Source organism: Aphelocoma coerulescens, unplaced genomic scaffold, assembly GCF_041296385.1.
Source record: "Aphelocoma coerulescens isolate FSJ_1873_10779 unplaced genomic scaffold, UR_Acoe_1.0 HiC_scaffold_87, whole genome shotgun sequence".
Taxonomy (NCBI): Eukaryota; Metazoa; Chordata; class Aves; order Passeriformes; family Corvidae; genus Aphelocoma; species Aphelocoma coerulescens.
Window position 1 is genome coordinate 1105976 of NW_027184071.1, and position 70664 is coordinate 1176639.

Sequence of the window (70664 nt, forward strand, 5' to 3'; positions counted from 1 at the left end):
TCCTCCTCGTCCTGCCGCTGCTGCTGCTGCTGCCGCTGCTGCCGGTCCCTGCTGCTGCAGAGGAAAAGAGAACCAAAGGCATCAGTGGAGACAGCCAGGCCAGCGCTGCCACAGCCTGCCCTGCCCTGCCCTCAGCACCGTGTGGAGCCATGCAGAACCCCAAGCAGTGAGCAGGCAACTGCAAGTGTGGCTGCACCTTGGAGGCTTCTGAGAGCTGGAGTGTCACTGGGAGAAGCTGCCCCAGGCCTGAGCCTGCCCTTCTCCAAGCTGTGGGCAGCACTGCAGGCTCTCTGTCCATGCACAACCATCTCCAGTGGTCACAGTCCAGCAGGTGCCCTTGCCCATGTCCAGGGGATGCCCTCCTCAGGGTGCCACAGCTGCATGGCCACACTTGGGGCACAAGTGAGGGCAGCTCGGCCAGAAGAAGAGATCGTCTTTGCTTTTGCCTGGTCTCTAGTGAGGTGGAACATTCGGATGAGAGCTGGAGCATTCTGATGGAACACTGCATGGCTCAGCTGGGCTTGCTGGAATCTGTTAGGCACATTCGCTAACTCAATGGGCATTGCTAGGGCATCTGCTCTCCTGTTCCCTTTGGCATTAAATCCTGGCAGGTCAGTGTGTGATCTCACACACTATGCATGACATAGAATGGTTGCTTTCAGTGGGAGATCAGTTGAATCAATTTTGAAAGCAAGTTATGAAGTTTTGGGTTTGCAACCTCCTTTAGTAAGGCTCTCTCTGCCCTGGAAACTACACCTGCAACATAGGCTGAGTCAGTTATCAAATTAAATGGTTCACTGAACCACTCAAATGCCCTGACCACGGCTGCAAGTTCTGCCACTTCAGGATCCTTCAACTACCTGTACATCAGACTCCCACTTCTGAGTGCAGGGATACTTCCATGTGATGACAGACTTGCGGGAACGACCGCAGGCATCTGAAAAGATTGTCAAGGCATTTAATGGTTTTCTGCTTTGAATTTCTTTTGGAATCAGTTTGAAAAGGCAGACCTGGGGCTCAGTGGTGTGCCTGCTGGGACGACAGCGCTTCCTGTACCTTACAGATGGACTGTCTCACCTCCTCTGTTAGATGCCTGGGTGATGGGAGGTCATCTTTCCCTCGCAGGAGGTTGAACAGAGGAGCGAGATCTTCTGTTGTCAGCTCTAGGAGAGGCCTCACCCAATTGATGGACCCGCAGAGCTGATGGAGTTCCTGCAAGGTCTTAGGGTTATCAATTATTTTGACTTGTTGGGGAACCCCAGTCTGCTCATGGATTTTTAGTCCAAGGTATTTAAATGGAGAGGTTTTCTGGACCTTTTTGGCCTGGATTTCAAATCCATTTGCCTCTAAGGCCTCAATTACCTTCCCCAATGTCCAGTCTAAATAGGATTGGTTAGGAGCACACACCAAAACATCGTCCATATAGTGGAGCACTATTGCCTTTGCTGCTAACTTTCTGACAGGGGACAGAATGCGAGCTACATACCACTGGCAGATGGTGGGTGAGTTCTTCATGCCTTGTGGCAAAACTCACCACTGCTAGCGCTGCACGGGAGCCTTTCGGTCGATGGAAGGGACCGAGAAGGCAAACCAGGGCACATTGTCTGAGCGTAGTGGGATCTGGAAGAAACACTCTTTAATATCAATGACTGCTACCTTCCACTGCCTGGGGAGCATGGAGGGTGAAGGCATTCCGGGCTGCAGGGGTCCCATGTCCTCTATGACTGCATTTATTTTCCGCAAGTCCTGGAGGAGGCGCCACTGGTCTTTCCCCAGCTTTTTGATTCCAAATACCAGGGAATTCCAAGGGCTCTTACATGGTTCGATATTTCCTCTTTTCAATTGCTCCTCCATGAGTGTGCTGAGTGCCTTTAATCTGTCATTTTTCAAAGGCCATTGATCCATCCAGATGTGTTTGTCAGAGATCCAATTTAATTTCTGGAAGGGGCACTCCGCAGTGGCCTGTACAAAAAATGTTGGGGTTGAGATGGAATTTCGACTCGAGCCTCCCACTGGGACATGAGATCTCTGCCCCGCAATGGAAATCCAGAGTCAATTACAAAAGGACGGACTGATGCTATCTGTCCCTCTGGACCCTCAATTTGGACAACTGACTTGCTTCTTTGAGCAGATATAGATCCCCCCCCACCCGTCACAATACCTTCTGCCAGCTGCAGCTCCCAGTGTGACGGCCAATTGTGGGAAGAAATGACTGTCACGTCTGCTCCCATGTCCATCATTCCTGCCAGGCTGATGTCTGAGCCTTGGCCAGACAGTTTGCAATTAAGCATGGGTTTGTCATTCCCAGCTACCTCAGCCCAGAAGACAGAGGGGTTGTAGTCCTGTGGCGGACTACTGGGCATGAGAATAGCTTGGGCCACAACCTGGTTAGCAGCAAGAAAATAGGGAGGGTTAACACACTGGATATTGACAGTAAAGAACCCTTGTGGGCCCACTTGAACAATTTCTGGTGTAACACAAATGTCAGCTGGTGAATGTACAACATCTTTTAACACAAACAATATACAGTCTCTCAGACTCTCACAACTCACGACGATTCTCTGGGGTGTCACTGAGTCCATTTGAGTTGCACTGGTCGTGGTAACCATTTTCCTGGTGGCAGTTTCTTCATTCATTCCCCCATGTGGCCCTGCCAATCCACACAGTCCTGTCAGTGTTTTGGCTGCATCCCATCGGCGGCAGGCGATGTCATTTTCCCTGGGGAGACAGCTCAGGAACCCTGATTAACTGAAGCCAGAGCTCTGCAGTTTTGGGCCAAGTGCCCTGGTTTGCCACACCTGTGACAGACCCAATTAGCATTTCTATTGCCCTGAGATGCTGTTGCATCAGCAGCGGCTGCAATTTCTATTAAGTTTTTCCCCGTTTTTAAATTTGGCTGATGAATTGGCACCAATGTCGTGCAAGCACGAATCATTTGACTTAAGGTCGGTGGAGGTTCGAATGGAAGACCCAAAACCACTCTATTACAAGCATCATTGGCATTAATCTTTGCAATTTGCGTTAGAATATGCTCTCTTGTTTTCGGATCTTCCGCTTGTTTTTCCACTACCAGCCTCAGTTTATCCACAAAATCAATAAATGGCTCATTTTGCAGTTGCCGAATCTCAGTGTAATTCAATTGAGGTGCTAATTTAGGGGGCATCATTAAGAACGCTTGCTGTGCTGCTTGCTTTACAGCATTCAGGAGCGGCTCTGGTGTATTTTGAGCCTGGTTCTGGGGCTTGGCTAATAACCCCTCACTGGTAAGGTGATCCATAGAAACCCCCACGTTGTTTGGATCCTGCAGTAAAATAAGGAGGATCTCTCCCAGTTGCTTCCTCCAACCTTCTTCCCACATTTGAAACTTGGATGGGGAAAGCAAGCAGGAGAAAATGCTTTTGAGGTCATGTGGCACAATCACTGTACCAGTGAGAGTTATCTTAAGAAGGTTCTTAAAATACTGATTCTCCCTCCCAAATGCTTTCTGGGCTTTGCAAAGCTCTTTCAGCCCTGCAGAATCAAAAGGTTTCCATGTGGGATTACTGCCAGTTCAATCATATGTTACAGGAACAGCAAAGGGATAGGAGGGGGCTGAGGAGACTCCCGGACCTGATTTCAAGATGGTTCCAGTTTCTACCCCGTGGGAACTGGAATGGGGGGCATGTGGGAGCCAGGAAGTCCTCCACAGGGGGCGGGGTTGGAGGACCAGGAGGCGTGGTCACAGGATGGGCGGGGATTCCCAACGCAGGGGGCAGTACCCAATGCATGGGAGGAACCCGATGACATCACATCTCGGGGAGGGGATAGGAAAGGGTTGGGGGTAAGAGGGCGAAAGGGCCTGGGGGAAGAACAAGGGGGGGAGGGGTGAACTGTGCCATGTGGTCAGCGCCATTGTTCAGACACGTGGAGTGGGGGGGGACAATGGCAAACAGCATTTAAAACAGTTTTCTGGGCTTACAACTGGGGAGGAGGGTAAGGGATACGGGGTTTGGGAAGAGGTCGAGGCAGCTTGACCAGAGCTACCCCAACAGGGTGGCTGAAAAGAGCGAGAGGGGTCAGAGAGAAGGTAGCAACTCTGTGCCTCTGGGCATATCACCCCATTCAGTTTTTCCAACGAAGGGGAAGTGGGATGAGGAGCAGGAGGGGAGGAAGGAGGGATACAGGAAGAACTGCAAGGGGATTTGTGCTTTTCTTTTACTTTCTGATCCATTTTATGCAAGTCCCGAAGCACTAGAACTAGAGGAAAGAATTTTTCTCCAGAGGAGTCCCCTTTTCGCTTTAAATCAGTAATCTTATGCCCCACAGCCTGCCAGAAGGCAGGAGATTTTAAATTTGCTGGAGACACTTGAGGAAGGTAAAAGAAAAGCCAGCGAACAAACTGTTTTAACAGACCCTTTGAAAATTTGAAACCAGTAACTGAAAGGAATTTCACAACTTGGAGAAAAACCTCTCTTTGGGGCTGAGAGAGTTTGGATCCCATCTCTCTTTGGGCACTTCTTCTGCCCACCACCTGAAAAAAGAAAAAAGAAACAAAATATCAGGGACCAGGGATACTCGCACAAGTTTCAGAAATCAGCACAAATTTGTCTGGTCCCACAGTAAAAAGCACAGGTTGGGTTCTCTGAGGCACGCCTGCTCTCCAAAGTCAGTTCAGTGCAGAGTGAGTGGGAGTTAGCAGCCTTCTCTCAGGGCACTGCTCCTAAAACAGAGCAGACTGCTCCGAGAGGCGTTAGCAGTCCAAAGTCGCTTCTTATCGCTGTCCACTGACAGCCACGATGTCGCAGGGATCCACTCGTGTGAGCCCCGTGCTTGGTGCGCCAACCTAACGAAGTTCTTGCTGCTCAGGGCACGAGCTCTGGCGTGCCCCAGGTCAGAGACAGCCCAGCTGCGTTACTTCTGCCCGCCGCGGAAGCGACTTCAGCATCAGGAAAAGAGCTGCTGGCTGAGTTAGCTAGCTGGCTTCTCGGCAGAGGAAACATGGCAGGAGCCGATGGTATCAGCTCACGTTAGCTCGGAGACAAAAGAAGAGAGAGGCTGTTCTGGTCTGGCTCCTAATAGATTTCTTGTTAGAAGTTTCGCAACCCGAACGAGCTGAGAAGGGATGGAATGCGATGGGATCCTCCCTGAGGCTTGTCTGCAGTTTTATAGAGTTTGAAAACTGTGGGGAAAGGGGAAAACAACCAATGAGTTACAAGCCAGGGGGAGGAAACAATTTCACAAGAACCACTGGGGGAAACCGAGGCGGGAGTTATAACAGAGAACCAGTGAACAACCAAGGAACCGAGAATTTTCCCGAACCAGGGGAGGCAGCTTGTACCCGGGCACTGCCCAGGGGGGTGCGGCTTAGGCTTCTGAGCCGCCCATTGACCCATCCTCTGAGTCTGCCTCTTCGGGAAACTCGATCCAGTGGATGGGCTGGTGTAGTGGTTTGGTCCAAATACTCATTCCTGTTTACCTTGTGTGAGGTAAGAATGAGGAGAAACGCAAAGCAGGCACCAAACTTGAAAGAATATAAAGAAATTTATTAACAGACCTAAAAGAGGGAAAAAAAAAATAAAATCATACCACACCTTCAGAACACTTCTCCTCCCCCCCACCTTTCTCCCATCTCCCACTGACAATATAAAAAGACAACCCTTGGGATGTTCAGTCTGTTTACCACTTCCATAATTGTTCAGTCCGTTTAGGAAGAGGAGCCTCTCTTGCCCATGCTATGGAGAAATTAGCACAATGAGACAGCTGCCCGGGTTGGTTCTCTGCTCACATGTGAGTCCCTTCCCCCGACATGCAGCTTTTCCCACAACTGCTTTCGAGGGTCCACTCTTGAATTACTGGGGTACAAATTTAAGGTTGAGCCATTCAGAAACAAAAGTTCTCTTCAGCCATCTCTGGGAGCATTTAATCTCTAAGAACAGAGGCCCTAATCCTTCCCTGGGAGCAAAGGGTCCTCCTCATCTTCATCTCTAGGGCTATCTCTGGGAGCATCTCTAGGAACTGAGGTCTTCTCCTTTTCCATTTGGAGCAAAAGTCCTCATCACTTCCATCTCTCCCTGTTCAAACTTCTCCTCAAATTACAGCTGCTTCAGCATCTGCCTATCTCAGCGCAGGTGCTTTTGCTCACAAGTACAAGTTGAACACTCCACCCCCCCATGCCTTCATGAAATTACAACAGGTACTCTGATACATCATAGCTTTACAACAGAATATCAGCTTTAAGCATCTCGTCTTTCTTCTCCCTCAGGTTTTCAGCTCTTCACAGCACTAAAAGGGTTAATCTCACCTAGGCCTTGCAGCTGGAATTTCGCTTATCGCTGTTGGTCACACGATCTTTTGCCGGACAGCAGGGCAGCTTCAGCTGAATCTTGGCCGCACTGGAGAGGGGGAGCCGGGCTGCTCCGGCTGCCCATAGCAGGTCTGTGGGGGTGTTCCGCGGGTGGAACAGGGCCCACCGGCTCCAGGATGGCTGTGGCGCGGCCCGGCCTGGCCCGAGCAGGGCCTGGGCTGGGCCCGCTGGGCCCCCGCACAGGGCCCACAGCCTCCTGTCCCAGCAGCAGAAACGAGAGAGGGCTCTGCCTGGGGTGTGTCTATTCTTAAGTGTGGATCACAGAGGCCACAATTTTTAGTGGCTTCAAGAATTGTCCGTATTCAAACTGGCCAGCTGATAGGCTCTGTCAGGTCACAGAGGAAGCTGTAAGCACCCCTTTGCAAGAGCATCACTTCTGGGATTATGCTTTGCTAACCCATGACAGCTGGGATTGATTGGCATCACGCTGCCCCAGCCCCGCAGTGGGCTGGGTCACACCAACAATTTCAACTGTTTGTTTCCTTACCTGAGGAAAATCGGATGGATTTCCTGTCTTTTCTTCCAATTACCATTGTTTTCAAGAAGAGGATAAAAAGCTTGATGAGTTTTGTTTAATGGAAGCTGCGCTTAAGGGACCAACAAGAGCTGCAGAGATCCTTCTCATGTAATAATCCTTAGAGATAGTATAGATAGTTAGTATAGCAAAGTCCCTCTTCCAAACTGCCTGTCAAGCTGGTGGGAATCTTCAGAGAAGCAAAACGTGCTTTTGCTGATGTAGTTGCCCCTAACTAGGTCAGCCAATCAAATCAGCTGCCAAGGCAAGCTCTTCTGACTCTTGGAAAAGCTGTGGCTGCTTTGGGGTCTGAGTTTTTTGTTGGTATAGAAAAGTCATCTCTGCCTCTCTGCCAGGGCAGAAATTGCCACTGCAGAGTGGGCTCTGGGAGAGCATTTACAGATGTGAAAGAAGCAGGTGGAGCCTCATGTTTCCTTTTTCTCCAGGCTGAACTCCTGATAGCCACAGGAGGGAGACCAAAGGTGCAGCAGCCCAACCTATTCTCAGTTTTGCTGCGCCACTTCCTGAGCTGCTGCCTGCAGACAAAGGAGGAGCGGCTCTGGTCTGCCAAGGAGCTCCTGCAGGTAAAATGCAAAGGGGCTGCAGGTCAAACAGTGTCCGAGGATGGGCTCCTCCTCCACTGAAGCCCAAGGCATCAGATGAGCCCCCTTCCTCCTCATCTCCACTTCTGGTTCTTTTTAAATGATGATGGTGACAAATCCTAGGCTGGGCTGGGCTGGTAGGAACCTGTAAAGGTCATCTGGTCCAAACAGCCTGCAATGAGCAGTCCCTGCAATGAGGGACAACTTGAAAGAGATCAGGTTGCTCAGAGCCCCTTCCCACCTGACCTGGAATGTTTCCAGGGAAGGGACACTTACCAGCTCTCAGGACAACCTGTGCCACTGTTGCACTATGTTCCTTAGACCGACTCGGAGTAAATCCCCTTTTCATTTAAAAATATTACCCCTGCCTTTGAAGCACTGAGCTTGGAAAGTCATGGTTCATTGTTCTTGGTTGGTTTTTTTTTCCTTTGGGCAGCATCCATTTGTAACATCAGCCAAGCCTGCGTCCAGCCTGGCACCACTCATTATTTCAGTGAAGAGGTGGAAAGAGAAGAAAAGACTGTGACAATCACATCAGGACTATTTTCTCCATGACCAGCTTAGATGAGGATTGTAGAGTAGGATTGCAGAGTAGGATTGTAGAGAAGGATGGCAAATAATTAAAGTTTCTGAAACCTCAACTCATTTGGAAGATTTCCTTCCTTTTTACCCTGTGAATGAGCTCAACATTTCCTTCTCAATTGTCCGTTGTTCCTTAAAGGTGGAAAGTGACACTTATGGCTTCTTTGGTATGGTTTGTCAGTGGGGCAGGCTCTTCTTCATTCATCCTCTCCAGACCACACTGCCTTTGCAATACGGCACACTGGCCGGTTTTTGCCCAGCCATTGTGCTTGTAGTTGAGGCAGAACGGGCAATGGCATTTGCAGGCAAAAGCAGAGGAGGAGTTGTGCAGCCAAGACATCCTGTGCAGATGTAGGTGTTGAGCTGTGACTCGAGAGCACTGGGGTTCCTGCCACTTGGATTTGTATCCCTAAGTGCAATCTCTTTGGCTCGGGGAGAGTCTTGCTCAGCTGAGAAAGCAGAAAGCTCAGCGAGGGTGCTCTGAAAGGTCTCGTCTGAGGCAGAGCTGTCAGCGAGCGTGAGGTGAGAGCGGCCCGGCCTTGCCCAGGCCGGAGCCCCAGCAGAGCCCACGCAGAGCCCAGAGCAGCCTGAGGCTGGGCAGAGGCAGGCTGGCAGGAGGCCCTTGGAGCTGCAAGAGGCAGCAGCCTGGCACTGGGTGCCTCTTCCTGGGAGCGGGCACATGGTCCCATCTCAGAGCCAAAGCGGCAGCTGGCTGCTGCCGAGGGAAGCGTAGCCGTGCTGGGCACAGCGCAGACTGGTGCCATTGGCCGTCTGGAGGCGGCCCAGGAGGAGAGAAAGGCAAAAGGCAGCCGAGGGCGGGTGCCCCGGCTGAGGATTGCTACTCTTCTGCCGGCTGCCCTGGAAGTCCTGGGAAAGGTTAGCAGTGTGTGCAGCAGCCTGGGCACAGCGGGAGGGAGCCGGGCTGCTCCGCAGGCTCGAGCACGGGGCAGCGTCCTTCAGGCACGGCACTTCTGCCAGGGGCACCGAGGCCAACGGGAGGCAGCGACAGCTCGTCAGGTCAGATCTGCAGGAGCCAGTGCCTCACACAGCTCGGGGAGGAAGCGCCTGCAATCCTGCAGTTCTGCACTGAGTCAGAGCAAAGGTGTGGAATGCAGAGCGTTCTGCAGAAATATTCGGGGCCACCAGGCCAGCCTGCTTTGTGCTCTCCAGGGCACAGCAAGCAGTGCACCATGCAGCTCTGAGTTGCTGGCAGAGAGGTGTTAAAAAGGAACTCACTTTTGGATACAATTAAATGGTAACAAAGTCGTCGAAGCAAAGGAAAACTGCTTATGAGTAACGATTCCGTTGAGCCGGGTGTGTGCCTCCCTCCCCGAGAGCTCAACACACCCCCCCTCTAAGAAAATGGCTGCTTTTTAGACCCTTTCCCAGCCGGGACGGTCCCTGTCCCCTTTCCCAGTGGGTGGGTACTAAGAAACTTAGGTGCTCTCCTGACCACCTTTTTTTCTGTCCCCTCCCCTCTCATCCTACTTCCTTTTTAGTCAGGTCTTCAACCCTGCCCCTCTCCCAGCTCCCAGCAACACCCAGCAATTTAACTAGAACAGCTCCAAACCATAAATCCAACATACATCCAACAATTTTCATTCTTTGACCTAAACCCCTTTTGGCTGCAGCAAAATATTACTTCCTCTCTCAGAGGGAATCGGGGATGTGCCTGAGGCTTGTGCTTGAGTAGTGAACTGATTTGGAAGGGAGCAGAAGGCTTTCAGTAGGCAATTTGTGTTTTCTTTATTACTTTGGGAAAGAAAGATGCAATGTGGCTTCACGCAGCAAAAGCACTTGCAGGGTGCAGTGACGAAATGTTGTGTTCAATTCCCAGGGAAGGAAGGTGTAAATGACCATCAGAGGAGAATTTGAGGAATGGGTGTTACGGGTTCAGGAGGACGCCCATGCCCAGAGAACTGAAGACCCAGTTAGAATTGCAAAGCAAATGAATTTTAGTAGTCACGTTAGCAAGAAATACATACCGGCGCCTGGCTGCTGGAAAAGCCACCGAGCAGGAGAAGGAGATAGAGCATGGCTCCTGAGTGGGAGGGGCAGAAGGGCAGGACTCCTTCAGGGCATCCCCTGGATAAAAATGGCGTGCGTCATGTCGTCCTCTCCCCTCCACCCCAGGAGCACACCTTATATCTCCTCCTCAGGAGTGGCCAGTTTCAACATCATTTCATCCAGGGCCAGCTTACGAGATGAGGTCACATTGGCCCATGATCATACTCCATGCCAACAATGGCTCCATTATGTATTGTTTCTCCTTTCCCAGGATGAGTTCCACCAGGTGACCAATACCTAGTTTCATTTCTAGAAGTTAGTCCCGCTAACTAACAATACAGTCGTCTTCTGCATTATCTTGTCAATGTGCAACACTGCGGACCAAACATGTCAGGCCTCAGATCTGTCTCCTATCCCTGACACATGGGGATGTTCCCCAAATGACCACCAGAGACCCTCAGGACACCCCTACTCTCACATCAAGAACTTCTGACAAGTGGTTTAAATATGTCAAATAGTTTGAAGTCATGTTTAGCCTGTGAGTTTCAGCAAAGTAATGAGTGTGTCTTAGTTCCATGGGTACAAACTAGTAAGTGAGATTGCTGGGTGTGCACGTGTTAGGGAAGTGATTCCCCATGCACCCAGCGCTGAAATCAAGTGACGCCTCCTTTCTAACGCTGAGCTGGCAGCAGGGATGGATCCCTGCTTGGTAACCTTTCATTGTGGTCACTTATATTGAACAGTAAAAAAGGTTGAAATGAAATATTTCAAGCCGTTTCCCCCTGGTTTCCCTTTTCTGGGGGCCAAAGCTCTGTGCCCCAGGTGGCCTGGGTGTGTGCAGAGAAATGCAGCCCCCACAAAGCCCTTGGTTTTCCCACAAGTCATCATCACTCCTTCCCAGGTGCGCCCAGCTCTGGCAGGAGAGAGAGAGCCCACGGCGCAGTGGGCACCGTGCCCTCCCAGCCGGGGCTCTCTGGCACAGAGCAGCAGCAGCGCCAGCACCTTTCAACCCGCTCCTGGCCTTGGCTTCAGCCGGGAGCCAGAAGCCTCTGGAAATCAGCACTGCCAGTTGCATTCCCAGCTTGGAGCAGCTCCTGCGGGTGGGCAAATCCTGCCCGTTCGACTGCTTCCATAGAGGACGAAAGGCAGAGGCAGAGATGTACCTACAGAGGGGACCAGGGCGTGTCCAATAAAAGTGCAAATGTGTGGGGAGATTTGTTAGGAATTATTACAGCTGTTATGCAATTAGTGCCTTCTCTCCTGGATCTGTGCAATGCTTTGGGCCATTTTCTTGGTCTAGTTTCCTTTGCTTTGGTCCCATCTCAGTGTTCACTTGGGGTACAGGCTGCAGGTGCTTGGGGCACTCTTTGAGTACTCTTGGAGCCCTTGAACAACAGGGTTTGGCCCACGAGGGGAGTTTGTGCTGCTTTGTGACAGAGGAGAACTTCCCAGGCTATTGTGTGTTTGCTGCAGGGAAGCTTGGGTTGCTTAGCATCAATTCCCAGACCAACGCAGAGCAGCTGCTTTGTGATGTCAGGGCATGGTTGCCACGTTGTGGTGCTGTCATCAGAAGGTTGCCTTGGTGCACAGAAGGCCTCAGTGTCAGAGCAGCTCTTGGGCTTGCTCAGAGCAGGAGCATCCTCCTGGTTGAGGCCTTGTCAGGGGGCAGCTGCACTCTGACAGGAGCCTTGTTTTTTCTTATGTTAGAGCACAGTCTGCAAACTTGCACAGCAGTGCTAAAATCATGGAGGCATTTGCTGCTGCAGTTTGCACTGTGTATGGCATTGGTTATTCTGCCTATTACCTGACTAACCTGACACGTGAGTAGAGGTTTTCCCTGGGTGTAACCCAACCTGGCTTGTGTAGGGCTTCCTGCTCTTTCTTAGTAACTGAGTTGGTTTTGAAACAAAAAGACCATTAGGACGCCACTGCTTTGGTAAAGCTCCTGTCAACACGTTCAGCTCAAAAGAGGGTGTCTGTAGCCAGGGAGGTGCGGGCAGCATTTGCAAGGGAACGTGCAGGGGTTCCCTTCCCTCCACGGGAGAGTCTGTGGCAGCCGAGTCTGTCATTTCCTCAGGGGGCTGGGTCAAGCAGGACAACTTTGAAAAGGCAGCCTGGGAGGTGTTCTCAGAAGGCCTTCAAAGAACTCTGCAGTTGTGCCTGGAATTCAGGGAAAGCTTCTTTGTTTCTAAATTTTGTCATGAAAAGATTTGACTGTCTAACTCGACCCTTTAATGAGTGCTAAAATAGCGATTCTTTTTGCAATGAAGTGCAAACTCCCAAACAGTGAGTGTCTGCTCCTGAACCCCAGAGCTGCTCCTGGGCTGTTTCCCAGTCAAACTATGACATCTCAGGGGGGTTTGGGGGAAGGTTTCCTGGTCAACTGTTTTCAGTAACTTAATGAGAATTAGTGCATGCAACTTATTTTTTAAAAAAAGAACCTGAAGGAGAGGATAAAAAAGGCAGCTTTAGCTGTTGGGCAGAAGAGAAATATTGGGTGTTGAAGAACAATTTGCATTTTCTTGATCAAGTTTGTATTCATTTACTGGCAAAAGAGGCCAAAGCCTAGGCACAACCAAGAATATTGTCCTGCTCTCTTGCTGGCTGTGTGGAAGAACTGTGTCTGCTGGAGGGCTGTTGTGAAAAGAAAACCCTCTCTGTTTGGGTGGACTTGTTCTGCGGGATTAACCAGCACAGGCAGTTTTTTCACAGCATTGGTTCATTTTCCCTTCCCACTGCAGGTCACATGATCCGTGTATTCGTCAGTCCTGACCCTGAGGTGAGTGAGACAGGAACTTTTGATGTTCCTGGTGTTTAAGAACTGTGTAGAAATCTGTGAGCTTGGCCTGTGGCAGTAGAGTAAGGAGGCTGAGCTGGGTGGGCAGAAAGAAAATCCATGTTCATGTCTGCAGCAGCAATAGCAAAGGCATTGCTGTGTAATAGCTGCTTTTGCATTTCAGAGCTGTTGCAGAACTAAAAGCCCAGCTTTGCAGAGAGAACGTTGCTTGCTGAGAGTAGCCAGGGTGCAATATCTAATTCAGAGCAATATGCAGTACTGTTGAATTAGCCCATTTTACTTTAGTTGGAGGCACTTGGAATCCCATTGCTATGCAAGGTTATGATTTCTCCTTAGTAGAGCTGGTTGTAGAGCTGAATAGAGATAAGGTTAGAAATGACAGGTAACTTCCTGTCCCTCACACTCCTGCCTGTCCACAGAGCCCAGAACCAACCTCAGGCTCTCCTCTGGCTCCCTCTGCTCCTGGAGAAAAGGTTGAAGAGGCTGAAGAGGCTGAAGAGGCTGAAGAGGCTGAAGAGGAGAAAAATGTCCAGAACTCTCCAGCTGGCATCAGACGTGAACCTGAACGTCGTGAGCCGGTAAGTGCCAGTTGTGGTTGGGGCTGTCTTTAGAGGAAATCAGAGCTGCAAGTTTCTGAGCGGCCAGCACTTGCTGGTGGTGGCCGAGGATGCTGAGTGCTGGAGTCCTGGCAGGACCTAGCGATTCCCCCCAGCCAGTGAGAGCTGGAACACGGCCTTTGAGCTGTCATGTTCAGGCCCCAGCTTGCTGGGATTCCAAGAGGGGCAAACGTGAATCATGAAGGCTCCCCTGTCGCCAGAGGAGGGAGCGCTCCAAAGACACCGCTCTCAGCCTTGCCAGACACGTGGGGGACACGGTGGCCTGGAGAGCCGTGTCCCACTGCACAGGCTGGCCAAGTAGCTGCTGGCACAAAAGCTGTTGATGTGAGCACACAAGTGCTTTGGGGTGGTTTGTCCACATGAGCTTCTTGGGTGGGCCGAGCTGGGAGTATTTCAGAGACACACTGGGGATGGGGAGGTGCTGCTTGAAGTCAGGGACTTTGGTGCCTTGGTTGCCAGGTTGTTCTCTGGCCTCTTCAGGAAGAGCAGTCAGGAGCAGAGCTGACAGGGGCTCTGAGTGCGCCTGTGTTTTTGCTTTTGATAAGCTGCAAAGAGATGGTTGTGTTGTCCCCGGACCTGTGTGGGGCCACTCTTCTCCCGTGTGGCAAAAGAAGCAAAGTGCGCAGTTGGGAGCCCTTCTTCCGTGGCAGAAGCCAGAGGCTGCCATGTTTCTGCAGATACTTTCTGTTGTGAAGTCTGTTTTTAAAACTGCATTTGCAAACTGCATTGGAGCCTAGAGTGGGGGCAAAGCTGCAGCTCCTTGAGTGCTGTCTCGTAGGGTTAAGAACAGGAAGGAGATCTTGCCGTTCTGGCTGCTGTATTTGAAGTCAATGTGCAACTTTGTGCCTGGGGAGCTGCGTGGGAGAAAAGGAGCCAGGGGTGCTGGTCCACAGTAGCTGAACGTGAGGCAGCGTGTGGCCAGGTGGCCAGGAAGGCCAAGGGCACCCTGGCCTGTGTCAGCAAGAGTGGGGCAGCAGGAGCAGGGCAGTGAGCGTCTCCCTGTGCTGGGCACCGGTGAGGCCGCAGCTGGAGTGCTGTGTCCAGTTGTGGGCCACTGTGAAGAAGCAAGACCTTGAGGGGCTTCAGCGTGTGCAGAGAAGGGCAAGGGAGCTGGGGAAGGGTGTGGAGGCCAAGTGCCATGAGGAGGTGCTGAGGTAGCTTTAGGTTGGAGAAAGGGAGGCTCCTGAGGGACCTTCAGGCAGACTTCCCTAAATGCCTACACGACAGTGCTCACCACAAGTGCCGTTGCATCCCCTGCCAAGCATCCCCTCACTGCACCCAAGGGCTTTAGGCACTGCAGCAGGTGACCCTTTTGTCTTTTGGTCTCTTGGTTTGTTGGTTTGCACGGAGGAGAAGGCCTGTTTATTTTCTCTTTCTCCAGCAAGCAAAGGTGCTTTTGCTGTACCTTTCCTGCTCTTTTCCAGCACTGGCACAGATTCTGATGCAGTTTTAGGTTTCCATGTCTGCAGCAGCAATAGCAAAGGCATCGCTGTGTAATAGCTGCTTTTGCATTTCAGAGCTGTCGCAGAACTAAAAGCCCAGCTTTGCAGAGAGAACGTTGCTTGCTGACAGTAGCCAGGGTGCAATATCTAATTCAGAGCAATATGCAGTACTGTTGAATTAGCCCATTTTACTTTAGTTGGAGGCACTTGGAATCCCATTGCTATGCAAGGTTATGATTTCTCCTTAGTAGAGCTGGTTGTAGAGCTGAATAGAGATAAGGTTAGAAATGACAGGTAACTGCCTGTCCCTCACACTCCTGCCTTTCCACAGGGCCCAGAACCAACCGCCGGCTCTCCTCTGGCTCCCTCTGCTCCTGGAGCAAGGGCCAAATGGGTGAAAAATGTCTGGAAATCACCAGCTGGCATCAGACGTGAACCTGAACGTCGTGAGCCGGTAAGTGCCAGTTGTGGTTGGGGCTGTCTTTAGAGGAAATCAGAGCTGCAAGTTTCTGAGAGGCCAGCACTTGCTGGTGGTGGCCGAGGATGCTGAGTGCTGGAGTCCTGGCAGGACCTAGCGATTCCCCCCAGCCAGTGAGAGCTGGAACACGGCCTTTGAGCTGTCATGTTCAGGCCCCAGCTTGCTGGGATTCCAAGAGGGGCAAACGTGAATCATGAAGGTTCCCCTGTCGCCAGAGGAGGGAGCGCTCCAAAGACACCGCTCTCAGCCTTGCCAGACACGTGGGGGACACGGTGGCCTGGAGAGCCGTGTCCCACTGCACAGGCTGGCCAAGTAGCTGCTGGCACAAAAGCTGTTGATGTGAGCACACAAGTGCTTTGGGGTGGTTTGTCCACATGAGCTTCTTGGGTGGGCCGAGCTGGGAGTATTTCAGAGACACACTGGGGACGGGGAGGTGCTGCTTGAAGTCAGGGACTTTGGTGCCTTGGTTGCCAGGTTGTTCTTTGGCCTCTTCAGGTAGAGCAGTGAGGAGCAGAGCTGACAGGGGCTCTGAGTGCGCCTGTGTTTTTGCTTTTGATAAGCTGCAAAGACATGGTTGTGTTGTCCCCGGACCTGTGTGGAGCCACTCTCCTCCCGTGTGGCAAAAGAAGCAAAGTGCGCAGTTGGGAGCCCTTCTTCCGTGGCAGAAGCCCGAGGCTGCCATGTTTCTGCAGATACTTTCTGTTGTGAAGTCTGTTTTTAAAACTGCATTTGCAAACTGCATTGGAGCCTAGAGTGGGGGCAAAGCTGCAGCTCCTTGAGTGCTGTCTCGTAGGGTTAAGAACAGGAAGGAGATCTTGCCGTTCAGGCTGCTGTATTTGAAGCCAATGTGCAACTTTGTGCCTGGGGAGCTGCGTGGGAGAAAAGGAGCCAGGGGTGCTGGTCCACAGTAGCTGAACGTGAGGCAGCGTGTGGCCAGGTGGCCAGGAAGGCCAAGGGCATCCTGGCCTGTGTCAGCAAGAGTGGGGCAGCAGGAGCAGGGCAGTGAGCGTCCCCCTGTGCTGGGCACCGGTGAGGCCGCAGCTGGAGTGCTGTGTCCAGTTGTGGGCCACTGTGAAGAAGCAAGACCTTGAGGGGCTTCAGCGTGTGCAGAGAAGGGCAAGGGAGCTGGGGAAGGGTGTGGAGGCCAAGTGCCGTGAGGAGGTGCTGAGGCAGCTTTAGGCTGGAGAAAGGGAGGCTCCTGAGGGACCTTCAGGCAGACTTCCCTAAATGCCTACACGACAGTGCTCACCACAAGTGCCGTTGCATCCCCTGCCAAGCATCCCCTCACTGCACCCAAGGGCTTTAGGCACTGCAGCAGGTGACCCTTTTGTCTTTTGGTCTCTTGGTTTGTTTGTTTGCACGGAGGAGAAGGCCTGTTTATTTTCTCTTTCTCCAGCAAGCAAAGGTGCTTTTGCTGTACCTTTCCTGCCCTTTTCCAGCACTAGCACAGATTTTGTCCAGTTTTAGGTTTCCATGTCTGCAGCAGCAATAGCAAAGGCATCGCTGTGTAATAGCTGCTTTTGCATTTCAGAGCTGTCGCAGAACTAAAAGCCCAGCTTTGCAGAGAGAACGTTGCTTGCTGACAGTAGCCAGGGTGCAATATCTAATTCAGAGCAATATGCAGTACTGTTGAATTAGCCCATTTTACTTTAGTTGGAGGCACTTGGAATCCCATTGCTATGCAAGGTTATGATTTCTCCTTAGTAGAGCTGGTTGTAGAGCTGAATAGAGATAAGGTTAGAAATGACAGGTAACTGCCTGTCCCTCACACTCCTGCCTGTCCACAGAGCCCAGAACCAACCTCAAGCTCTCCTCTGGCTCCCTCTGCTCCTGGAGCAAGGGCCAAATGGGTGAAAAATGTCTGGAAATCACCAGCTGGCATCAGACGTGAACCTGAACGTCGTGAGCCGGTAAGTGGCAGTTGTGGTTGGGGCTGTCTTTAGAGGAAATCAGAGCTGCAAGTTTCAGAGCGGCCAGCACTTGCTGGTGGTGGCCGAGGATGCTGAGTGCTGGAGTCCTGGCAGGACCTAGCGATTCCCCCCAGCCAGTGAGAGCTGGAACACGGCCTTTGAGCTGTCATGTTCAGGCCCCAGCTTGCTGGGATTCCAAGAGGGGCAAACGTGAATCATGAAGGCTCCCCTGTCGCCAGAGGAGGGAGCGCTCCAAAGACACCGCTCTCAGCCTTGCCAGACACGTGGGGGACACGGTGGCCTGGAGAGCCGTGTCCCACTGCACAGGCTGGCCAAGTAGCTGCTGGCACAAAAGCTGTTGATGTGAGCACACAAGTGCTTTGGGGTGGTTTGTCCACATGAGCTTCTTGGGTGGGCCGAGCTGGGAGTATTTCAGAGACACACTGGGGACGGGGAGCTGCTGCTTGAAGTCAGGGACTTTGGTGCCTTGGTTGCCAGGTTGTTCTTTGGCCTCTTCAGGCAGAGCAGTCAGGAGCAGAGCTGACAGGGGCTCTGAGTGCGCCTGTGTTTTTGCTTTTGATAAGCTGCAAAGACATGGTTGTGTTGTCCCCGGACCTGTGTGGAGCCACTCTCCTCCCGTGTGGCAAAAGAAGCAAAGTGCGCAGTTGGGAGCCCTTCTTCCGTGGCAGAAGCCCGAGGCTGCCATGTTTCTGCAGATACTTTCTGTTGTGAAGTCTGTTTTTAAAACTGCATTTGCAAACTGCATTGGAGCCTAGAGTGGGGGCAAAGCTGCAGCTCCTTGAGTGCTGTCTCGTAGGGTTAAGAACAGGAAGGAGATCTTGCCGTTCTGGCTGCTGTATTTGAAGCCAATGTGCAACTTTGTGCCTGGGGAGCTGCGTGGGAGAAAAGGAGCCAGGGGTGCTGGTCCACAGTAGCTGAACGTGAGGCAGCGTGTGGCCAGGTGGCCAGGAAGGCCAAGGGCATCCTGGCCTGTGTCAGCAAGAGTGGGGCAGCAGGAGCAGGGCAGTGAGCGTCTCCCTGTGCTGGGCACCGGTGAGGCTGCAGCTGGAGTGCTGTGTCCAGTTGTGGGCCACTGTGAAGAAGCAAGACCTTGAGGGGCTTCAGCGTGTGCAGAGAAGGGCAAGGGAGCTGGGGAAGGGTGTGGAGGCCAAGTGCCGTGAGGAGGTGCTGAGGCAGCTTTAGGCTGGAGAAAGGGAGGCTCCTGAGGGAGCTTCAGGCAGACTTCCCTAAATGCCTACACGACAGTGCTCACCACAAGTGCCGTTGCATCCCCTGCCAAGCATCCCCTCACTGCACCCAAGGGCTTTAGGCACTGCAGCAGGTGACCCTTTTGTCTTTTGGTCTCTTGGTTTGTTGGTTTGCACGGAGGAGAAGGCCTGTTTATTTTCTCTTTCTCCAGCAAGCAAAGGTGCTTTTGCTGTACCTTTCCTGCCCTTTTCCAGCACTAGCACAGATTTTGTCCAGTTTTAGGTTTCCATGTCTGCAGCAGCAATAGCAAAGGCATCGCTGTGTAATAGCTGCTTTTGCATTTCAGAGCTGTCGCAGAACTAAAAGCCCAGCTTTGCAGAGAGAACGTTGCTTGCTGAGAGTAGCCAGGGTGCAATATCTAATTCAGAGCAATATGCAGTACTGTTGAATTAGCCCATTTTACTTTAGTTGGAGGCACTTGGAATCCCATTGCTATGCAATGTTATGATTTCTCCTTAGTAGAGCTGGTTGTAGAGCTGAATAGAGATAAGGTTAGAAATGACAGGTAACTGCCTGTCCCTCACACTCCTGCCTGTCCACAGGGCCCAGAACCAACCGCCGGCTCTCCTCTGGCTCCCTCTGCTCCTGGAGCAAGGGCCAAATGGGTGAAAAATGTCTGGAAATCACCAGCTGGCATCAGACGTGAACCTGAACGTCGTGAGCCGGTAAGTGGCAGTTGTGGTTGGGGCTGTCTTTAGAGGAAATCAGAGCTGCAAGTTTCAGAGCGGCCAGCACTTGCTGGTGGTGGCCGAGGATGCTGAGTGCTGGAGTCCTGGCAGGACCTAGCGATTCCCCCCAGCCAGTGAGAGCTGGAACACGGCCTTTGAGCTGTCATGTTCAGGCCCCAGCTTGCTGGGATTCCAAGAGGGGCAAACGTGAATCATGAAGGCTCCCCTGTCGCCAGAGGAGGGAGCGCTCCAAAGACACCGCTCTCAGCCTTGCCAGACACGTGGGGGACACGGTGGCCTGGAGAGCCGTGTCCCACTGCACAGGCTGGCCAAGTAGCTGCTGGCACAAAAGCTGTTGATGTGAGCACACAAGTGCTTTGGGGTGGTTTGTCCACATGAGCTTCTTGGGTGGGCCGAGCTGGGAGTATTTCAGAGACACACTGGGGACGGGGAGGTGCTGCTTGAAGTCAGGGACTTTGGTGCCTTGGTTGCCAGGTTGTTCTTTGGCCTGTTCAGGCAGAGCAGTGAGGAGCAGAGCTGACAGGGGCTCTGAGTGCGCCTGTGTTTTTGCTTTTGATAAGCTGCAAAGAGATGGTTGTGTTGTGCACGGACCTGTGTGGGGCCACTCTTCTCCCGTGTGGCAAAAGAAGCAAAGTGCGCAGTTGGGAGCCCTTCTTCCGTGGCAGAAGCCCGAGGCTGCCATGTTTCTGCAGATACTTTCTGTTGTGAAGTCTGTTTTTAAAACTGCATTTGCAAACTGCATTGGAGCCTAGAGTGGGGGCAAAGCTGCAGCTCCTTGAGTGCTGTCTCGTAGGGTTAAGAACAGGAAGGAGATCTTGCCATTCAGGCTGCTGTATTTGAAGCCAATGTGCAACTTTGTGCCTGGGGAGTTGCGTGGGAGAAAAGGAGCCAGGGGTGCTGGTCCACAGTAGCTGAACGTGAGGCAGCGTGTGGCCAGGTGGCCAGGAAGGCCAAGGGCATCCTGGCCTGTGTCAGCAAGAGTGGGGCAGCAGGAGCAGGGCAGTGACCGTCTCCCTGTGCTGGGCACTGGTGAGGCCGCAGCTGGAGTGCTGTGTCCAGTTGTGGGCCACTGTGAAGAAGCAAGACCTTGAGGGGCTTCAGCGTGTGCAGAGAAGGGCAAGGGAGCTGGGGAAGTGTGTGGAGGCCAAGTGCCATGAGGAGGTGCTGAGGCAGCTTTAGGCTGGAGAAAGGGAGGCTCCTGAGGGACCTTCAGGCAGACTTCCCTAAATGCCCACATGACAGTGCTCGCCACAAGTGCCGTTGCATCCCCTGCCAAGCATCCCCTCACTGCACCCAAGGGCTTTAGGCACTGCAGCAGGTGACCCTTTTGTCTTTTGTTCTCTTGGTTTGTTGGTTTGCACGGAGGAGAAGGCCTGTTTATTTTCTCTTTCTCCAGCAAGCAAAGGTGCTTTTGCTGTACCTTTCCTGCTCTTTTCCAGCACTGGCACAGATTCTGATGCAGTTTTAGGTTTCCATGTCTGCAGCAGCAATAGCAAAGGCATCGCTGTGTAAGAGCTGCTTTTGCATTTCAGAGCTGTCGCAGAACTAAAAGCCCAGCTTTGCAGAGAGAACATTGCTTGCTGAGAGTAGCCAGGGTGCAATATCTAATTCAGAGCAATATGCAGTACTGTTGAATTAGCCCATTTTACTTTAGTTGGAGGCACTTGGAATCCCATTGCTATGCAAGGTTATGATTTCTCCTTAGTAGAGCTGGTTGTAGAGCTGAATAGAGATAAGGTTAGAAATGACAGGTAACTGCCTGTCCCTCACACTCCTGCCTGTCCACAGAGCCCAGAACCAACCTCAAGCTCTCCTCTGGCTCCCTCTGCTCCTGGAGAATTGGGCAAATGGGAGAAAAATATCCGGAAATCTCCAGCTGGCATCAGACGTGAACCTGAACGTCCTGAGCCGGTAAGTGGCAGTTGTGGTTGGGGCTGTCTTTAGAGGAAATCAGAGCTGCAAGTTTCTGAGCGGCCAGCACTTGCTGGTGGTGGCCGAGGATGCTGAGTGCTGGAGTCCTGGCAGGACCTAGCGATTCCCCCCAGCCAGTGAGAGCTGGAACACGGCCTTTGAGCTGTCATGTTCAGGCCCCAGCTTGCTGGGATTCCAAGAGGGGCAAACGTGAATCATGAAGGCTCCCCTGTCGCCAGAGGAGGGAGCGCTCCAAAGACACCGCTCTCAGCCTTGCCAGACACGTGGGGGACACGGTGGCCTGGAGAGCCGTGTCCCACTGCACAGGCTGGCCAAGTAGCTGCTGGCACAAAAGCTGTTGATGTGAGCACACAAGTGCTTTGGGGTGGTTTGTCCACATGAGCTTCTTGGGTGGGCCGAGCTGGGAGTATTTCAGAGACACACTGGGGACGGGGAGGTGCTGCTTGAAGTCAGGGACTTTGGTGCCTTGGTTGCCAGGTTGTTCTCTGGCCTCTTCAGGCAGAGCAGTCAGGAGCAGAGCTGACAGGGGCTCTGAGTGCGCCTGTGTTTTTGCTTTTGATAAGCTGCAAAGACATGGTTGTGTTGTGCACGGACCTGTGTGGGGCCACTCTTCTCCCGTGTGGCAAAAGAAGCAAAGTGCGCAGTTGGGAGCCCTTCTTCCGTGGCAGAAGCCCGAGTCTGCCATGTTTCTGCAGATACTTTCTGTTGTGAAGTCTGTTTTTAAAACTGCATTTGCAAACTGCATTGGAGCCTAGAGTGGGGGCAAAGCTGCAGCTCCTTGAGTGCTGTCTCGTAGGGTTAAGAACAGGAAGGAGATCTTGCCGTTCAGGCTGCTGTATTTGAAGCCAATGTGCAACTTTGTGCCTGGGGAGCTGCGTGGGAGAAAAGGAGCCAGGGGTGCTGGTCCACAGTAGCTGAACGTGAGGCAGCGTGTGGCCAGGTGGCCAGGAAGGCCAAGGGCATCCTGGCCTGTGTCAGCAAGAGTGGGGCAGCAGGAGCAGGGCAGTGAGCGTCTCCCTGTGCTGGGCACCGGTGAGGCCGCAGCTGGAGTGCTGTGTCCAGTTGTGGGCCCCTGTGAAGAAGCAAGACCTTGAGGGGCTGCAGCGTGTGCAGAGAAGGGCAAGGGAGCTGGGGAAGGGTGTGGAGGCCAAGTGCCATGAGGAGGTGCTGAGGCAGCTTTAGGCTGGAGAAAGGGAGGCTCCTGAGGGAGCTTCAGGCAGACTTCCCTAAATGCCCACATGACAGTGCTCGCCACAAGTGCCGTTGCATCCCTTGCCAAGCATCCCCTCACTGCACCCAAGGGCTTTAGGCACTGCAGCAGGTGACCCTTTTGTCTTTTGGTCTCTTGGTTTGTTGGTTTGCATGGAGGAGAAGGCCTGTTTATTTTCTCTTTCTCCAGCAAGCAAAGGTGCTTTTGCTGTACCTTTCCTGCCCTTTTCCAGCACTGGCACAGATTCTGATGCAGTTTTAGGTTTCCATGTCTGCAGCAGCAATAGCAAAGGCATTGCTGTGTAATAGCTGCTTTTGCATTTCAGAGCTGTTGCAGAACTAAAAGCCCAGCTTTGCAGAGAGAACGTGGCTTGCTGAGAGTAGCCAGGGTGCAATATCTAATTCAGAGCAATATGCAGTACTGTTGAATTAGCCCATTTTACTTTAGTTGGAGGCACTTGGAATCCCATTGCTATGCAAGGTTATGATTTCTCCTTAGTAGAGCTGGTTGTAGAGCTGAATAGAGATAAGGTTAGAAATGACAGGTAACTTCCTGTCCCTCACACTCCTGCCTGTCCACAGAGCCCAGAACCAACCTCAGGCTCTCCTCTGGCTCCCTCTGCTCCTGGGGAAGAGGCTGAAGAGGAGCCAAATGTCCAGAACTCTCCAGCTGTGGTCAGTCCTGAACCTGAACGTCCTGAGCCGGTAAGTGGCAGTTCTGGTTGGGGCTGTCTTTAGAGGAAATCAGAGCTGCAAGTTTCTGAGCGGCCAGCACTTGCTGGTGGTGGCCGAGGATGCTGAGTGCTGGAGTCCTGGCAGGACCTAGCGATTCCCCCCAGCCAGTGAGAGCTGGAACACGGCCTTTGAGCTGTCATGTTTAGGCCCCAGCTTGCTGGGATTCCAAGAGGGGCAAACGTGAATCATGAAGGCTCCCCTGTCGCCAGAGGAGGGAGCGCTCCAAAGACACCGCTCTCAGCCTTGCCAGACACGTGGGGGACACGGTGGCCTGGAGAGCCGTGTCCCACTGCACAGGCTGGCCAAGTAGCTGCTGGCACAAAAGCTGTTGATGTGAGCACACAAGTGCTTTGGGGTGGTTTGTCCACATGAGCTTCTTGGGTGGGCCGAGCTGGGAGTATTTCAGAGACACACTGGGGACGGGGAGGTGCTGCTTGAAGTCAGGGACTTTGGTGCCTTGGTTGCCAGGTTGTTCTTTGGCCTCTTCAGGCAGAGCAGTGAGGAGCAGAGCTGACAGGGGCTCTGAGTGCGCCTGTGTTTTTGCTTTTGATAAGCTGCAAAGAGATGGTTGTGTTGTGCACGGACTTTTGTGGGGCCACTCTTCTCCCGTGTGGCAAAAGAAACAAAGTGCGCAGTTGGGAGCCCTTCTTCCGTGGCAGAAGCCAGAGGCTGCCATGTTTCTGCAGATACTTTCTGTTGTGAAATCTGTTTTTAAAACTGCATTTGCAAACTGCATTGGAGCCTAGAGTGGGGGCAAAGCTGCAGCTCCTTGAGTGCTGTCTCGTAGGGTTAAGAACAGGAAGGAGATCTTGCAGTTCAGGCTGCTGTATTTGAAGCCAATGTGCAACTTTGTGCCTGGGGAGCTGCGTGGGAGAAAAGGAGCCAGGGGTGCTGGTCCACAGTAGCTGAACGTGAGGCAGCGTGTGGCCAGGTGGCCAGGAAGGCCAAGGGCATCCTGGCCTGTGTCAGCAAGAGTGGGGCAGCAGGAGCAGGGCAGTGAGCGTCTCCCTGTGCTGGGCACCGGTGAGGCCGCAGCTGGAGTGCTGTGTCCAGTTGTGGGCCCCTGTGAAGAAGCAAGACCTTGAGGGGCTGCAGCGTGTGCAGAGAAGGGCAAGGGAGCTGGGGAAGGGTGTGGAGGCCAAGTGCCGTGAGGAGGTGCTGAGGTTGCTTTAGGCTGGAGAAAGGGCGGCTCCTGAGGGAGCTTCAGGCAGACTTCCCTAAATGCCCACATGACAGTGCTCGCCACAAGTGCCGTTGCATCCCCTGCCAAGCATCCCCTCACTGCACCCAAGGGCTTTAGGCACTGCAGCAGGTGACCCTTTTGTCTTTTGGTCTCTTGGTTTGTTGGTTTGCACGGAGGAGAAGGCCTGTTTATTTTCTCTTTCTCCAGCAAGCAAAGGTGCTTTTGCTGTACCTTTCCTGCCCTTTTCCAGCACTAGCACAGATTCTGGTGCAGTTTTAGGTTTCCATGTCTGCAGCAGCAATAGCAAAGGCATTGCTGTGTAATAGCTGCTTTTGCATTTCAGAGCTGTTGCAGAACTAAAAGCCCAGCTTTGCAGAGAGAACGTTGCTTGCTGAGAGTAGCCAGGGTGCAATATCTAATTCAGAGCAATATGCAGTACTGTTGAATTAGCCCATTTTACTTTAGTTGGAGGCACTTGGAATCCCATTGCTATGCAAGGTTATGATTTCTCCTTAGTAGAGCTGGTTGTAGAGCTGAATAGAGATAAGGTTAGAAATGACAGGTAACTTCCTGTCCCTCACACTCCTGCCTGTCCACAGAGCCCAGAACCAACCTCAGGCTCTCCTCTGGCTCCCTCTGCTCCTGGGGAAGAGGCTGAAGAGGAGCCAAATGTCCAGAACTCTCCAGCTGTGGTCAGTCCTGAACCTGAACGTCCTGAGCCGGTAAGTGGCAGTTCTGGTTGGGGCTGTCTTTAGAGGAAATCAGAGCTGCAAGTTTCTGAGCGGCCAGCACTTGCTGGTGGTGGCCGAGGATGCTGAGTGCTGGAGTCCTGGCAGGACCTAGCGATTCCCCCCAGCCAGTGAGAGCTGGAACACGGCCTTTGAGCTGTCATGTTTAGGCCCCAGCTTGCTGGGATTCCAAGAGGGGCAAACGTGAATCATGAAGGCTCCCCTGTCGCCAGAGGAGGGAGCGCTCCAAAGACACCGCTCTCAGCCTTGCCAGACACGTGGGGGACACGGTGGCCTGGAGAGCCGTGTCCCACTGCACAGGCTGGCCAAGTAGCTGCTGGCACAAAAGCTGTTGATGTGAGCACACAAGTGCTTTGGGGTGGTTTGTCCACATGAGCTTCTTGGGTGGGCCGAGCTGGGAGTATTTCAGAGACACACTGGGGACGGGGAGGTGCTGCTTGAAGTCAGGGACTTTGGTGCCTTGGTTGCCAGGTTGTTCTTTGGCCTCTTCAGGCAGAGCAGTGAGGAGCAGAGCTGACAGGGGCTCTGAGTGCGCCTGTGTTTTTGCTTTTGATAAGCTGCAAAGAGATGGTTGTGTTGTGCACGGACTTTTGTGGGGCCACTCTTCTCCCGTGTGGCAAAAGAAACAAAGTGCGCAGTTGGGAGCCCTTCTTCCGTGGCAGAAGCCAGAGGCTGCCATGTTTCTGCAGATACTTTCTGTTGTGAAATCTGTTTTTAAAACTGCATTTGCAAACTGCATTGGAGCCTAGAGTGGGGGCAAAGCTGCAGCTCCTTGAGTGCTGTCTCGTAGGGTTAAGAACAGGAAGGAGATCTTGCAGTTCAGGCTGCTGTATTTGAAGCCAATGTGCAACTTTGTGCCTGGGGAGCTGCGTGGGAGAAAAGGAGCCAGGGGTGCTGGTCCACAGTAGCTGAACGTGAGGCAGCGTGTGGCCAGGTGGCCAGGAAGGCCAAGGGCATCCTGGGCTGTGTCAGCAAGAGTGGGGCAGCAGGAGCAGGGCAGTGAGCGTCTCCCTGTGCTGGGCACCGGTGAGGCCGCAGCTGGAGTGCTGTGTCCAGTTGTGGGCCCCTGTGAAGAAGCAAGACCTTGAGGGGCTGCAGCGTGTGCAGAGAAGGGCAAGGGAGCTGGGGAAGGGTGTGGAGGCCAAGTGCCGTGAGGAGGTGCTGAGGTTGCTTTAGGCTGGAGAAAGGGCGGCTCCTGAGGGAGCTTCAGGCAGACTTCCCTAAATGCCCACATGACAGTGCTCGCCACAAGTGCCGTTGCATCCCCTGCCAAGCATCCCCTCACTGCACCCAAGGGCTTTAGGCACTGCAGCAGGTGACCCTTTTGTCTTTTGGTCTCTTGGTTTGTTGGTTTGCACGGAGGAGAAGGCCTGTTTATTTTCTCTTTCTCCAGCAAGCAAAGGTGCTTTTGCTGTACCTTTCCTGCCCTTTTCCAGCACTAGCACAGATTCTGGTGCAGTTTTAGGTTTCCATGTCTGCAGCAGCAATAGCAAAGGCATTGCTGTGTAATAGCTGCTTTTGCATTTCAGAGCTGTTGCAGAACTAAAAGCCCAGCTTTGCAGAGAGAACGTTGCTTGCTGAGAGTAGCCAGGGTGCAATATCTAATTCAGAGCAATATGCAGTACTGTTGAATTAGCCCATTTTACTTTAGTTGGAGGCACTTGGAATCCCATTGCTATGCAAGGTTATGATTTCTCCTTAGTAGAGCTGGTTGTAGAGCTGAATAGAGATAAGGTTAGAAATGACAGGTAACTTCCTGTCCCTCACACTCCTGCCTGTCCACAGAGCCCAGAACCAACCTCAGGCTCTCCTCTGGCTCCCTCTGCTCCTGGGGAAGAGGCTGAAGAGGAGCCAAATGTCCAGAACTCTCCAGCTGTGGTCAGTCCTGAACCTGAACGTCCTGAGCCGGTAAGTGGCAGTTCTGGTTGGGGCTGTCTTTAGAGGAAATCAGAGCTGCAAGTTTCTGAGCGGCCAGCACTTGCTGGTGGTGGCCGAGGATGCTGAGTGCTGGAGTCCTGGCAGGACCTAGCGATTCCCCCCAGCCAGTGAGAGCTGGAACACGGCCTTTGAGCTGTCATGTTTAGGCCCCAGCTTGCTGGGATTCCAAGAGGGGCAAACGTGAATCATGAAGGCTCCCCTGTCGCCAGAGGAGGGAGCGCTCCAAAGACACCGCTCTCAGCCTTGCCAGACACGTGGGGGACACGGTGGCCTGGAGAGCCATGTCCCACTGCACAGGCTGGCCAAGTAGCTGCTGGCACAAAAGCTGTTGATGTGAGCACACAAGGGCTTTGGGGTGGTTTGTCCACATGAGCTTCTTGGGTGGGCCGAGCTGGGAGTATTTCAGAGACACACTGGGGACGGGGAGCTGCTGCTTGAAGTCAGGGACTTTGGTGCCTTGGTTGCCAGGTTGTTCTTTGGCCTCTTCAGGTAGAGCAGTGAGGAGCAGAGCTGACAGGGGCTCTGAGTGCGCCTGTGTTTTTGCTTTTGATAAGCTGCAAAGAGATGGTTGTGTTGTGCACGGACTTTTGTGGGGCCACTCTTCTCCCGTGTGGCAAAAGAAACAAAGTGCACAGTTGGGAGCCCTTCTTCCGTGGCAGAAGCCAGAGGCTGCCATGTTTCTGCAGATACTTTCTGTTGTGAAGTCTGTTTTTAAAACTGCATTTGCAAACTGCATTGGAGCCTAGAGTGGGGGCAAAGCTGCAGCTCCTTGAGTGCTGTCTCGTAGGGTTAAGAACAGGAAGGAGATCTTGCCGTTCAGGCTGCTGTATTTGAAGCCAATGTGCAACTTTGTGCCTGGGGAGCTGCGTGGGAGAAAAGGAGCCAGGGGTGCTGGTCCACAGTAGCTGAACGTGAGGCAGCGTGTGGCCAGGTGGCCAGGAAGGCCAAGGGCATCCTGGCCTGTGTCAGCAAGAGTGGGGCAGCAGGAGCAGGGCAGTGAGCGTCCCCCTGTGCTGGGCACCGGTGAGGCCGCAGCTGGAGTGCTGTGTCCAGTTGTGGGCCCCTGTGAAGAAGCAAGACCTTGAGGGGCTGCAGCGTGTGCAGAGAAGGGCAAGGGAGCTGGGGAAGGGTGTGGAGGCCAAGTGCCATGAGGAGGTGCTGAGGCAGCTTTAGGCTGGAGAAAGGGAGGCTCCTGAGGGAGCTTCAGGCAGACTTCCCTAAATGCCTACATGACAGTGCTCGCCACAAGTGCCGTTGCATCCCCTGCCAAGCATCCCCTCACTGCACCCAAGGGCTTTAGGCACTGCAGCAGGTGACCCTTTTGTCTTTTGGTCTCTTGGTTTGTTGGTTTGCACGGAGGAGAAGGCCTGTTTATTTTCTCTTTCTCCAGCAAGCAAAGGTGCTTTTGCTGTACCTTTCCTGCCCTTTTCCAGCACTAGCACAGATTCTGGTGCAGTTTTAGGTTTCCATGTCTGCAGCAGCAATAGCAAAGGCATTGCTGTGTAATAGCTGCTTTTGCATTTTAGAGCTGTCGCAGAACTAAAAGCCCAGCTTTGCAGAGAGAACGTGGCTTGCTGAGAGTAGCCAGGCTGCAATATCTAATTCAGAGCAATATGCAGTACTGTTGAATTAGCCCATTTTACTTTAGTTGGAGGCACTTGGAATCCCATTGCTATGCAAGGTTATGATTTCTCCTTAGTAGAGCTGGTTGTAGAGCTGAATAGAGATAAGGTTAGAAATGACATGTAACTTCCTGTCCCTCACACTCCTGCCTGTCCACAGAGCCCAGAACCAACCTCAGGCTCTCCTCTGGCTCCCTCTGCTCCTGGGGAAGAGGCTGAAGAGGAGCCAAATGTCCAGAACTCTCCAGCTGGCATCAGTCCTGAACCTGAACGTCGTGAGCCGGTAAGTGGCAGTTCTGGTTGGGGCTGTCTTTAGAGGAAATCAGAGCTGCAAGTTTCTGAGCGGCCAGCACTTGCTGGTGGTGGTCGAGGATGCTGAGTGCTGGAGTCCTGGCAGGACCTAGCGATTCCCCCCAGCCAGTGAGAGCTGGAACACGGCCTTTGAGCTGTCATGTTTAGGCCCCAGCTTGCTGGGATTCCAAGAGGGGCAAACGTGAATCATGAAGGCTCCCCTGTCGCCAGAGGAGGGAGCGCTCCAAAGACACCGCTCTCAGCCTTGCCAGACACGTGGGGGACACGGTGGCCTGGAGAGCCGTGTCCCACTGCACAGGCTGGCCAAGTAGCTGCTGGCACAAAAGCTGTTGATGTGAGCACACAAGTGCTTTGGGGTGGTTTGTCCACATGAGCTTCTTGGGTGGGCCGAGCTGGGAGTATTTCAGAGACACACTGGGGACGGGGAGGTGCTGCTTGAAGTCAGGGACTTTGGTGCCTTGGTTGCCAGGTTGTTCTTTGGCCTGTTCAGGCAGAGCAGTGAGGAGCAGAGCTGACAGGGGCTCTGAGTGCGCCTGTGTTTTTGCTTTTGATAAGCTGCAAAGAGATGGTTGTGTTGTGCACACAAGTGTTGATGTGTGTAGTGAGGGAAAGCATAGGAAAAAAGAGATGATAACAGTGAGATAGATCTATCTATCTATCTATCTATCGATCTATCTATCGATCTATCTATCTATCTAAATGAAACTTCCCTGCTCTGCTCCAAGGCAATTGGAGGTGCAAAGCTCACCTAAAGACATCCTTTCAGGAGAGGAGGAGAGACATGTTCCATCAAGCGATCCCGAGCAGGCAGAGATGTTTCCCCCTCCAGAGATGGTTGTTTTTTCCCCTCAGAGGTGTTTTCCCCCCCCTGTTTATCCTTGAAAGTTTGGTCTGTCCTATGGGTGTGGAGCAATCCCATCCTCTAGGTGGGGTTTGGTGACTCTGGTCAAACATGCATTACAGGACACATGGTTTCCTTCACTGGCATCCTGAAGGGTGTCTAAGTTAATTTGTTAATTGGGCCTTATGAGGGTCTCTGTTACTCCTGGTCAGAATTCTCAGTTGACAAAAGAGGGAGGACAAGAAACACCTTGGTTCCCTTCCATATACTGAGGTGGCCATAGAGGCCCTCTGACCTCCATTGGAGGCTCTTTGTTCGCATCCGCATCTCCTGAATAATCCAGGATTTGTAACAAGAGTGTAGATGTCAGAAAGGCAGGAATGGCAGTGCAGGCCTGAAGAGAACATGAACTCCAGAAGTGTCTCTCACAAGGAGCAAGCTCCCACAGGAAGCCACCTGCAGAGCCAGGGTGGGGCTGTGGGACAGGGCTGGGTGTCAGTCACTTCTGAAAGACAAGCAGGACACGGCAGAAGAGGAGCGAGGTCCTCAGCAGAGCCTTGAGAAATGCCCCACGTTCCCTGTCAGATGCCTAAGAGTCTGTTGGAGCTTCAGTCCCAGATGGAGCCTGACTGTAGTGCCAGTGTCACTTTGGAATCTGTGCCTCCCCATGGGCAGAGAAGGACCCGGGAGAGCAGCAGCACATTGCTTTGGGAATGTGCGAGCCCATCAGTCTCTGAGTCCTGCCCCACAAATATTTTATGGGAAGTTGAAAGCCATCTTCTCTTGCTTTCTGCGCAGCTCCTTCTAGAGAAAGAGCATGAGCAGATTGCTCTATCAGAGATGCCTTGCCAGACTCGGCGAGAGCTGTTCCCAGCCCGAGAGCAGCTGCAGCAGCTCAGGCAGCAGGTGGAAGAGGCACAAGAGAATGGCCAGGTGAGCCTGCCTAGCCAGGTGACAGAGTGAAGGGCAGGAACAGGGACATAAAACGGAGCTCTTGGGACTGAGGAGGCCAGGAGTCCCACAGGCACTGAAAGCACAGAGCCTTGTCATCTGCAGAGACCAGTGCTGGGATGGGAGGGTTCCAATGGAAGCAGAGCTGGGTGGGTAAGCAGAAGGGAGGGGCTGAATGAATGTGATTTTGAGGCTGAAAGAGGAAAAAGCTGAGCCTGATGGCAGCTGCCAGTCACTTGCTCTGCATTTGTGTGTACAGAACATCAAGGCAGAGCCACAAGCAGAGCTGCCCGAAGCCAAGAGTGACATCAAGGCGGCAAAGAGGAGGAACAAAGAAGACATCAGAAGCATCCAAGAGGAGAAGAATCTCCATCAGCACAGGAGCGATCTACAAGAGCAGGTGAGTGTAAGAGCTGAAGCCACTCCACTCATGAGACATCCTCTCTCTTGTTTTTTACAGAAATTCAACAAACAGCTGCAGGCAGAGCTGCAGGAAACTGAGGCTAGGTTGAGAGCAAGGGAGAAGATGATGGAGGAAGAATTAAAAATAATCCAAGAGAAACTGAATCTCCTGCGTCAGGCTCTACAAAAGCAAGTGAGTGAAACAGAGAGAGCCGCTGCAGTCACCAAACTGGTGGTTTCTGCCCTTCTTGCTTTTCCTCTACAGAGCAGCAGGCGGGTGGGGTGATGTCTCTGAGTGCCATCCTGCTGTGGTCTCTATCACAGCCACTCTGAAGGACACGTCCTGGGCTGCTGAATCTCAGCTGCTGCCCTGGACAGTGCGACTAGTCCTTTGGCCTTTTGGCCAGCAGTCATCCAAATGGATTCCTGCTGGCCTGTTCCTGCTCTCCTTGTTTCTTGAGGTGTTTTTGCAGGTCAGCTTGGTGACCCTGATGGATCTTGAAACAAGCTGTCTGTATCCCTTGTGAACCTGTTCTTTCCCTTTCCTCACAGTCGCTGACCCACGGCTGACAGGGATAAGCTGTAGTATCTGACTGCTTTGTTGTGTTTGACTTGAGGTGGAAGTGTTGACATCTCACCTGGCAGCCTGCACAGACTTCCAGCAAGTGATTGGCCACAAAGAGCCCCAAGGCTGGCGTGGGGCACAGGAACTGTCCCAGCCAGACCTGCTGCAGCTTGAGCCCGTCCTGAAGATGGTGGAGGAAAAGAGGACTCCATGGGAGGAGGTAGAACATTAGAACAAGGAGGTGCAAGTGTGTCCATAGCCCTTGGAGGGGGAAAAGAGTGCTTGGGAGGAAGTGGAATAGTCATTGCAGCAGTCATCCTTCAGAACATCCATGAGAATGGAACAGGAATCTGGCCATGAACTCAAGTAAAATCAGCCTTTGGTTTTGACCCATCCGGTTTGAGAAGTGGACATGCAAAAAAATCCATTTTAAGAGCCCTGCATGTGGCTGACAGCATCTTCCTCTGGGCCTGCATTTGAAATGGGATCCCAGGGCAATCTCTGCCAGCCACACTTTCTGACACAACCTCATTTCTTGTCTCAGATCTACACAGGCTCTCGCATGGAACCTGCTCCTGCAGCAGCAGCAGCAGCATTGTCTAAAGGAGCCTTTGCACCCCAGCCTGAGAAGTGGAGCCCGGGCAGTTTGCTCAGCTCCAACAGCGACACAGCTTCTTCCCATCAACAGGAGATGAAGGATGACCTCCTGGAGCTACTGAGTACGTCTTGTGTATTTCTTGTGTGAGGGACAGTGTATTGTGTGCATGTGTCAGCATAGCTGTGCCAAATGTTGCTCCGCAGTTTGGTGTCACAGGGACATTTAGGACTCCTCACAGGAACTGCTGTAGAAAATCAGTCTCTGTGCCAGCAACGTGTGCTGCAGAGCTGCCTGGCTTGTTGCTGTTGCTGTTGTGGTTCTTGTCACTGTTGTTGTTACCCAGATGACCACAAAAGGCTCAGAGCCCCAGAGAGTGGGGCTGCCTTTTGTATCTCCTGGAAGGTGGCATCTCTGCTTTCAAGTGAGCATCTTGCACTTTGTTTCCCTCAGGGGAAATGGTGAGCATGGAAAATCCGGTGATGAAATACACTGAACTGGAAAATATCGGCAGCGGGTGAGTCCAACCACAGTTTCTTCTACAAAACCATGGGCCAGCTGTTCTGCTGGTGGAATATCTATCAAGTGTCAAGTCAGGCAAGCTGCAAACATGTTCAGACACTGGGCTTAGATTGACCCATCTCTCAATGCTGGTCAGAATTTGTAAGTGTGGTCAGAAGGCATTGTCAAAGACATCTCCATGCTGCCACGGTCTTGCCTGCAGCAAGGAACAGGAGCTGGAAGATCTCCTGTCTCTCAAGTGTGGGACAGCTGTGTGTTAATTTCCTTAGCATTTTTGTATGTCTCAAAATCATCCGGCCACACTAATGAAAGGAGAATCTTGCTTGCCTGAAAGAGCAGCCTAGCCCCTGGTAGCTGTCAGATAACAGTTCTCAGGAACAGTTCTTTCCAAGAGGTTGCTGAAGGAAATACTCGGTGGTCAGGATTAGAACCACACAGTTTAGAAATGGAAACTCAAGATGAAAGAATAAGCTCTCTTTTTGAGCTGAGGCACTAAAGCCCAAAGCTTCAGGAACAGGCCCAGTACCCATGCACTGGAGAGGAAAATGCATCATGTGCCCTCTGGCAGAGCCCTCATGCCTCCTGCAGGTTTTAGGCACTTAGAGCAGAGATCTCCTGTCCGGGCTGGCTTTCACGCCAAGATCTAAACAGCTTCTCCTTTCTTTGCTCCGTTTTGTTTCTAGGAGTTTTGGAGAAGTTTGTAGAGCATTCGACAATGCCACAGGAGGAGAGGTAAATGTCAACAGTCCCTGCAGATTCTGCAGCTCTTGAGGGCTTTCCCCTCTGGTGTGAGTTGTGGCTGGAGCTTTGGGTCACCAGGAGAGCTGTGCTGCAAAGGCACAAGAAGCACAGACTGGTGCCAGCCTGCAAAATACATTTGGGACAGTCGTTGTCCTTCTCAGCTGCCAGAAGGAAGGCAAGGAGAGCAGTGGTTCCTTTTGGAGAAGGAAGTGCTCACTCGCTCTCAGTGGCTAAAACAAAGGTGGTGCCTTAGAGCATCTCACTGCTTTCTTGTGGCTACAGCTTCAGAGTCCTGAATTCTTATTTCTGGCTGCCAGCAAATACATCTGAACCTTACTGGTAGTTCCTTAGCAACCTGCAGTGCTGCACTTGGGAACTGCACGTAGGGAGGGATCTGCAAGGCGTCCCTAAGAGCCCTAAGCCCTGCTTATAGCCCAGGATGTATCCATAGAGTAGCAAGGCTTGGATTACTTCTCTGGATCCCAGGCAGAGCAGCAGAGAGTGTGGGCAGAGCTTTGTGGGTGATAGTTGAGACACCATTGTTACCAAGTGGACAAGGCAAAACGTCAGTGGCCATGTGTCCTGTTTCTGGCCCACAAGGGAGTGGAGAAATGGGCTGTTGGAATGTCAGTTCCTAATTACTCCAGTGTCTAATCACAAGGCACTTTGGCACAGCTCAGCTGTGTCATTCCAAAATCACTCGCTCCATGTGTGTTGTGGTCTCGTGCCACCAACTTCTCAAGGTACTGATTGTCATTGTCATTTTAGGTGGCCATAAAGAAAATTAATCTGCAAGGACTGAGGAGGAGGGAACTAACTCTCAATGAACTCATGATCATGAAGATGAATAGGAATCCCAACCTGGTCAACTATTTAGACAGGTGAGTGGTCGTGGTCTTATCCCATGAATGTTTGTTTACCTACTGCAAGCATGAGAGGTCAAAAACCCACTTTGATCTGTGGCAGAAAATAGAGCCGTTAATTACTGATCAATTATTATTTCTCTACTCATCTCCAGTGGATGGGAAGAGAGTGCATTTTGTCTGCATTAGTCTTCCCTGGCACACATCGTTTGACAATTCTTCAAAAGCCTGCACCAGTGCTATCTTACTAAGTCAATACCCTCTAAGTTCACTGCCACCATGTTATCTTGGGGCTTGATTTTTCTCAAGAGTCTTAAATGCTGATGAACCATCCGAGAGAGGATTTCCCTTGGACTGCAGCCCCTCTTTTCCATTGCTGGGCATGCCAGGAAGACTAGGTGCTTTTTTTCCATAAACACCATGTGTGACAGCTTTTTATCTGGGCTGTTAGTAAACTGTGTTTTTCACTTGCTGGCCATCTAAGACATCTCCTTTTTCACAGCTGTGCCTTTCTCCTTGACACAGCACAGACTGCAATCACTGCACAGCCTAGAGGGAACGTCTATTCCTTTGAGTCTGTCCTCGTTTCAAAGGGACCTGGAAACAAGAATCAATCATTGTCTTTTCCAAACAGTGGCGTAGCCATGCACGTTCATCTCCATGGCCTCATTTCCTTCTTTCAGCTACCTTGTGGATGATGAAGTCTGGCTGGTGATGGAGTACATGGATGGAGGCACTCTGAGAGATGTCATCAGCAAGACCTACCTGTCTGAAGATGAGATGGCAGCCGTCAGTCGGGAGGTCAGGGATCCCACCTGTGCTTCCGAGGGCTTGGGCAGGATTGTCTGGGAAACAGGGGCTGAGAACTGGAGGGATTCCATGTGCCAAACTTTGCTTCTGTGTGGCTGCTATGCTATGGGGAAGCAGGGGAACTGCGTGGCAGTGTGCCTGCACTCCCTGTACTCTGTTCTTGTACTCTTATCTCCTGCTGTTGCATTCTCACTCTGTCTCTTGTATTTGTAGTTGCTGTTCTCCACCTTGCCTCTCTGAATGCTTGCCTGGAGCCTGTCTGCACGGCATTCCTTGCCTGTAAAAGCAAAGGTGCTGGTAGCAGAATTGGAAACTAATGGTAAAAGGGACTCATTTCTCAGAGTCCTCAGCTGAAAAGGGTAATAGTGCACCCAAAATGCTGTTTGCTTCTGAAAGGCGACTCATGTGATACTTCCAAGTCTGTGCTGAGGCCAGCAAGAAAACCTTTGCCATGCAGCCTCCCACCCAAAAGTGAGCCGCTTCACAGCAAAGGGAGGGACTCTTTCTTTCTTGGCAAAGCCTTGCTTGTCCTCTGGATGAAGAAAGCACATCCACTGCAGCAGCAGTCATTCTGGCTGCTTTGCAGAGGACAGTCTAGAACAGCAATTCCCGTTGGCTCTCTCAAAAGCTGACGTGCCTTCCCTTAGAAAGGTAGTGTTGGAGCAGCAAGCTCTTCCTCTCAATGGCTCTGTGTTCTGCCATTGCACTCTATTCCCCTGGAAAGGGAATCTTTTAGAGCTGTTTCCTTTCTTGTGGGCTCAAATCACACCACTCATTTTTATCCTCCTGTCTCTGTTTTCTCTCTCAGTGCCTGCAAGGACTGGATTTTCTTCACTCAAACCATGTCATCCATCGAGATGTCAAAAGCTGCAACATCCTTCTCAGAACTGACGGCTCTGTCAAGCTGGGTTGGTATATTCTTGGCCAGGCAGAGCGTTCCGGGCATGTGGGGTTTGGGGCTGCTTTTGAGTGACTGCCAGTTCCCCCAAAGTGGTGCTGCTGGCAGTGCAGGGACCCCTGCAGCGAGCTGAAGGCACAGTTGCAACGTGCACAGAGGTATGGCGAGGAAAAAGCCGTCCAGAGTGGCACTGGTTTGGGTCTGTGTGTGTCCCTTCCAGAGGGAGGGAGCTACAATCTAAAGGTTCCAGGGAATAAAAGCCACTTCTGGGGGCAGGATTAAAAAATTAAAAAAGCAGCCACTTCCGTGTTTCCTTGGCTAAAGTCCTGAGGAAACAGAGCAGGGACGAGATCTCCAGAATCCAGGAGATTCAACAGCGCTTTCTCAGACTTACAGTGGGGAGTTCTTTTGCTTGGTTTCCTAATTGTACAGAACTTTTTTGTTCTCCTCAGGTAATTTTGGCCTCTCTGCTCAGCTCACCCCTGAGCAGAATCTAAGGAGCTCAGTGGTCGGGACGTCTTGGTGGATGGCGCCTGAGGTTGTGCTAGGTCAACCATATGGCCCCAAAGTGGACATATGGTCTCTTGGAATTGTGGGATTCGAAATGGTGGAACGAGAAGTTCCTCACTGGAATGAAAGTCCTACCTTGGTAAGGAGCAAATACTCACTGATCCCTCTGTCTTTTTCACCTATCCTGTGTTCTGTCCTCCATCAGACAAAATCCCATTGCCGTCTGCTGGCACTGCTTCCACCAAGATCCCCTTCTAAAAATGGCCCTGCAGCACATCAGCATCTGCTGTAGTTTTGGTTGCATCAGTGGGGGAACTCAGGCCCTACCACATGCAAACACTCTCCATTCTCAGGCAACACTTTCCTTTGGGTTTTAAGTTGTTCCAGCTCGTCTGTCTGTGTAGATGTCTCTAATAACACAAAACACACATCTCAGAGCTGGTGTTACATTTCCAGAAAAGAAGGAAAGAAACCCAAACCAACAAAGTTTCTAAAACAGTGCTTTTCTAGAGAAGAACTGCACTCCCTGTACGGTTTCTTGTCACTTGCCTAAAACCTGGGCATGAGGGTGTAAAGGCCACATAGTGTCTTCTGCTTCTTGTGCAGTGTTGCTGAAACACTTAGTGACCATATTTCTGTCATAGCCCAAGCCACATTCTCCACGTGACCAAGCTGCAGCCTGGTGACATGGAGAGCCTGCCAAAACCTCCCATTTGTTACCTGGCACTTTCTGGGATGGGCACATCTTTAATGCATTGACTTGAGTATCCAGAGGAGCAGAGGGTTGCCATAGGGATGGCATTTCTCCTTCTGCTGATTTGACCATGAAAAGTTTTTCTTTTGCCACATCAGAGAAGCTGGAACTTGCAGACTGCTGCGAGACAGAGCTGCAGGTGGCTCCTGTGTGCCCAAACAGGCATTTTCATCCCAATACGTTTCTGCATGCATCTTAACGTGTCTGTGTTGAACGCGAGGTTCCAAATGTTTCTTTCCTTACCTGAGCAATAACTCCCTTTTCTATAATAATGCTTGAAAACAGTTAGAGCAAAGTCCCTCTTCCAAACTGCCTGTCAAGCTGGTGTGAATCTTCAGAGAAGCAAAACGTGCTTTTGCTGATGTAGTTGCCCCTAACTAGGTCAGCCAATCAAATCAGCTGCCAAGGCAAGCTCCGCTGGATGCTGGAAAAGCTGTGGCTGCTTTGGCGTTTGGGTTTTTTGTTGGTATAGGAAAGTCATCTCTGCCTCTCTGCCAAGGCAGAAATTGCCACTGCAGAGTTGAGCTTAAACAAGGGGCTCTGGGAGAGCATTTACAGACTTGAAACTGATGCCTGGAGTGGCTACCTAAAAACAGAGACTAGACAAGAATAAGAAAATCAAAATAGGTATTTATTTGAACGGCCTTCAAAGATACAGCCTGGGCAGTCAAAAGGCTACATCCAAGATGGACCCTGGGTCATGAGTTCTTCACAGTTTTGTAAGCTTGGTCCATTTCCATAGCAGGGTTAATTCTCCAATTATGACCCCAGTTAATGATGTAATTAGCCCAAGTTTGTCTCTCTTCAGAGGCTTTGAGTTCACACATTTTGGCCCCTGGGACAATCGCAGTGTCCTTGGAGAGCAAACCTAGAGAGGCTTTGTTATGTCTAACTAGCACGAGAGAACAGTAGCTAACAGGCCACACAAAACTTCCGAGCTACACACTAGGCAGTACAGGACTTGAAAAATAGAAAAGTTAAAACCTAAGGCATCAAAAGAAGCAGGTGGAGTCTTGTGTTTCCTTTTTCTCCAGGCTAAACTCCTGATAGCCACAGGAGTGCCCCTACAGCTGCAGCGGCCCAACCTGTTCTCGGCTTCTCTGCGTCACTTCCTGAGCTGCTGCCTGCAGAAAAACGAGGAGCGGCGCTGGTCTGCCAAGGAGCTCCTGCAGGTAAAATGCAAAGGGGCTGCAGGTCAAACAGTGTCCGAGGATGGGCTCCTCCTCCACTGAAGCCCAAGGCATCAGATGAGCCCCCTTCTTCCTCATCTCCACTCTTGGTGCTTTCCAAATGAAAATGGTGAGGAATCCTGGGCTGGGCTGGCAGGGACCTGTCAAGGCCATCTGATCCATGTGGTGTGCAATGAGCAGGGATATCTTGAAAGAGATCAGGTTGCTCAGAGCCCCTTCCCACCTGACCTGGAATGTTTCCAGGGAAGGGACACTTACCAGCTCTCAGGACAACCTGTGCCACTGTTGCACTATGCTCCTTAGACCTACTCAGAGTAAATCCCCTTTTCATTTAAAAATATTACCCCTGCCTTTGAAGCACTGAGCTTGGAAAGTCATGGTTCATTGTTCTTGGTTGGTTTTTTTCCTTTGGGCAGCATCCATTTGTAACATCAGCCAAGCCTGCATCCAGCCTGGTGCCACTGATCCAGTCAGTGAAGAAGTGGAAGGAGGAGGAGAAAAGATTGGAGTGGCAATCCTTCCATTCAGGACTATTTTCTCCATGACCAGCTTAGATTAGGATTGCAGAGTACAATTGTACAGTATGATTTTAAATAAATAAAGTTTCTGAAACCCCAACTCATCTGTAAGATTCCTTTCTTTCTCACCTTGTGATTTAGCTCAACTTTTCCTTCTCAATTGTCCGTTGTTTCTTAAAGGTGGAAAGTGACACTTATGGCTTCTTTGGTATGGTTTGTCAGTGGGGCAGGCTCTTCTTCATTCATCCTCTCCAGACCACACTGCCTTTGCAATACGGCACACTGGCCGGTTTTTGTCCAGCCATTGTGCTTGTAGTTGAGGCAGAACGGGCAATGGCATTTGCAGGCAAAAGCAGAGGAGGAGTTGTGCAGCCAAGACATCCTGTGCAGATGTAGGTGTTCAGCTGTGACTCGAGAGCACTGGGGTTCCTGCCACTTGGATTTGTATCCCTAAGTGCAATCTCTTTGGCTCGGGGAGAGTCTTGCTCAGCTGAGAAAGCAGAAAGCTCAGCGAGGGTGCTCTGAAAGGTCTCGTCTGAGGCAGAGCTGTCAGCGAGCGTGAGGTGAGAGCGGCCCGGCCTTGCCCAGGCCGGAGCCCCAGCAGAGCCCACGCAGAGCCCAGAGCAGCCTGAGGCTGGGCAGAGGCAGGCTGGCAGGAGGCCCTTGGAGCTGCAAGAGGCAGCAGCCTGGCACTGGGTGCCTCTTCCTGGGAGCGGGCACATGGTCCCATCTCAGAGCCAAAGCGGCAGCTGGCTGCTGCCGAGGGAAGCGTAGCCGTGCTGGGCACAGCGCAGACTGGTGCCATTGGCCGTCTGGAGGCGGCCCAGGAGGAGAGAAAGGCAAAAGGTAGCCGAGGGCTGGTGCCCCGGCTGAGGATTGCTACTCTTCTGCCGGCTGCCCTGGAAGTCCTGGGAAAGGTTAGCAGTGTGTGCAGCAGCCTGGGCACAGCGGGAGGGAGCCGGGCTGCTCCGCAGGCTCGAGCACGGGGCAGCGTCCTTCAGGCACGGCACTTCTGAGCAGAGGGGTGAGAAGGTGACAAAGACAAGATGCACACCATTTTGATCCAGGGGATGTCCTGAAGGTGCACTGCCTACCTGCCACTCCCTCTGACCACCATGCTCCATCTCCTTGTCCTGCTCAGCAGCTTTTTGGGAATCCAGGGGTCGCTATGTTTCATTTGCTGCTGCATCTAATAAAATAAATTTGCTTTGCAACCCCAGTTGTGTCTTATGTTTTTTTGTGCATGGGTCTTCTCCTGAACCTGCTGCAAAAACCAGTAGAGACCACCAAGACACCCCTACTCTCATGTCAATAAATTCTGAGAAGTGATCTAAAAATGTCAAAGAATTTGGGGGAATGTTTAGCCTGTAAGTTTCAGCAAAGTAATGAGTATGTCTGTCCCGTTCCACTGAGGGAAACTGTGAGGAGTTCTTTTAGAATTAGATGGTCAAGAATAAAATTAAGCCAAATGAGGCAAACCTTGTAACTGAGACCTGTTTATTAGTAATAAAAAGAACAACACAAAAAAGGAATCACCCAAACGAAAGGAGACTGGAAAAGACAGAAAAGAAGGAAGGAAAATGGAAAAGGAATGGGCAGGGAAGGAAGAGAGAGAGGGGAGACAGAGAGCAAAAGAGGGCGTGAGCACCAGCAGATCAGGGAGTGCCATTGACGTCCACGCGACTGGGGGGTTGATGGGCTGCCTGCTAACGAGCCTGCGCAGCTCTCGGAGAGGCACAGCTTCACAGGCGCCGCTCCCGTGGTGATGGGAGTAGACTCACACGCAGTGAGTGCAAAATCAAACAGGAGGTCCAGGACCCTGCACAGTTCGCGGCAAAGATTGCAGTGATGGCTGGATCGGAGCAGCAGGGTTGAACGTGGGTAGCTCAGGCAGGGACGTGGGGGCGAAGCAGCAAGGCGGCGGTCAGGGACACAGGGAGGCAGGACAGGCGCGAAGGCAAATGAGCCAATGAGGGCATGTTATAAATGACTTATTGAGAGTTGCCTTTTGCCGTATGTTGTATGAATTATGAGTTATATTATGAGTTATATTATGAGTTGTGATGCTGAATATTATGATATTTTCCCAGGGAAAATATCAAGGTGATAGGATATGTTGAAATGTTTAGTGTTTGCTGGGGTGGTCTTGTTGTGGAGGTTGGTTTTGCAGGGCTGTATATCTGTATGTTGTAATAGCAGTTCTGGGGTTTGCAAAGGGCTGCGCTGTTGCCAGCCAGACTTTGAAGGCACCACCATAAAAGGACTAGGACTCCAACCAGTGAGGACCCTGAAGGTCACAGCAACAGAAAAGCGCAGGCTCCCAAATGACTGACCAGGGGGCGAGACTATGCAAAGCCGTGAATAAATATGCATCAGCCTGATACAGTCAGAAGGGTATTGTCAGAAACAGGCTGACAATATTGCCAATTTTAATTGGTTTTATGAACAGTGACTGAGAATGGGAACCGAGAGTAGCTCAGGAACCCAAAACAACAAGGCAGATGAAGCAGCACGCGCGACGCTGGCTGCTCCCCCGACAAGCATGTCAGCAAAGGAGGACCCGGTGCCAGGCACCGGAACAGTTTATACAGTCTTTTGACCTGCTCAACATTGGTCAGTCGCTTTTGATCCGCGCTGTCCTTGGCTCGTTTAGGGCTGCATTCCTGACCAATCATTTTCCTGACAGGCAATTTCTGCTCTTATAGTCCAATCCATATCCTCTCTGGTGCGGTTAGCGATGATGTAATGTCCGTCTCGGAACTTTCCAGATACTCCAGCCCACTGACCGGTCCCATGCGCCATCCAATGCTGATATACATAAGTGCCACTCCAAATGCAAACCAATTCTTAACACTGAACTTCAGTTAACAATCAACTATACCTGAACCCTCCAACCCAAACCAGCCTACTAATTAATTAACTCCTTAACCTTTTTAATTAGCAGAGATCAAACCACTTACAACAACTCCCCTCTCATATTCTTTCATTGGGGTTTACCCCACATCAACATCCTATCAAAACGAGTTCCCCTCATATATTTTCCTCAGTTTCTGGTACTTTTCCTAGATTACTCCAGCTGTTTCTAAGTTCTCCTTGGTCCCTTCTTGCTTATTCGTTTGCAGCATCATCATCTTTTCCTCGGCTAATTTCTCCATGGAGGTCTGAATAATACTTGTAATTATTCAAATTAAGCAAGGCAATATACATAGGAGAAAAACAATACTGGTCAGTGCACATAAACCAAAGAACATCAACTTCTTCCACCAGCTCCCATTTAGCCAATTTTCCCACCAGGTCATTTTAAGGCGGCGCATCCACCATTGGACAGGGACATGGGTGAGTTTTCTTATGTTTTTAGTTATATTCCTAATAGCCTCACCATGGTCATCTATTTCAATGCAGCACTCAGAGGAATTGAACTTGCCACATACTCCTCCTTCCTCGGCGAGGAGGTAATCGAGTGCTAATCTGTTCTGATATATTGCTGACCTCATCTGTTTCTGCTGTGCTGTTATCAAATCCAGGGCCAGAGCAGTCTGGTTTGTTATAATTTCTAATACCGCTTGTAGGCGGATAATACGGTTAAGCACGTAGATGGGGGTTCAATACCTGCAACTACCATCTGGGGCCCAGGTGGTCAGACCGTAAGTTGGAATAATTCTTTCCGGTGGTCACCCATCATCATCCCGTTTCTGTGTACCTCCGGCCAGGTGTTTCTTTTTGCGCCCAAGGTCATCGTGTAAGGGAATACTCAATTCTTGACCATACTTGTGGGATAATAGAAAGATGGTCTTATGATGCCCAGTGTACAACTCCCTTTCCAATCCCCAGGTAATGAAACATAAGCCCTCTCCCCACATAACCAAAATAAGCCCTCAGGTGCTACCCAAAAGTTAGGGGCCATGGATCCAATACCTGCTTTACTCCAAAATTTCCAGATTTGGGGAACATCGGTAAATGGATTTGTGTCTCTAGTGATACACTCATATAGTCCTTGGTGTTTTATATATATACACCCCGTCTTTTGTTTTCTGCACCAATACCAATCGGGAGCCTTGGCTGTCCAGCACTTACGTGTCCCATTTGTTGTGTGATAGCATTTACAAGAGAGTTCTCCCACCTTGAATGTATAGCACCGTCCCTTTCTTCTTACATATTCTTTGCCTATTGGTCTTGATCTCAGTTTCCATGTCTCTTCCTGGTTCCTTTGGAGTGGTGATCTCGTTTCCACTTCCATCCATTTCAACACCTCCTGTGGGCTCAATGCCGTACCTTCCCAGGGCCACACTTTGGCCATCTGAGTGTCCCCACAAATCCAACAATTTCAGATGTTAAATTCTTTACTGATATGTTCTAGCAGATTTAAAAATAGGTTCTTCCCACTGGAAATAATATCCTCTTCTTCCATTTTCACTACCCCTTTTAATTTTTTTCCTTCGTTTGATCCCCTCCATGCACCCTTTGGTGTAAAACTTCTCCACCCACTCTTCTTTCAAAACATATCCATTTCTCCTTCATAGGGCATTCTCCATCCAGCTTCTGCTTAAAGTTTCCTATGTTTTTGGATAACCAGTAGATCTTCCCTTCTTCTTCACAGGTTTGTAGTTTTGAATAATCAAGACAGTTTGGGTTCGGACGGGTGCGTATTCTTACTACTGCACTCCTGCATTCCCCCGAGTACAGAGGATAATAACACTTGTCGCACAGGCCTGCACCACTTCCTTGGTTGCAGATACTTATTAACCAAAATATCAGCAGGGGTCTGGTACAAGTTACTCTCCTGGGGCTTACACTCATAGGCCTGTCACCCACGATGTAGCAATTTTCCTTTAGGAAGAGCAGAGCTTGATCCGGCTCGCCCCCTTGCTAGCTTCTTTAGCTATCTCTGTATCTTCTTCAGCTGGAAACTTTATAATCACAGTTCTATCGGTCTTTACCCTCCCTGTATCTTTTTCTTTTCTCTTTTTGGGCCAAATTTCTAATACAGATGGGGAGTGCTCTATGTTACGATCTTTTCTAAAACTCTGGAGCTTAAGTGTTTGGTCTTTAACTATTAATACCTAGAATCTTAAATCACTAACCCTTATAACATGGAAATAATCATCTATGACTTATTAACAACTGACAACTGCTAGCAAATAACTCTTACAATAGGTAAGGAAACACTTATGATAAAGGTCAACAGATAATATTTAACAATTATTAAAGAAAACACATGTAAAATGTATAAACAGAATTCCAGTCTGTGAGGACTGAGGAAGCGAGCGCTGCTGGTTAGTAGTCAGTGTGGCACCTCCTTTCTCAGAGTCAGTTTGGTGTCTGCTTGGCTCACCACCTTCCACTTGGTAGGGGCTGGTACTGGCCCTTTCACGCGTGTGATATGGCTCCACCCTCTCTCTCTGGTGCGTACAGCCGTCTCAGTAGTCAGAAGGACCTCAAAAGGACCCTCCCATTTAACAGTTAGTGGTTTTTCATTCCACACTTTGATTAGTACCCAGTCCCCTGGTTGGAATGTGTGGATTTTGAAATCTATTGGGGTACTCTGGGGGTGGGATCCTCGCTTTCTTAGGCCTTCTAGAGTGCGGGCAATAGTTTGAATGTACTGCTGGGTATCATATTGCCCTTCTTCATAGGTCCCGCTGTTGTCTCTGTTCACTGTCAGGGATGGCAACCCAAACATTGCTTCATATGCTGATACTCCTATGTCCGTTCTCGGTCTCATTCTCATTCTAAGCAATGCCAATGGTAAACACTTTAACCAATTCTTTTTTGTTTCAATAACTAATTTTGTTAGAACCATCTTAAGAGTCTGGTTCGCTCTTTCCACTCGCCCAGAGCTCTGAGGGCGCCATGGAGTGTATAGCTGCCAATTTACTCTGAGTGCCTTCCTCGTTTGTTGTAGAATAGCAGCAGCAAAGTGAGTGCCTTGCCTGAATCAATTCCATTTACGATTCCATATCTTGGTGTAATTTGTTTCAGTAATATCTTACTCACTGTTTGGGCTGTAGTGTTTACTGTTGGAAAGGCCTCGATCCAGTGTGTGAGGTGATCAATAATTACTGAGAGGTATTTGGATCTTTTGATTTGTGGTAGCTGTCAAATCCACTTGGATCTTTTGGAAGGGTCGTTTTGCCAATTGTCGGAATTCCCCCTAGAGGTGCTGTTCTCATTACTTTACTATTAATTTTAAGGCAGATCATAGAATCCTTAGTTACCATCTTTGCAATTTCAAATGCTCCCACACATGCGCAGCTCCTAAGGAAAGACTCACAAAGAGCCTGTGTTGCCCAGTGTGAAGAAGAGTGCAGATCCCTCAGAATTCTCCTTGCTAAGGCCTTATTTAGTACTTGTCTCCCATCAGCCATTTTCCATCTTCCCTTTTCATCTCTAACACCGCCATTTTTCTCAAACTCCTTTTTCTCTTGTTCAGTGAACTTTGGAACCTCTTCTTCTTCCTGTTTGTTCCCAGAATCTATCATCATCACTACCTTTTCCTCCGCTTCCAATGCTGCCTTCTTAGCCTCCTTATCTGCTGGGTTGTTCCCTTTCACTTCTGTTGATGTCCCCTTTCTGCTGCCCTCTTATATGCACAATAGCAATTCCCTCAGGACTCTTCACCTTCTCAAGAACCTCCTTTACTAGACTTTCATGGATTAGATTCTTTCCTTTCGAATTTAGGAAGCCTCTTTCTTGCCGTATTTTTCCATAGGTGTGCACTACACCATAGGCATATCTAGAGTCAGTAAATACTGGACCCTTTTCCCCTTCTGGTAGTTTTAATCCTCTCTTTAATGCAAAGATCCTGCAGTTCTGTGCTGACCACTTGGCCAGCAACTTCCCTTTTTCTACTACTTGCATTGATTTCCCATCTACAATGGCAGAACCCAATACTTGCTTTCCCTCAACTACTCTTGAAGAGCCATCTACAAACAACACCTCCCCATCCGGCAAAGGCTGCTCATGTAAGTCTTCCCTAACCCTGGTTGGAAACTATCAAGGCCAGACATTCATGTTCTAAATCTCCCATGGGCTCCCCATACAAAAACCAAGCTGGATTTTGGCTTTTTGCTATTGCCAGTTCAACTCTCCCGGTGTCTAATAGCACCAATTCATACTTTAGCAACCTGCTGTCTGTGAGCTATTTGCTGGCTTTCTGGCTCAAAGTAGTTTTGATGTCATGTGGTGTATATACTGTTACTTTTCCACCTCGTGTCAGATTCTGGGCCTCCTCCACTAATACCACGGTTGCTGCTACTGCCCGCAAACATGTCGGCCATCCTCTGACTACTGGATCTAACAGCTTAGACAAATAAGCAATTGGCTTCCTCATCCCACACCCCTTTTGCGTGATGGCTCCATATGCCACTCCATTTTCCACATTTCTAAATAGTTCAAAGGGTCTCTCTAGGTTGGGTAGATTTAAAACAGGGGCCTTAGCTAATTTTGTTTTTAACTCTTCCAATTGGTTCCTACCTTCTGGGGTCCAATTTTGAGGTTCTTCTCCTACTAATTGGTGGTTTTATTTTTATATTTACTGAATTTGTGTACCCATCTATCCACAATTTACTGTAGCCAATCAGACCTAATAACCTCCTTACATCTCTTTTGGTTTTTGGAGGGTGGTATGGATATGATACCTTGGATACGGTCAGGACTTAGCTTCTTGTACCCCTTCCCAGTTATGTGACCCAAATACTTAACTTCCTTTTCCACAAATTGTAACTTTCTCTTTGAAACTTTCAATCCTTTCCTGCCCAACAATTTCAACAGATCAGGTTTTTTTATCACTGTCACCTGATACCAACAAATCATCCACGTATTGCAAAATTTGTTGTCTCTTTAGATGTTACAAATTGTTTTAGTAATTCCTCTAAGGCCTGCCCAAAAAGGTTAGGAGACTCTGGGAAACTCTGCAGAAGGCAGGTCCATCTGAGTTGCTCTTTCCTTCCCAATTCCTCCCATTCAAAAGCAAAATAGTCTGCTGTCCTCGGCCAAGGGGCAGGCCCAAAAGGTGTCTTTTAGATCAATGACACTAAACCAGGTGTGATTTGGATTAACTTTACTTTAGAGGGTGTAAGGGTTAGACACCACTGGATATCAGGTTATAACATGCTTATTCGCCTCTCAAGTCTTGGACCAGATGGTATGTACCGTCTGGCTTCTTTACCGGTAATATGGGTGTATTATGAGAGGACATACACGGCTCTAATATTCCAATTTCAATCAGAGCCCTCTCAACTGGTGTCAATCCTCTTCTCCCTTCTGCTGACATGGGATACTGTCTCACTCTGATTGGTGGAGTCCCCTGTTCTATCTCTGTCTGTATTGGTGTTATATCCAGTAAACGGCTCTTTCCTTCTTCTGCCCACACGTCACTATCTCTTTCGCTTTCGTCTGACTCTCTCAATACTGTAACTTCAGCCACCATCTGTCCATCTTGGAAGATCACCCCCACTCCCAGCTGAATTTGTAGATCTCTTCCCAACCAATTACATTCTAATTTGGGCATGTACAAGAGATCACTGCACCCTTCTCTGCAATTTCCCCTGACCATAACATCTTCTATAACTGATGCCTCAAACCGTTTCCCCTTTGCACCCCTTACTTTACAAGTTTTGGTTTTACTCAACTTACATCCCTTAGGTAATCTTGATACACATGATCTGTCAGCCCCTGTGTCCACTAGAAATTGGAATTCTTCACCCTGGGGCCTATTTCCAAGTTTATCAAGGGCTCTGTTGATTGTTTATACTGCTTCCCCAGGGAATAGAGCCCCTGACACCCCTAGTCCTCAAGTCGGTGTAATTGGGCTTCCTTGTAGACCTTCATGTCCCTTCTCCGTTTCTCACAAGCACTCCTGAAGTGGCCTTCTTCTCCACACTACCAGCATTACACTCTCCGCATGGGTGATACATTATGCCATTCTCTCGACCTTGATCCTCTCTCCCTGTCCTCCCTCGAGTCCATCCTACTATCCAGCCTACTTTCTCTAGCCGCCGGCACCATAACCTTTGCCTTTGCTTTCTGTTTTTCTTCTTCCCTCCTCAGATATACCTTTTGCTCTTCTCTCAATGATTCATTCAAACCTTTTTCCTGCCAATCCTCTAGTTTCTCTATTTTCCTTCTTATATCCATCCATGACCTTGTCACAAATTGCACCTTGACTAGCATCTGTCCTTCCGGGCTTTCAGGATCTATGCTTAAATAAAGTTGGAAATATCATTTTAGTCTTGCCAGCCAGGCACTTGGTTTTTTGTCACGCTCTTGCTGGCTGTCGAATGCTAACTTAGCATTGCTGGTCCTTGGTACAGCTTCTCGGATCCCCTTTATAATTAGAGCCCTATAATCATTCACATTTCTCCGCCCTGGATCATCATTCAGATCCCACTCGGGTAAATTTAGGGGCATCTTTTCTTCTCCCAGAGAGCCAGGCCTGTTCTCCCTTTCCCATATTCACATCCCTGCCGATCTTATAAATTGCATCTCTTCAGGGAAGAAAAGGATGCCTGTTATCAAATTTAATTTGTCCCAAGTGTATATACTTGGGCCCAAAAATTGATCCAGTTGGTTAGCTGCTCCTAGGGGATCTTCTAATAAGCTCTTAATCTCCTTTGTAAAAGCCCATACCTCAGATGCAGTCAATGGTGCGTTTATGAAACCTATATCCCCTCTAACTCCTCCCATGGCAACTTCCCTGAGAGGTAACAGCTTCTCTACTTTCTTGTCCTTTTCATGACACGCATAAGGAACACGCTTTGCTACCTTAGCCCTGGTATTAGCATAAGAACCTTCAGCTTTTTCAAGTATCTTTCCCTCATCCACTCTCTCATTAGTTCCGATGGTTCCCGTAGTTTCATTAGAGCAATTTGGGGCAGTAAGTTCTCTCCTTATTGGAGACTGAGGCCCGTCTCCCTGAGGAGCAGAAGCCTCTATCTGAGGAGCAGGAGCTACTGGAGGAGGAGCCACAGGGGGAGGGGGAGGAGGAAGATGATCCAAAAGATTCCATTTCTCTTTAGATTTTACCTTCTCCTCCTCTTCTCCAACTTTATTTAACTTAAAGACTTTTGTTCTTTCACCCTGTACCTCAGCCTCCAACCAACATGCTGCATATCTCTTCTCTTCATCATCTTGTTTATCCTTGGGTAGTGGTTTGGTCTAAAATACTCATTACTGTTTATCTTCTGTGAGATAAGAATTAGGAGAAATGCAAAGCAGGCACCAAACTTGAAAGAATATAAAGAAGTTTATTAACAGACCTAAAAGAAGATAAGGAGAAAAAAAAAAAAAATTATACCACCTTCAGAACTCTCCTCCTCTCCCCACCTTCCTCCCTTCTCCCACTGACAATGTAAAAAGACAACCCTTAAGATGTTCAGTCTGTTTACTCTTCCATAATAACCTTGTTCAGTCCATTTAGAAAGAGAAGTCTCTTCTTGCTTGTGCTATGAAAACAGTATCACAACGAGACAGCCGCCCACTTCCAAATATTGTTCCGTCCATTTAGGAAGAGGAGTCTCTCTGCTCGCAATGTGAGTCCCTTCCCCCGACTTGCAGCTTTTCCCGCAACTGCTTTTGAGGGTCCACTCTTGAAGTTTTTTTGGGGTACAATTTTAAGGTTGAGCCATTCAGAAACAAAGAAAGAGAGGCCCTTCTCCTTCCCTGGGAGCAAAGGGTCTTCCTCATCTTTATCGTTAGGACTATCTCTGGGAGCATCTCTAGGAATTGAGGTTTTTCTCCTTTCCCATTTGGAGCAAAAGTCCTCATCTGGTTCATCTGGTTCATCTCTCTCTGTCCAAACTTCTCATGAAATTACAGCTGCGTCAGCATCTGCCTATTGCTTACGAGTTGAACACTCCACCCCCCATATCTTCATGAAATTACAACGGGATACTCTGATATATCATAGCTTCACAACAGACTTTCAGCTTTAAGCATCTCTCTCTTTTCCCTCAGGTTTTCAGCTCTTCACAGCAATAAAAGGGGGTAATCTCACCTCGGCCTTGCAGCTTTGCAGCTGGAATGTTGAATTTTTCTTATCGCAGTGGAGGGGGGGGGAGCCGAGCCGCTCTGGTTGCCCACGGCAAGGCAGTGGGGGGGGTTCCACGGCTGGAACAGGCCCATGGCTTCAGCACGCCCAGGGCCTGGCCTGGCCTGGCCCAAGCAGGGCCTGGCCGGGCCCGCTGGCCCCCGCACGGGGCCTGCAGCCACCTGTCCCAGCGCCGGAAACGAGAGAGAGCTTGGGGGGGAGTTTGTCTATTCTTAAGTGTGGATCACAGAGGCGGTCACAACTTTAAGCGGCTCAAAGAATTGTCCATATTCAAACTGGCCACTGATAGGTTCTGTCAGGTCCCAGAGGAAGCTGTAAGCACCCCTTAGCAAGGACATCCCTTCCGGGACTATGCCTGCTAACCTATGACAACATTTGTGAAATAAATGTACCTTGTACAGCAGGCATAACCATAAAGACAATTCCACTTGGGCTATCCTGAATTACAAGAAATGTATGGCTGGCGTAAGTGTAAAGAAATCAGTGAAAGAGATAATAGACTTTTAAGGACTAGCAGGAAAGAATTTTAAAATCTAATTAGCCAGCTTTTTACAATGGTGTTAGGAAAAGGAAATATGAGATAGACACCATGAAAAGAAACACTTATTATAGGAATGTAATAATAAGCATGCCAAGCTAATGCATGGAGAGTAAAAAAAAGCTGTCAAAAGTTTGACCAACAGGGCCGAGAAAGCCAGACCCAAATAATTTCTAAAAATGCTTTTCCATTCCACTGCCTTGTCAGGGAAAGTTCACCTGTTTTGCAGTCCCTCATTACCACAGAATCATGGAATGGCCTGGGTTTGGAGGGATCTTAAAGCCCACCCAGTGCCACTCCTTCCACTGTCCCAGGCTGCTCCAAGCCCCAATGTCCAGCCTGGCCTTGGGCACTGCCAGGGATCCAGGGGCAGCCCCAGCTGCTCTGGGCACCCTGTGCCAGGGCCTGCCCACCCTGCCAGGGAACAATTTCTGCCCAATCTCCCATCCAGCCCTGCCCTCTGGCACTGGGAAGCCATCCCTCCTTGTCACTATATGGTCTTGTAATTAGTCTCTCTCCATCTTGTTTGCCCCTTTCAGGATACAATTATGTGGAGCATTTCCATTACGAGACTTTAACACTCAGACATTCAACACGTTAGGGATTAATTAAGAATGAATACAGCAAAGCACTTCTGTGAATGGTAAAATGATACTGCTCTATCTAAAGCAAAAACCCTGAGCCCTCCTTCAGGAGTTTGCTAAAAGTGTGATTGCTTTAGATGTGACTTTTAGAAGCAGAAGATGCAGGTGTGTATCAGAAGTTCTGGGTCTGATTGCATTTGGCCTTCTTTTTGTCCTGTCTTTGAGATTATGATGTCACTTCTTGCAGGCATATACCATATACCATGCCTGGCAGATGCAGGAAGGGCTGTGGATGTTGTCTATTTAGACTTCAGCAAGGCCTTTGACACTGTCTCCCACAGCATACTCCTGGAAAAGCTGGCAGCACGCGGCTTGAACAGGAGCACTCTTTGCTGAGTCAGGAACTGGCCGGATGGCCGGGCCCAGAGAGTGCTGGCGAACGGAGCTGCATCCAGCTGGTGACCAGTGACCAGTGGTGTCCCTCAGGGGTCTGTGCTGGGGCCAGTTCTGTTCAGTATTTTTATTGACGACACGGATGAGGGAATCGAGTCCTTCATTAGTAAATTTGCAGATGGCACTAAGCTGGGAGCATGTGTTGATCTGTTGGAAGGAAGGAGGGCTCGGCAGAGAGACTTGGATCTGTTGGATGGATGGGCAGAGTCCAATAGGATGAAGTTTAGTAAGTCCGAGTGCTGGGTACTGCATTTTGGCCACAATAAACAATAATGCAACGTTACAGGCTGGAAATGGTGTGGCTGAACAGTGCCTGGGCAGAAAGGGACCTGGGGGTACTGGCTGATAGCCGGCTGAACATGAGCCAACAGTGTGCCAAGGTGGCCAAGAAGGCCAATGGCATCCTGGCCTGTATCAGGAATAGTGTGGCCAGCAGGAGCAGGAAGGTCATTGTTCCCCTGTACTGGGCACTGGTGAGGCCGCACCTCGAGTGCTGTGTCCAGTTCTGGGCCCCTCCGTTTAGGAAGGTGCTTGAAGGTGTTCAGAGAGGGGCAACGAGGCTGGTGAAGGGCTTGGAACACAAGCCCTGTGAGGAATGGCTGAGGGAGCTGGGGTTGTTTAGCCTGGAGAAAAGGAGAGTCAGAGGTGACCTTATCGCTCTCTACAACTCCCTGAAGGGTAGTTGTAGTCAGGTGGGGGTTGACCTTTTTCACCAGATAGCAACTGACAGAATGACAGGGCACAGTTCTCAAGCTGCGTCTAGGGAAATACAGGTTGGATATTAGGAAAAAGGTTTTTACAGAAAGGGTGATAAAAGTGCTGGAATGGACTGCCTGGGGAGGTGGTTGAATCACCATCCCTGGATGTGTTTAAAAAAAGACTGGAGATGGCACTCGATGCCATGATCTAGTTGAGGTGCTAGGGCACGGGTTGGACTAGATGATCTTGAAGGTCTTTTCCAACCCAGACATTCTGTGAATTCTGTAAACTACGACCCTGCAAAAAATCAGGAGGCTTCTTAGGACAACAATGTAGGGCATAAACAAGCAAGTAAGACAGGAATACTGAACCTTTTTTTCTTAAAAAATCAGGGACATTGCTTCTGCTATGTTTCTTGCCAGATGCAATTTCCATGTCATAACATGATCTTCTGCTTAGTTTGGAAAGCTGACAGGTAGAAACAACAACAACAACCACAAGAGAAATTAAGTTTGCCTAAAAAAATGAAATAAAATTCAAGATGCATGTCCTTTTATGTCTTATCTTGATTTTTTAATTTCTTACACAGCTATTTAACATTTGAAAAATAATAGTAGTGAGAAAGACTAGATATTGACAGTAACGTAGTTAGTTAGCTGGTTATATAGTTATTTGGTTACCATTTCTTTTCTCACAGAAACAATAGTGATCAATGCTGATATACAAATCCTTTTAAAGGTAGTGTTTTAGAAAATAACATAATGTGTGGTGCATACTTAAAATATCCTACATTTCCTTATAAAAGGATCCCATTGAAATGGATGTTACGGTTGACCCTGTTATTCTCTTTCAAATTACATAGTTTCATTATATAATTTGGAATAGCTCAAGTTGATATCAAACTCATTGTATGTTGTTTGTATTGTATTATTTGAGTTTTATGTGTCTGATCTTTCTCTGTCCTTTAGATTCTGTTAATTCCTCTTACATACAGATTTTTCAACACCATTTGCAACTCACTTTTCTGATTTCAATGCCAGTATTCTCTACTAAAAGTATCTGAGGTTTCATTTTCGTTTCCGAATATAGGGAAACTTTCAGGAAAAAATGTCAGATGTCAAATTAGTTTCTCCTATAGAAGCTGTAGAAGGCAAGTGTGCGTTTTTATTTCCATTGGAAAAGATCTTGAGGTAGTGGCTTTCCAAATGATTGATCTAAGCCATTACTGAAACTCCAGCTTTTATTAGTTTTTGACCATAATTTTCTTTTACGATGCCATTGACTTCACTAAGAAATTTTACTGGAGATTGAAGTCCTTAATAGCAAGATCTGAGTAAATCTGTTATTAGGAAATAATGAGTTCAAATGGGTTATAAAAATTTCAGGAAATTTGTGAGATTTTATATCAAAGAGGTCAGAGGCAGCAAAAATGTTCCCCAGTAAAAAAATCCAAATTGTAAGCCTGGAAGGACAGATCAGCTTTGTCATACATGAAATCCCTATTTGTGCTTGGTCTTTGCATATTAAGTGCTTTAATTAATTAATTTTGAGTTAAATATTTTTAAATTGAATGTTAAAATTAACCCATCAGCCCAGGTACCAAAAATTAAGTTTCCATTAATCACTTGTACACCATAAGAGTTATCTTTCCTGCGTTTACTGTATACTTTTACAAGTGTTTTAAGATGTGTTGGATGTATTTTTTTATGTTTTTACTTGTACTTTGGTTCCAAGGCAGATTTCAAAACCCCAGTTCCAACAAACAGCCCAGCCCCCACAGCCATTACCCTGTAAGCACCATGGCAACCTGAATTTTAATGACCCTTATCTCAACTAATACCACCCCTCTGACAAGGATGAGCCATTGGTGGACAGAGATGATCTGTCAAAGGGAAAGCACCAATCACCTTAAACCGAAGGGGTGGGCTGTGGGTGGGCTGGGGCGGAGCAAAGGCACTATAAAACAAGGAGTCAGAGAAAGGCACGCCCCTTCCCTCCAGCCTTGAGGTGGAGTTCAGTGCTGGGAAGGCGTACTGCTATCAAGGAACTTTTAGTAATTTTTTTGGCTTTTGGACCAGCCAAAGGCCAGCCTAGCACTGCAAGCCCTTTTTCTCTACCTGAGGTCCAGTGCTGTTTCAGCCAGAAGATCTAAAATCCCTGCACTCCTGGGGCATACCATCTATTGAGCCATAGGATCCCAAATTTTTATATTTTGCTAATTTTTGCAATTTTTCAATTTTTCCGTTTTTAATAAATGGTTTTAATTTTTAACTAAGAGTTGTCTCATTTCTCACAAGCTTGGATGGAAAGAGACTGGAGATCCTGCAGTTTAACTTTGACAATGCCTTATCGAAGCAAAGACCAGGGATCCTCAGCACAAACCATTCCAAAGCTGACACCCCTCATAATGAAGGATTTTTTCCCAACTGCTTTCAGTATTTATTTCCCTACAAGTGCTGCGATGAAAGGGAATGATCTACAAGATTAAAAATACGTTTGATATGACGCAGAAGGGGCATGGCTATCTTTCTCTTTTTAATTTTTTAGACTGCGACAGAGAAAGTGATTGAAAAGATGAAGCATGGGTTTTACCTGTGGACTAATGCAATTAATTTCCAGAATCAGGAGACCCCAGAGACCTCAGCTTCAGGGAACAATAATTTTATTTCTGTGATATTGAGGAGCAATTTCATTCATGTGAAGTATATTGTAAAAGCATGTGTCTCAGTCTGAGCAATCAAGACAGTGATTGATTATGTCAGATCTATTGCAATTTTTAGAGAAATTTGTTTAGATTGTTTTTAAGAAACAGAGCAGAGTAACATAGTACAGTATCTAATATTCAATCCATGCAATATATTTCAGGGCCAGAATCTTCTTCTTTTTTGCACATATAGAGCTTTTTAGCACTTTAGTTAATCATAAACATCTGTGGTATTAATCAGCAGTGACAATGTATCCACTCAACTTGTACTGTACCGTGGTTAAGTTAAATAAATTTTGTGGCTTTCATGAAATAGGAGAAAATAGTCAAACTTCAAATATTTTTACAGTTAGTGTACACAGAATCATGACCTACTTATGATCAGGTCACCACGGCTGCTGTAGCAGGGAATAATTCTGATTTTTAGTAAAGACCTTTCACATTAATAGACATTAAAAGATTCAGAAGTCCTTTTCCCTGACTTTAATACTGAAAATGGTGTTTTTCAATATTAGCACAATGAGGAGGGTAGGAAGACAAACAATTTTTTTCTGATAAGTCTATGAAAACTACAAAAAGGAATAATTATTTATATATTCTTTATGTGTCTAATACAACATCCAATGACAGAACCACTTCCTTTTCCTATGCAAATACCAAAGTCTGTGCAAATACCAGTTTGCTTGGTGTCCTCTGGCTTTCTTTGCTGGCTAATAATATTGATTCCTTATAAAAGGTGTATTGTCAATATCAGTCATTAGCAATTTCCTTCAGGAAGGTGCATTTGTTCCTATAAGAATATTATAGAAATAAACTGGTGTCAAAATAAAGGTTTTTTTGGATTTTTTGATTCAAAATATAAAAGCCATTAAAATTTAATTTTTTTTTTTTTTTTTAACTGTAAAACTATTTAGCAGAAACAAAATATTTCAGAATGAGTTAATTACTTGAAGCTCAGATACATTCACAGTTTGTGAAGGAAATGCCTCTTTACCTCATCTCAGTTTGTCCCTTGTGGTTTTGCCACAGCCTCCCTGATGGGATTGCTTCCTTCTATTCCAGTACCAGGCTGCAAAAGCCCTGGAGATGTATGGACAGAGAACGACAGTGTGCTAAGTGAAACCCTTTATTTTTGCTGTGGGATGTAGTTACTAAATCAGGACTTCATTCCCTGAGAGAACAAACTCTCCCTCTGGGCATTTGTTTTGTGACTTTGCTGGGTGATGTTTTGTGATTCAGCAGGAAAGGTGAGAGACAATTTGGAGCATCCACAAATGTTACAACTTGGCTGTGAAATCAGCCAGGGACAGACCGAGCAGCCACGTGAGAATGGTTTGGGATTTTTAAGTGGGAAGCTGCATACAGAAAATAAAATAAGCAGCATTCCTGCTCACTACACTGGAAAACTTAAGGAGGGTAGTGAAAGAACTGACTCTATTTTATCAGAGAAGGGCTTATTTTAAAGTTGTGGTTTTGATGCTACCCCCAAACTACACTTTTGTGTTCAAGTTCTATGGATGCAATAAAAGGGAACTCGTAAAAGGAAAAGATTCAGTTTAAGGAGTTGCTAAAAAAATATAAGAGATGAAGTATCCTAATTCCAACATGTACCTCTTATATGATTTCAGAAATACAGCTTACATTTTACTTTATATAGTCGAATACATATTTGCTTGAAATTTTTACTCTCAGGTTTGTTGCAGTCTGATTTCACTCTGCTTTATTTTTTTCTCATCTCAGAGCAAGAATTAGACCCATTTAAAAACACTAAAGCTAGAGACAAACATATAAACATCAAAACTTACATCTAGAAATGCATTGCACACCTGTTTTTCTCTTCCATCTTGACCCGTTGAGATTCTTGATACAGAAAAGAGGCTTTTCTGTGCTAAAAATGAAGAATTTTTTTTTTTAATTGGCTGATTTGTATTTTGTGCTCACAGAGAATAGGATATGCTTTTGGACAGTAATTAATTTATCCATATGAAAATTAGACCTTGACATTAAAAAAAAAAATCAAAAATATCCTTTCTTCTTCAACAAATTTGTGTATCAGCAGAATTTCCTTCTTTACTCTTCCCTTTCTTTATTTTGTCATTCTTCCAACTTACTCCTGACCACCGTTTACTCTGTCTCATATGTTTTATACACCACATATTTTCACTAAGCATTAGTTCAGTCTGGAGGGATGTAGCAATGTGTTTTGTCTGCATAACTGTAGTAGCAAATTCAGCCTGCAAAAACATCTTTCCATTTCCTGTCTGTCCCCTTTATCCAGCATCCTCATCTTCAACTGATGCTGAAAAAGAATCCAATTGACACAGCTGAGCATTATTGGGTTCTGATTGACTTTAATTTCTTGTGGTTCATTTAATATGAAGCCTTCCATGACTTCAGCATATTAAGAACATAGAACTACAGTTTTTTTCTCTTTTTGATGTACATAAAGCTAAATTGCTCTAAAACCTCACAAGTCTGCATAGTTACAAAGAGATTATATCTTGCTTAGATTATCTTAATTCTTTAATTGGGAAGGGGGGCACTCTGTATATACATCTATAAATCTATAGCATTACTGAGGAGTGATACATTGTCAGAAAATCTTTTGGGCTTTCCCATGTGGAAATTGTACTCTACATAATGTCTCTGTCAAAACTTGTAAGTTTATCTTGTATGAAATGAGAGAGATGTGTTTCATTTACTGACTTTGATTTCACTTCATATTTATAGGAGAAAAAAAAAATCATATTTTCTGTAATTTTTATCGTCAATATTGTCACCCCCACATTTTCTTTCTAAACCTGTGTTTCCCTGAACACTGATTTCAGTGCAGCAGAAAGTTTCTTGCCAAACCTCTTATTGTCATTGGGTAAAAAGATGACATATTGTTTTCTTGCACAGCTTAATAGTAGCACATGAGACCTTTGACATAAGTGGAAACTCCAATTTGTAGGAACCCAGAGTGCAGAGAATATTTCTCTCCCTCTTTTGAAGGGTTCTACCTCCCTGGACAACATTGTTTTGGACCTTCATCCTTGGAAAAAACTGCCTACTCTTAGAGAAGAATTAGAAACCACACTGGTGTGAACTAGGTGATAGAATACTGTGTAAGATTGTCACAGGGTGAAAAATTTAGAGGTTTTGGGCAAAAAAACATCAAAATGAAAGATTGTTGTTCTCCAAACCTTCTTCTTCTCCTGCTCCATATTCTGCAGTAAAAGTAGTTTGGGATGATTGGACAAAGAATTCTGCAGTTCCTGGTTGTGTTACCAGATACTTGGTAGAAAAGTAAAAATAATCTACATTTTCAGTGACCATTGGTTAATTTACCTTTAAAAAGGCCGTGTAATCTTGATAATTCAGCTTTCTCCTGCATTCCCTGCTTTGTGCTATGTCTGGGTCACGCTGGTAGCTCTATTTCTCTGATAAGACTAAATAAACAACTATCTGGAAGCACCAAAGACTGAGAGTCTCGTTTGTCTCTTGAACTCCTGGCAAGGACTTTAAAAACTCTCTCCCAACCAGGAGAGGCTTAATTATGGCACGATCAGTGTCACCAATTAAATAATTAGTAAGCCTTAAAAAAAAAAAAAAAAGAGTGAAAGGTTATGAAAAGGTTGATTTACATTTTTTATCTGTTCAATTTTCAGAATAACCTTTTGAGGATCTCACGCTATTTCAGTCAAAGGATTCTGGGCAAAACTCAAAAGACTTTGTGGCTATTAAGGTACCTCTTACACTTTAAATGGTCTTTCTAGATGTGCTGTATGAATCTTTATGAAGACATTTCCATTTGCTGTATGTAGTTTGGGAGTAGTTGATATCTGGCAGAAAGCACTTGGTATTTCCCAAGTTAAAGTGAATGAGATCCTGGTATTTCATTGTAGCTGGAAATGAGCTGGAAATAAACATTGAGCAACTCCAAGCCATCAAGTTGCCCTGCTCTGAGCTGCTGGTGAGGGACCATTACAGGCTATAAATATACATTCAGCATCTTCAGCAAACACAGACTGTGAAGGAAATGCTCTTCAGCTTCAGTTTTACCGTCCAGAAAAGGGTGAAGCTGTTGTCTAAAATTTCCGTGTGTGAATTGAATGCTGGGGTTTGGGTTATGGGAAAAGATTCTTTAGATTGTCCTCTTTCAGAAAGTCAGCAAATACTCTTGCCTTTCCAGCTCGTGGCTTTAAAAGACACAAGTTAATGTTCCAGCAACCATCCCTGCGAGGCTGATACAGCCCATTAAAATTGGGGGCACTTGGTCACTTTGTAGAATTACTTCAGAAATAAGCTGTAACTTTTGAGAAGCCTCTCTGAGGAATTAAATTCAAAGTGTAGATCTTTAAATGCTCTTAGGTACAGAGTGTGTGTGTGTGTGTGAGGGGCAGGGAATGATATCTTTTCATTTGTTTTTATTTTCACCTGAAAGATGCCAGGAACATTATTATACTTCTTAAAGTTTCGGGTGATGAGTTCAATGTTTATTGTGCTTGAAATGTGTTCTCCACATAAAAGAGGTTATCTTCCCTTTTCTTTGTGATTCTGTGCTTGTGAATCTTTGCTTTTTATTAACAGAAAAAGCTGCAGTGGTACGACCTGCCAGAGATGCTGATTTATTTCAAAGGCTCTAGCTCTTTCAATAGGAGCAAAAAGAAATAATGAAAAAAGATATCCTTATTCTCTTATATTTGAATTCCAGGTCTTATTTTAGTTTCATGCACTTACTTTACATAATTTCAAGAAAAGCAATTGAAATTATTCACATTGTCTCCCTATGGCCCATAGCCAGCTTTATTGCTTTGAAGAAGATGGTGACCTGGCCTTCAGTATGCCAAAAAATCTCTAATAAAAAATATGTGATTAATCAAGTTCTCCTGTAAATTGTTTATGTAGGGATTTACTGTGATTTTCTTTTTCTTCATTGAGGAAATTCTGAAGTATACCTATTTGTCCTAATATGGTAGAAATTACTGGGCTGTTGGACAAAACTGTGAAACAGACTAAAACCATGAGGGAACCTAAAAATAATGGCATAATCCGAAACAAAGCCTAAGATTAAAAAGCAATAAAAGGCACATGATATATATGTATAATGCATGGCTCATAACGAATACCACTCAGCATATCAAAACATTTTTGTACTTGTGTTTTTTTTCCTGCAGTTACTTATTTAAACATGTATAATATATATATATACACACACATACACATATTTATCTCAGATATGAAGGTAAATAATTGCAAAGTGCCAGAACAATGGCAGCAGATGAGAAAATCCTGTGTTTTTCAGCACAACCAGCACATCAGGACTGCAGTCTTCATCCACCTTCTTAATTTCTTGCCACAGCTGGGCTTCAAGCTTTATTTTTCTGAAACTGACATTCATCCAGTGGGAATATCCAGAAGTCAACAAATTAACCTACAATACCTTGGAACTACTGGAAACGAACTGTTGAAGATTATACAAGAAAAAGATTGAAAAATCAAGGTTTTTTCAACCCTCAGATATTAAAAATGCCCATGGATCCCCCAGAAGCTTGTTTGCCTCTAGAGTTGAGACAAAAACTTTACCTTTGGTGAACATTCTTAGATAATCTGTGTGCTTCTCAGACTGGTGATAGTGGTAGGTTCTTTCCTGTAAGTGTGCCCATTACTAGATGCATCTGAACCTACAAAACCTTGCTGCCTGACAGAGTGCAGTAATCAAATAGGACTCCTGAGCAGATGCTGAGCTTTATTTAACATATTGACAAGTTTATTACTTTGCTTCAAACTTCATGGCTTCATCCCGTGCAGAACAGGCAGCTGGATTTTCCTCCAGAAAAAAAGAACACCTCCCTCTGGAGTAACACAGAGTATTTGGCAAATAATAGACAAACATCAAGGTATTCCCTATTCTTAGGAATGTAACCTCTGAAATTTTAAGTGACTTTCTGCGTGTTCCTATAAATGTTAATATTTTTGTGTTTATAAGGTGCAAGTTAAGAAAGCTGATAATAAAATTTTCGGAATGGCATTTCTTTCCAAAAGTGTTCAGCAACTTTCTGGGATATGTGAGGTCAGGTAAATACCTGAAGTTTCTGGCCAGGGAAATTGAGGTAGAAACACAGAGGGAGGTTACTGAGGCCACAGTGTGGGATGAGATCTGGGGCAAAGCAGCTTTTTCTGACAGTCACGAGCCTTTTCAGCACTTATTATTAACAAGACAGAAGTTCTTGGCCTTCAGGGTAGAGCAGGGGCTACTCCCCTTATCTGAGTGCTAGCCATATGCCACCTCATTTTCTGCCTCTAGGGACTATTCACAATGTTTCTCAGAGAATTTATAGATTTATAAATACATTAATTAAAAGATTATAAATATGACTAAAATATAGATCTTTATGAAAGTTGTTCAGGTGCATGGAAATTCTACCAGCTGTCTGTGCTTCAGTAGATGTAGGCCATGCCTGCAATATCCAGGTTTGGAATGTGACTTGTTCAAAGAGATGAGATTTTTTTGGTGATACCACCATTTCAGCTCACTAAAATGAAGGACTTTCCAGTCATAAGTAGAATGGAAGTATTTTCCACAAAAAATTACAAAATAAAACAAGTGAATCCTTTAGAAAATAATAAACTAATAAATTTAGACTCCGTTTTTCAGCATGTTTGTAAAGCATTTGGTACCTTTTCAAGAAAAACTCAGGAACAAGTTTTCTACTTGACACTGGATGACTGGAGAAGAGAATTTTCTTACTGGAATTTTGTATTCTCTATGGAAGCATGTGCTCATAATTTATTTTCCCCAAATACCTGTTGGTTCTAAGATCTAAGTCCTTGTGGTTTCCAAAATGCTCTGTTAATTAATGAACTGCTCTTCTGCAGTACCCTGGATGTGGTTCTCTGTCCATCTGGCCAAACATAACACATAATTAATAAAAATAAATTGGGAGTGAGCAATTCTCTTTCCAGCCCTTTCCCTCATCCAACCAGTTTGTAAGTGACAGTTCCAGAGGGAGAGTTTGTAATCTGACCAAAGCTTAAAAATTTACGCTGGTCAACATGTTCTGATGTTTTTTACAAAAGCAACTTTAAGAACACGTGAATCTAAATGTAAGGAAGACCAGGATTTTTTCTTGCCTGTTAAGACAAGAAGCCTCAACCTAGAAGAATCAGGAGAGAAGCAGAAAAGGTTGGAGACAAGTGGCTTGAGTAAGCAGAGAGGCATTTAGAAAATGTTCTTTATCCTACTTTAGCTCATAGACTTTGAAATTCCTCTCTGATCACAACATTAAACCAGATGGATGAAGAAGCAGTGGTATAAACAGAGCTCCTTCTGCAGTAATATTTGAAATGTTATTCACTATATATATCTCCATCCTTGAAAGTAACTCCCAATTTATGGGAAATCAAAACACTTCCTAAGGAATCACGGAGAAGTTGTAAAAGAAATTGCATCCCCGTGACAGGGGGTTGACACATAGTGATAAACACATCAAGACAATTGACAATAAACATGTCAAAACAAACTTGTGTTTTGAAATTCACTGAAAAAAAAAATATACATAAAGAAGCCATTATGGTTTTAAAAATTAGGAGGTGTAGAGTAGCTTTCCAAAGCTGAAGTGTTACCTTTAAATGTCAAAATGCACTTCCAGGTGTTTATATGAGGGGTGCTTTACTTCAGGTGAACGTAAATACATACAGAATCACAGAACTGGAAAACAGAAAGCCCTCAGTTTTACTTCTAGTTATGACTTTAACTTCATCCCTTACAGGTTTTATCACTATTTCCTCAAAGCAGTTTTACCACTCAGTAAAGAAGGAAACAGCTGCCAAATTACCTTTTTCAAAAAAAAAAAAGGGGTGTCAAAGAGGTTTAGGTTCTAATGAGCTCACTGAAAATCAACAGATTAAAGCCCTTAGAGGATAAAGTGAAAAAGAAATTGTCCCTTCAGGAACACTGGAATTACTCCTAGGCTTACTCTCCATCTAGTTTCTTTCCTAAGTTTGGAGAAATGCTTCTGTTTTCTTTCCTTTTACCTGTTCTGTTTTTTGGCTTGGTTTGTTTTTTTTTCCTGTGTTTCAGCTGACATAAAGCTGCAGGCTAGTTGTTTGTTTAATCCCCTCTCTTTTTTTTTTTTTTTTCCACAGGAGAAATGATAAAACCATAGAAAGCTCCATTGCTGCCTTGCAGTCCTACTGCCATTAACGGGAGCCTTACACTCAATTACCACCACCTCCACAGAAAGTTTAATTAACCAACATAATGAGGAAAAAAAAAAAATGTATTTAACAGCTAGATTGAGTGGAATCATAGTATTAAGCACAGTGAGATATCTCCATATTGCCCTAGAATGAACTACATCCCAAATAATGAGAGGGGGGGGAAAATGATGCTTGAAACAACCTTGTACCAGAAATAAATACTGCATTATTATTCCTGTCATTGGAAATAACTATGATAATGCATTCAGTATTGATCCTTCTCAGCAGGACTCCAGCTCTGACTCATTGCTCATCCTAAATGGCTCAGTGAGTTGCAAGAGCTGCCAGTGCCTGCCCATTTAGTCTTACAGCATTTTGTGTACTCCACCTGCTTCGGAGCACTGCCTGTCTGTGCTCTGCCTTCACGTGGGCTAGCAGCAAAGCAACCCTAAAAACCAATATTTTGAAGTACACACCAGTAAGCTTTGAATTCCGGGGGGGGGGGGGGGGGGGGGGGGAATAGAAGGAAGAATTTGGTTTTTCACATGGATAAAATAAAAAATAAAAAAATGGAGTATATATTTGGAAAATAATTTTGAAAGATGAGCAAAAGCATTAAAATTTTTATGATTTCTGAATTATTTTTCTTTTGCCTGGTTTTAGTTAGGTGACCATGCTGGTCTTCCAGCTTCTTGGTTGTTTATATAGAAGTTTCACTGGAAGTTTCACTGGAAATATGATAGATTTTCTTTCTTTTTTTTTGGGGGGGGATGGTTGTCAAAATTTAGTTTTCACAATATAACTATCTGATTTTTTTTCTTTTTTGTTCTTTTATTTTCCATTCTTTTCCACAGATAATTCACCAATTCTTTTGCTATTCCTAACAGATACATCTTTTAGTTTACATACTTTAAAAGTGTTATGCATTTAAAAACTAATATGTGTCTCTAGTAAGTATATGCATAATACTTGTAACCACTACTATGATATGCAGTGCCTCAGTATATTAAGAATAGAGAACATAAGTCTGAACATACACAAAAGAAATCTTATAACTTCTTTTACTTTTAAAATGCATATATAGAATTAAAATATGAGCTTGTGGAAACAGTCTTTAAGGTTTTGGGGTTTTTTTACTGGCTTATAAATTAGCAGTGGTTTTGAGCGTATAAAAATTATGTGCTGTCAGAGCTGAAGTGATTGATTGACTAAAATTTCTATTAAGAAAATGAGTTCACCACAGTGCTCCACATTCCACAGCTGCCTTAATGGTGTCTGGAAAGAGTGACTGGAACAGCTCCCATAAGTCCAAATGAACAAAAATCCAAATACCTCCCTGCCACGCTCGGGTCTCGAGGCAGGCATGGAACTGTGACTGTCAGGGGAGCACCAGGGGCACTCAGGCGATGGAGACCAGAGTGAAAACCTGATACCAGATACAAAACCAGAGACAAGATGAGGTTACAGACCGGAGGCTACCACCACACCAGCCCCCATACAGTGATTTTAGCCACCCAAGCGCTCTAAGGCTCTTTTCGGTGAAATGAGAACAATATTGGACACGGTTTTGAGAGTTTGTACAGGTGAGGAGCCCCTCAGGTGGGTCACACCTGCCTGTCCTATTTTTGTGAGTAAGAGGAAGGAACAGTGTTGGTAAAGCTGGTTGACACTGAGGCCACAGGTCAGGACCGGGCCAAGGAGTTGGGCCAGCAGCAAAGTCCGTGGGGATGGTTGGGATGTCCCAGGAATCCCCATCTGGATGTCAGACAGCAGCAGCAGTGGATGTCATAAAAACCCAGAACTGACGTAGACAAGAAACAAACATTGATCAAAAAAAAAAAAAAAGAGTCTGTTTCAAAAACTTTTTAATATTTGTTAAGTCTAGCACTTAACTTGGCCTTTTCATGGCTGCTAGGACCTGTGGTACAGCTTCAGGACCCAGAAAGGGCTGGACAGTAACTCACCAGTATCACTAAACACGGGAAATTTAAAAAAAGGGTGGGAAATAGTACATTTCTGATAAGATATCCTGTAGGAAAAATAATACACCCCAGTTTTATAAACATTTAAAATAATTTTTAATTAAAAGGTTTCCCAGGCAGTGGAATTACTTAGGCAATTCATGAATTTCTTCTCTCTACAAGATTCAAGAGCTAATTCTCAAAGAAGTCACTTTTACATGTTATGTACCAAAATGCCTGTGTTGTAAAATTCAAAAAACCAGATAAAATCTGGTTAATTATATATATATATGAAAAACCCAAACAGTTAAGAGTTGATAAGTTTCTCTGGATAGGGAATTTGTTCACATCTTTTAAGACTAATTTCAATTTGACATAATAGAAATATAGACACAGTAGTCTTGGGTAATTTGCATTCTATCTTCTAACAAAGAAAAGTTAAGTATAAGCCTTAAAATGGGGTAATTTCTCTGCTGAACTGCAGATAAGGCTGAAAAAATGAAGAAAGAGCAGCACAGGTGAAAGCACACTACACACAGAAATAAATTAACCAACATATCTAATTAATGTAGTGTACTAATTGAAAATTGAACTCCTGATATTGCAAATTTTAATCTGCCTTGTTTCTCAGTACATTATTAATAATCCAAGATAACATTAAATTTCCTCTGCAAAGACTTTTTATATAAAGCTAACAAAGTTAAACCCAAAATTCTGCATTGTGTAATAGTAACAATAAAAGTTAAGATGCAGTAATAATCTCAGCAAAGTTGTGGGTGATTACATTTCATGCCTTTAATGTTAAATAATCCTACCCACATAATACACCAGCCTTTGACATAACAAAGGAATATGACATTACTGAATTAATAATCACATTAATTGGTATGTACAGCTGTGGGAGCACTGATATTGAATTAATTTAGCACAGATTAATGTAGACATGGCAATGTGAATATTTACATATCATTAAAGCTTGGTGCCTTAAAGACTCAAGGGCATTTTGTCCCCAAAACCCCTTTGGTTTACTGTAGCATGTTTTCAGTGGAATTTATCATCAAAGTTGGACAAGTGTTGGCACTTCAGTAACAATTTCAGGTGTTCAAATCTCAAGGAAAAACAAAACAAAACTTAAGGAATCTTAGTAGTAATCCCAAACCTCTGAATCTGAAATGCAATGAAATGGCAAATTAAGTCTTTTACACGTGTACCTTTCATGGGGGGTCTTTAAATGCAAAAATTATACCATTGTTTTCTTACTTAAATGATCATGCAAGCTGTATAGAAACAGGAATGTCTAATGGAAATAGAAATTGAATGTAATATCTTTCTGTGTTTTTTACAGGTGAGTGCAATAACACCAATAAACACAAGTATTTAAAATCTGTGTTTTTATATAAAGTTTTAATCATTTTATTATGATGATTAAGGTTTGTTCTGCCTTCTAGAGATTTAAAAGTTGCTATAATTTCTTTTCTATATTTAAAAAAAAAAAAAAACCAAAACCTGATCTACTTTAAAAAAACCCAAAAAACTTGGTAATACAACAAATCTAATCAAAGAACACTGCAATAAATCACTAAAAACTTTTGTCCAATACAATCCACTAATCGATTAACATTCAAACTGCCTTATGCCATTAGCCTGACATTACTTGGTCCTCATTTGTAATTTAAATTAGATACGACATTTATGTTTAACTGTTCTCACACCGGTATCACTGCTGGCTGTAAACTTAAAATCTGTTGATTTTGGTAGAACTGTCGTGGATTATACAAGTGATTTGTGACTGGTGATAGTGTAACCTCTTCAAAAAATCAGCCTTTAATGTTAGACCCATTTATCCATTTCTTTTATTAATTCCTAGCAGTTGCAATGCAACAACTCAGAATGGGAACAAACTTTCTTTTAACCATTTAAATTAAGTCATTTAATCTTACCTGGTCCGGATCTTTCTGTGCCACTAAAGAGCAAAAAGGGCATTGCTGGGGGCAATGGAATTCACAGGCATCCGAAGCTCGAAGCTCGTTGTAGAATAATTAACTTGTTTACAAAAGGCATCTTACTTGTAGATAGCTAAAGCTGAGTGGAATTAATCCCTACCTTCGCCATGCCTTTGATCTAGAAATCACTCACCTGCTTCTAAGAAATTCTGTAAGAACAGTAAACCACCTGGGATTTCAAAGAATTTCCCTTGAGCATGAAAGTCGGAAACTATTGAATTATTATAGTAATTTCAGCTATTAATTGACAATTTACCCTCTTTCTAAAATAAAGCAGTAACAACTCTTTTAGATTTCTTCACTCTAAATAAAAGAGCTTGACAGGTTTCCATCAAACTGCCCTGGTTGTTTCCCTTTAAATAGCACTGCCTCCATCTCCTGAGTCATCTCTAGGTGGATTCTCTGCAGTTTCATAACCCTGTTTTAGTTTCAAAGGAAATCTGTCAATTTTGGCTATGGGTTTCTGTCAAAGCATGAATAGGAACAGAACAGCAAATGGATTTTGAGTGTTAGAGAACTGCAGAAAAATATTTTTTTCCATCTTTTCAGGTGTTTTACCCAAGCACAGACAAAATGACACTGGAATCCAGTGGAGCACAACCTAGCTGTATGCATGACTGCAAACTCTATCCTAAAAATTCCTGCTTGAATAAAGCTTTTTACATTTTTTTTTTTTTTTAATAAAAGAGAAAGATAAAATAAGAATCCATTATTTAACACCAGAAGACCAACAATCTTCCCCCTCCACACAACAGCAGAGGGATTTCATTATGTTGCTACCTGCTGAGGGATTTCTGATGTCAGAATCTATGGACAGTAAGATCTCCATGTTTCTTGAGACATATTTAAACTGAATAAACAATTTAGATTTTGGAAAAAAAAAAAAAAAAAAAAGGCTGGGAATTTCAAGAGTACTGATATCTTAAGTAAAAACCTATGTCTGATTTGGTTAAATACTGGAGATTTTCTGTGCTCCTCTGGATTACTCAGAACTTCTCATTCTTGACCTCCTGATCTTTCCCTCCCATGCAGCAGCCAACATCCCCCTCCTAAATTCTGTCACCAGCCCTTTCCTCCTACACAAATCTATTCAATGTAATGGGTCAAAATTCTTTTAATGAGTCTCTTATCAGATTTTTCCCTTCTTTCTGTGGGCTCAGACCTCCAACACAGTACATTCCTCTTATCTTTTTTTTTTTTTTTCCCCTCTAAGGATTCAGTTAATGTCTTATTATACTTCTGGGCATCATTTGGCTCTATCTAATCTGTAGCAGCTGCACTGCAGATAGCCTGAGGCTCAATTCATTGCCCAGCCATGTTTCTGATTTGCAGGTACATAACTGGCCTGAACACAGGATAATACCACTCTGAGAAAAAAAAAATCCACATTTTTTTGATACACTGTGGGACACTGAGGCAGCTACATTCAATATGAATGCACCTCTATCATCTTTTTTCACCAGTTTGGGGTTTTTTTTCACCATTTTGTGTTTTCCTGCCCAGTGCCATCTGCACCAGGAATATACATTTTGCATATCTTTCTATGTGATACCAAACACCTGGGAAAATACTGACAGGGTGACCAGCTGTAAAAGAAAAGGAGCTTGGTTTACATTATGTCTACAAGGAAGGCATTGAAGGTTGCTTCACGCAGAATTCCATGCATAAATGTTAATGCTTTATTCAGATTTAAATAATAAGCATGGTATTATTCTACCCAAATATGCAATGAAGCGGAGAAAGAAATGTATGCTGAAAAATATTGCCAGGAAAATCATTGAAAGAGATGGACTCAGTCTGAGTTCATGGTTTGGTTTAGAAGCATTTTGTGCTACACATGCATAAGCTCAGTGAGAGCTGAGCAGACTTTTCCTTGAGACAGCAGAAAAATAAGGGAAAAACAATATCTGGAAAAGTATGCTGATAGAATATGGGGGTTTTCTCCAAGGACAGGGTATTCCTGTTCTATTCTTGATAACGCTGTAGAACTTTTCACAACTCCCTTCCTGCCCTCACAAGGACAAACCAGAAGAAAACACAGCCTTTTGCTTAAGCATATAAATTTAAAAATCCACACGTAAGGAATCCGTGTCCACGTTGCTTCTCCAGTTCAATTTAAGCAACTGTTTTACTAAACCTTGTGGATTTCCTTTACTCATGGAATTAGAAGCTATTGGCACACACAGACTATTATACACAAAAAGTAGATTTGTCAAGCTGTGTTAAAGGACAGTATCTGAAACATCGTGTGGATTATTATTAATGACAGCAATTCTGCACTCAGGTATAAAAGTGTAAGCAAAACAGGTGATTGGTATTGGCAATAGATATCAGAAATAAGTTTTCTTACAGGGAGGGTGGCACGGGTTGCCAGAAGAAGTTGTGGTTGCCTCATCCCTGGAAGTGCCCAAGGCCAGGTTGGATGGGGCTTGGAGCAACCTGGGATAGTGGAAGGTCTCAGGAAGTTTGGACTAGATGACCTTTAAACTATGCTATGATTCTATGACATTTATCTGAATTGTGATTATATTCCACATAAATAACCATTTAGTGAGATCTCCAAATAAGTAAAGGACCTGAAAACTGCTCAAAATGAGGGAGGAAAAAATCTTCCTCCCGTGAGATTTAATTTTTTCCATTGGGGAGAAAAAAATCAGTTCCGACTGAAGACAAATTTCATCTGTTTCCCTTTCTATCCTCTTTAAAATTCCTTTTAAGCATTTTGGATCTTGTCCTAGTATTTATTGTTTCACAGAGAAATTGATTCTCAGCCACCAAGCTGAGCAAGGTACATAAAAAATGCAATTTCTCTTGCATAAGCTATGGATTACTCTTAACAATTTAGCACTCTAAAAGCTAATAAAATAATAAATTGCAGTCCCTCATATCACCTCACAGTTGGCAGAGTGACAACCACCTAAGGAAGGCTGTCTGTGTAAATGTTCCAACGCAAAAAAAAACTTTATCTGTGCTACTCTGCCTTATTTCTTTCCATTTACTTCCGCATAGGATCTATGGTTATTACCTTGACGCATTTTTATTGATCTGCTGAAGTTTCTGTCCCAGTCAGTTACAAGACATTGACTTTTTGACTTCCCTTTTTTTCCTCCCACTCCCCCCCCCAAATGGAATTAAGGGAATGTACGTCCTGGATCGCTGCAGCTCATTGCAGTTTGTTTGTATCCTCATGGCTCCTCAGTTCAGCCCAACTGCTTTCATGTAGAATATGGTATTTCAGTGTATAATATTTCCAAGCAGAAGCCTTAGAGGCTTTTGTATAGACAATTTAGTGCAAATCTATGTGGAACTGGTCTGTATTCCCAATATTTTTTACAGATACATTTTTTTTTTTTTTAATTGAATTTGTTGTCATTGTTACATAAAAAAGGAAAAAAAAGCCG

General features: G+C 46.8%; 1 protein-coding gene across 1 annotated transcript; it reads left to right on the plus strand.

Moving 5' to 3' along the window:
• Window positions 1-11792: 11792 nt before the first annotated feature.
• LOC138102567 (serine/threonine-protein kinase PAK 3-like) lies at window positions 11793-39117 on the plus strand. Its single transcript, XM_069000283.1, has 20 exons — window positions 11793-11868; window positions 12790-12827; window positions 13319-13423; window positions 15236-15358; window positions 17170-17292; window positions 19104-19226; window positions 21039-21161; window positions 22974-23096; window positions 30570-30704; window positions 30982-31317; window positions 31742-31909; window positions 32234-32408; window positions 32738-32801; window positions 33490-33538; window positions 34316-34428; window positions 35094-35211; window positions 36029-36128; window positions 36571-36767; window positions 38417-38554; window positions 38989-39117. Exons 1-20 carry the CDS (start codon window positions 11793-11795, stop codon window positions 39115-39117), a joined length of 2556 nt encoding a protein of 851 aa, XP_068856384.1.
• The last annotated feature ends 31547 nt before the right edge of the window (window positions 39118-70664 follow it).

Excerpts from the sequence above, each read along its gene's own strand:
- LOC138102567 (XM_069000283.1), top strand. The coding sequence starts at position 11,793 with ATGGAGGCATTTGCTGCTGCAGTTTGCACTGTGTATGGCATTGGTTAT. Across the intron at positions 12,828-13,318 it reads TCGTCAGTCCTGACCCTGAG|GTTGAAGAGGCTGAAGAGGC; the intron begins GTGAGTGAGACA and ends CCTGGAGAAAAG. Across the intron at positions 32,802-33,489 it reads CTGGAAAATATCGGCAGCGG|GAGTTTTGGAGAAGTTTGTA; the intron begins GTGAGTCCAACC and ends TTTTGTTTCTAG.